Genomic DNA, 72,089 nt, shown 5'->3' on the forward strand with positions numbered 1-72,089 from the left:
CTAATCTGCGTTCATTACATTAAAATGATCATGAGTGAATCATTCCTAGTGGCCCTCTCACTACGTCCTGTCAGGGTGTGTGGGTGGATGACTCTGACTGTGTCAGACAACTGCTGCTGGCTTATGCATTTAGCCGACGCCATCGGACCACAATGAGGGGAAGTACTTTCTAATGCAATAGGGAAATGGTCATTAGTTTGGCAGCTTCATCATCATTATGAGGCTTAAATAGGTCAGCTGCCGACTTCAGGAGGGCGAAGAAGCGCTTGTTTCTGGGAAGAAGTAGGAGATCTCTGCAGTTAATAATGTCTGTGGTTTATGATTTTTCATTTGCAGTCATTTGAACGTGAATTTGTCGATTAAACGTTTCATACCTGGACACATTTTAGATTCACTGTTATTACCTGTTGTATAGCAGCGCTTTTCTCCGTCCCCATTTTGCTGAGATGACAAAGGACCGTGAGAGAACTAAGATATGATAAAAGTCCATTTATATGCAACCGCCATCGCGTACCCATACAAACTATTCCCCTCTGGCAAAACACAGCTCGGGATATGCTATGCTCTCCGAGGCAGTAAAGGTGCTGAGGGAGCAAACATAAATTTCATTTCACACACCAATCATAGCTTTATTTGACTCCACCTGTTTGATAATGCTCACACTGTGGCTTATATTGTGATTTTCTGGGGTGAATAGGATTCTTTATGGCCTAAACAATAATAGAGACAAAATATGGATTAGGTATAAATTCATCATACACTGTGAATCAGTGTACGGAAATGTGCATATAAATATGTATTTTTCTCAGCCATGGGGATAAACAGGTCTGTATATTTAGAAAAATGTGCTTATTATTATTCAAGCATGAGATTCATCTCGGGGTGCTTCGCCCCGATAGAAAGCAGTGTTCTTTGATGTTCAGAGTCAAGATAAAAGAGTCATTGTTTTATGTTTGTGCCCATGAAAGAAAATATATCTGTAATTCACTGTTTGCCAATTATGCATTGTTTTTTCACACTTGAGGTGGATAAGAGCTTTTTCAGCATATGGAGAGAAAATCTGTGGAGCAGAAGAAAGAAGTGTCCAGTTCAATCGTGATTTCCTTTGTGAAGTTCACATATTCATATTCAGGCACCACTTAGCTCCTTACAGGCATATGCTGTAGACTCTTCCAGCATGTCTTTTAAACACGGCACCACTTCCTGATTATTTTTAGTGTTTTTTGTTTTTTGTTTTCATTTTCGTGATCTATATTCTGGGTTTTCTGCTCATGCCTACATGGTAAATCAACATCTGTCACTGTGTCATACTTTATTTATGCTTTCTACAGTCTTGCAGCACTTGCACAAAAAATTCAAGTCAGCATAAAATAACCAGTTCAAATATATGGTAATTGATAATTATGTATAAATGTGTATACAAGTCATGTTTCCTTCCGATGTTCAGCAGCAACATGCAAAAAGGCAAAGCAGAGAACTGCATGTCAGAGTAGGAAAGGTGCAGAGGTTAATTCGCTGTTCATTTATTATTCTATACACACACAGACAAGTGAATGCACCAGGGATGGGCATAAGTACTGGAGTACTTGATGGGACGCATTGATGTAACTGGCAACTGCATTCTATGAACAGTACCGATCCATTTAGAAAAAATTATACAGTCGATCTGTACAGCCGCAGATAACGCTCAGAGTTTTGAGTCAGACATCAGTCGATATAACATTACAAGCAGAATGTTGACCAGAAGGTACAAGAGGGATGTTTGGGAGTGTTTTGATAAAATAAACAAAATGAACTTGCAGAGCGACCGATCATAGAACAGCTAGTTCGATCATTAACCATTTGTGCATTGAAGCCCCACTTCAGCCAGTGTTAGTTCTTGTTTAACGGTTCAAACAGAGACTGTCATTGTCCCATTTTAGCAACAGATGAATCTTTTGAAGTTCGAGGACAGAAATAAGTCAAAATAAAGTCAATGATGTCAAAAATATATGGCAAACAGTGTGGCTCATCAACATTGTCAGAAGATGGAATATCATAAGAAATGCCAAAATACACTGGAGTTGGGCTCCCGAAGAAAAAAACAAGAGAGAAAGATAACAGGCAATCTCATCACATAATCTGCTAGCAGATGGCGTTTGTTGAGATGGAGTACATGCTAACATGATGGCAAACAACAGCTAGGCTAATCTGTAGAGTCGATGCAGCACAGAGAGGTTGGCTAACCCTCACCCCTTCCTGCTTCGTGTCTTGGTTGTTCATTTTGGACCCTCTTCTTACACTGTAAAAGGTATTAATGTAATTTTACAATGAATTACTGAATAATGATCGCAGTGAATTCATGGTAGTAACTGTCATTATTTTACAGTGATATACATGAAAATCACATTGAAATATTGTGTTTCAACAGTAACCAAGACACATTTTTATTGTGAAAATACAGTATTCTGTTGTAAAATGACCAATGTACTGTGCTTTCAAGTTAACCCAATATTTTATCACTAAATTACTGTATGGTGCTGTAGCCTAATCACTGTATTACTACAACTCAGTAGCCAGTAAATTCCTGTAACTGTACAGAATGTGTGAATTGTAACACATTGGCCAATACTTTTGTAGATTTAAAGAATACATACAAGTATTGTATTTCCTAATCATATTTAATGTAAATATACAAAGATTACCTACATTTGAAGTCAATATCTGTAAAATTGTACACAGAAGAAAAACATTAGATTCACGCTCAAGTACTCAAATATGGATATTACAGAAATGCCCATCCCTAGGATCCATACTGTATATATACATGAATGAACAAGCTGCATATAGCGTACATACAGTATACACACATCCCAGAGACAGAAAGAGGAAAAGACAGGGAAAGCTGACCTTGTGGTTTGAGATCCAAGGACACAGCCATCGATCTTCGGCTGGAGGTGGTCAGTCTGCAGGTGGAGACTGGATTAGTCTGAAAGAGATGGGAAGGACAGAGGACTGTGTGTTTGTTTGTGTATGTATGTACAGTAAGTGCTTATTTGTTCCTCCCTGTGTCTTTGCCTGTATTATAGAGGAGACATAACGGCATTGAGAGGTTATTGCAGGGTGTACACTTGTGAAACACAGACCCACTTCAGTACAGATTACCTAATGGACATTAAAATGCAGGAGTCTGATACTGCAGTATGTGCTTTTTGGTATTAGTGTTTCCTTCAGGGTAATGAGAATCCCCCTTTGTTCTAGCAATAGGACATTTCCTCATGTAATATGCAGTAGAGCAGAATATTGAAGAGCAGCATGGCTACTGTCGCAGAATGAACAGTAAACCAGTAAGCATTGATTACACATCATTTCTACCAATGATTTATGATGGCAAACAGCTGCAGTGCAGGGTGTGGCATCCCACCTCAATTTGTCATCTGAAAGAATACAGTGTGGTAGCGAGTGTCATTTCGCCCCTCTGTCTCTGGAGCTGTGAAGTAGTGCCTTGGGGCAAACTCTCTGAAATATCTCTCTGTGACAGTGCAAACCTTCACCTCGGCTCAGATCTGCCTAAATGATTTTAGCTGTAGGTGAGAAATCCCAGGCTTTGATTTAGAAAGGGGCCACGCACAGGTACAGATTTCCCAGAGGAGGGCGAGTTCACAGATATATATCCAGAGAGGTAAATGTCTTGCTCATTTCCAATTATGGTTTAACGAGACGGATTGAGGTCAGAGCCAGAGAGCGGGGCCGCAGAACCCAGCCATCAGACACACTTGTGGGAACGCCAGTGGAGAGATGGGGGCACGAGGGGTGGCAGGAACATTGGAAGTCCTAGCACGCCACCCTGAGTGAGAGGGATGATTTTCCCTCCGCCGCCCACCCTTTCTCTCTTACACACAGTCAGGGAGCAGTCGGAGGCAGGGGGTTGAGGCGGTGCCAGCCGCTCATAAAGGCCCCAGTGATTCTGTGTGGAGAGTTAACCTAGCAACCACAGAGAGAAAGTGAAGCAGCCAGCTCCTTTCTCTCAGGTCCACTTTAAGACTGTGTTTCAGGAGAATATTGTCCTCTAAGATAACTCCTCCAGCACAATGCATCATTTCAGAGGGGCTTGGCAAAAGTGCGTTTAAGTCAGTAGCAAGTCAATGATATGGAGAGGGGGGAGGTGACAGCCTAGTTGGGACCGACAGCTCGGAGACTGGCTGAGAGAGGTGTCAGTGCCACTCCGTCTGAAAGGCTGGCTGTTGTCTCGGCCTGTTTGTTCACTTGGTCTTTTCACTGTGGCTTCCTGAAGACAGGACAGAAAAAAACCCCGGCCTCATTCGCAACACAAATCCCTGTTCAAACATCTTGTATTTGGTAGTTTCTGATTTTACCTGGAAACAAACAATCTATTTTTCTCCTCACAGATGTAATCCCCGAGGTGGAGCTCTAATTGAGAAACACATAAAAGATTAAACACCTACAAGTTGAAAAGGATTTACAAAGTATATGTGAGCGAGCATACGCTCCCACAAAAGCATGGCCATGTTCGCACACACATGCCGTGAACAGTATATAGAATCCAAGTGCGAGCAGATGTAGCTGCAGCTGTATAACCACATTTTAATAATCATAAGTTTAAAACCTGTCAGCTAACACACAGTGATTAGATTTATGTCATGTTATTGTACAGGAACACCTTCAAATGCTCAGAATAATACAAAGGTATTGTTTTCTCTATACAGCAGGTGTTTGCCTGCAAATCTCATTGTCCATATAGCAACTCTCTGATTCAATCTACTAGCCAAATGGAAAGCAACTCCTGGATTTCACCTCCGATTTCCCTTTACTGTATTTTTTCACGCAGCCAGACAGAATGTGAAATGGAGAAGAAACAAAAGAGCTTTGAGGGAAAAGATGAATCTCTGCAAAGGTCAGAGCGTTTGGTCCTCCAGGATACGATTCATGTTTGTGTATGCTGGTTTTTTCCTGTGGAGAAATCATGTGTATGTGTGAGTGTGTAAGCGAGGGAGTATGTGTGTACGTTTAAGAGCCGCTGCTTGTATCAGTTTACGACAGCCCCACAGCTAATGCGATTCAGAGCAGAGAATAAGGCTGTGCATTTTAACAGCTTGGCCAGTGGCACACAGCAGCCAGCGCTGCACGGAGGAGCGACAGTAGCTATATGTCTGTGCCAGATAGTCTACCAGGGCTGCTTAGTGAGGGTGCGCAGTTCCAGCCCGTCTCTCCAAGGACCGGGCCAAGCTGAGAGATGAGGAAACAATCTGAGAGCGAACAGAAAATCATTCACCTGTTTATATCTTAGTAGCTCACAGGTTGCCTTCTCCTCCAATCTCCTTTGCCTTTCGTCCTCCCTCCTTCCATTCCCGGGCTGCCTTTCAAGCTCACTCATCTCTCCAACTGTCAGTGTATGTGTGTGTGTGTGTGTGCGTGTGTCCAAGCGTGCATGCTCATAAATCTCTATGAAAGCTACTATCTGGAGTAAAACCATTTTATCCGTCAGGGAGTAGAAACAATCCTGCTTGATGTGCACCACCATGGAAGTGCACATACACACAACTAGAGAAGCGCTGTGATAGATGCCTCACACACAGCACAGAATCATATGACAGACAGTTGGGGTAATTAATGTAGACAGAAGGACTGATATTTTCAGACCGGACATATCATATCGGAGCAGCAGAGAGTGCAGTCATACATCACGTCTAAACGCTCCACTTACTTTGTCAGACTAATGCTGTATGTTAGGGCATCATAGAAACAAACCCAGTCAGGACATACCATTCTACAGCATAAAACAAGGTTTAGTTTGACTTACTGTGACATAATGTATAATGTAAAGTATAATGGCAAACACTTAAATGTTGCCTCGTAGCAGTGGCAGTGGACATGTTCAGATTCACAGGTGTGAGAGGCAAATGTATTTTGGTATAGAAGAAGAGGAAGAAGTTGTTAAAAGGAAGACTGGGCAAACACAGGGTATAAAACATATTTCATTGTTGCAGATAGCTCAGTTGTTGCGAAATCTGACTAATTTATATACTGTTGGGTAATTTAAACCACATCAACTTGATCACCTTATTGACCTTGCAGACAATAAAAAATAAATAAGGCACCCAGCCTGAGGCGGTTCTTGTATAGCAACACATCTTGGAAGAAAAACACTGTTAGCATACCTTTGAAAAGGACATGTTTGAATACAAATATAAAAAAAAGTAATTTTTATGGTTAGCATTCAGACACCTGAAAGAGTTGCATGTTGCCTTATGACTTCACCTGAAGTTGCACTCAAGGGCTTCAGACTCGCTTACAATAATTATGAATAAATCCAGTGGAGTACAAATGTGTCTCTTACATGTGGGGCAGTAAGTAGAAAGTTCTGCACGATGGAAATGTTCAGTGGAATACTTGTGTAAGCTGCAAGCTGTATGTACAGTGTGTAAACAAACACTAAAAGAGCGCTTTCATGGAATATGCTCATTTCTTTGGTGAACTGAACGTAAATGTCAAACAGTGTGAATGTGAGTGATGTTCACAAGAAATTATTAAAGGGTCCATCAATTTTATACATTACAATGTGTTTACAGGTGTCAGGGGAGTGCTACTGCATACGTGAAAAAAAAGTCGTATAAAGAAAACATTTTGATGGTCCAGAGGAAGCTGCATGTAATCTGAAAATTCAAAAAAAAAAATGTTCTAAAATTGCCAGGAGCCTTGAGCCTGCATTACCCACAATGCAACTTAGCCACTGAGTGACATCACTGGAGGTGTTATGACCCTGGGTCATTATTTTGTGTATATTGGATGCTGATATGTCCCTCCTCCTCCTAGGGTGTGAGCAGTCTTCTCTGAGTGTGTGTGTGATTGATAGCAGGTTGGACCTGCTGATTGGCTCGATCCGTCTGATTGCTGACCCAGGATTGGTCAGAGGCAGGAGAGGAGCCTTTTTTGAAGCACCGACTGACTGCAGTCTTCCTCTCTACCTATTTGCCCACATCCAACTTGGACTAGTGTCTAGCTTGACTAGTATTTTGTGTTTGTGAAATCCAGTGGAATCTACAATCTGATTGTTGGTAACTCTGTAAATAGAAAACTGTGTGTGGTAGCCCAGTAGGAGGGAGAAACCTTTCCTTTAACCCTTTTTCTCCTGTTTTTCCTTATTTAGGAGTTAGGTAAGATTGTGTCTTTTTGTTACTATTTTTGATTTGTGTAAGGAAGGTAGGGAGATAGATTCTTTTGTTTGTTGTGTTGGCTTTGTCTCCCTCTGAAGCAGAATTAAATGCTACCTTAAATATAAATACCCTGTGACACTGGCCTTCTTGGGAGTGGGAAGAATGGGGAGAATGCCTCCCAGAATGCCTCTGGTCGGTTTGTGTTGTTTACGGTTCTCCAAATCTTCATCTTCCATAAGGCGAAACACAGTATGATAATCCTCATTATTGCAGTGACCACTTGTTAACTTTGTAGCTTTGTGGCTACTATATAGCTGTGTCCTGTCTTTGTAATGTTAAAACCATTGTTTTTTTCTTAACTTTGCTGCAGTTTGTACCCCTGTAACTAAAAAACAAACGTGCTACATACATGGCAAGGATAACTAACTAACTATCCTCCGTATCATCCATTCTGCTCTTCTTAATTTCACACGTCATTGAATCATTTCCCATTCTTTTCTGAAGCAGATTAATCTAGATTTACAGAATGTAAACAATATACCAAAGTCCTGATTTTTTTAAAATTACTGTAATAGTTTGCCAGCAGCTGGGAGCTTTTGTATGAAAAGCTCAGAGCAGTTGATTTTAAAAACAAAATGGTAGAAATGAACTGTGAACATCGTCCAAAATTGAAAAATTGTGATTCAAGAATGTGAACCAGCTAAATTTAATCAGAACAAACTGAACTTTGGGCTAGCACTTTCTGCTTTTGTACTTTCCAACTCTCTATCAAAGGTACTGCCAAGCAACTACCAGAGCAGCAGATTTTTTCTGTTAGACAGCAGAACAAACTGTTAGGAAAAGTTAGAAAACAGGTAGAGAAAGCAACTTTAAACGGCTTTATAAGAGATAAATGAAAACTAAAAAAGGGAAAAAAATAAGAAAAGCTTGAAGAAGGAATAGAGAACAGGTTGGGATAGGGAAAGATTGCAATATAAAAGAGCGATTAAGAACCGCAGATCAAGTAAAGAGACGAGACAGTAAAATGCAGCCGTGAAAGAGAGAGCGACCGGAGTACAGCAGAGAAAGCTTAGAGCGAGGTATGGAGAAGGGTGTATTAACGACGCAGATTAGCGCGGCGGCAAAGGGGATTGTTGACAGCGTCTTTCATCACAGGAGAGGGTGGTGGCAGTGTGATGGTTCGCTCCCACTCAGGTCCTGACCCGTGTTATTACAGAGCAGCTCTCAGCAGATCGCTGGGCTAAATGAAGCCATTGTGCTGGATGGTGCACGGCCTGATGTTGTTCTAATGAAGACAAAGCCGTGTGTCACATGCCAACCTGCAACTATTAACTACACGCTCATATGCCCGCACACACTCCGACTCAGGCAAGGTCACAACAGCGTTTCATAAACAGGGTATTTGCCGTGTTTCCAGACACATTCAAGACGTTACTTGTATTAAATTCTGAGGCTGTGCATCTATTTTCATACAATTTGTGGCGTTATCTGTAAATTTAGCCGACAGAGCCTGATATTAGGCTTTAAAACCAGGGATAGGACAGTCATGCAGGGAAGGAGATTGTGCTGCATTTTAATATTCCAAGGTCCTTCTTATTTATACACAGCCCCCACACCCCACTTCCTTCAACACACACACACACACACACACACGAATACACACAGGCCGCTGTTGTTTGACGATGGTCCGGTGGGTTTCTGTGGTCATGTTGACTCATCCTTGTGTGAAACGGAGACCAAACATTTGCTCTTCATGGCTTCAGCTCCTCGGCACACCTGCTGCCTCTGACCCCCGCAGCCGTCAGCACTGCAATAATAATAGTGACGTTCATTAGATTCCTGCTCATCACGCTCTGCATCTGGACTGTGAGAAAGAAACACCTGAGCCTGCGAGGTGCAGATTGGATTCGTTAGTGACAAATTTAAACCTTGGAATGACTGGGGAGTTATTAAAGTTTTTCAACCTCTTTGATAATGATGTATTTCTGTCTTTAAAGGGTAACGTCAACCATTTTACACATTAAAGTGTTTACAGGTCTTTGGGAGTACGACTGCATATGTGAAAAAAGTAGTATAAAGCCTTTTGTGGCTCCAGAGGAAGCTCCATGTAATCTAATCTATCTAAGTTGCATTGTGGGTAATGTAGGCACCAAGTTTTGAAACGCAGTCCACTGGTCTATCATTAAAATCCTTGTTTTCTTTTCACATATTCTTCTTCCGCTTCAAAACCTGGTCCTACATTACCCACAATGCAAATTAGCCACTGAGTGACATCACTGGAGACAATTATCAGATTGCATGCAGCTTCCTCTGGAGCCACAAAAGGCTTTTATACTGCATTGTTTTCACAAACCCAGTAGTATTCCTGTAACCTGATCTGTAAATACACTTTCAGGTGGAAAATTGATAGAGTTTCCCTCTAATCAGCTCTGAGGAAGAAAAAGCTTTCCATTCACCTATTTATTTAGATCATGTTTCAAGTCCATCATATGGTTAAGCTCAAAGGCTCTCTGAAAGAATCCAAACCAATCAAGATTTAGAGTTGACTTAACAACAACAACAATAAGCTATTTTACAGCATCTCTAAATTATACAATGAAAAAGCTTGAGTAGGTCTAAATAACTAATAAATAACAGCGGGATGGAAATCAAGAATGAGAAACATTAAGGAATGGTCTCCTTTCTTGTCAAAATTAACGTAATATATCATATGAAATATGCTGACAAATATCAGATTCAATCAGAAGAAAATTAATAGCCAACTGCTATGATGATCAATTAATTGCTTCAGTCATTATTCAAGCAAAAATGTCAAATATTTGCAAGTTCCAGCTTCTTAAATATGACAATAAATGTATGACATTTATTAGATGAAGAGTCTTTGGGTTTTGGACTGTTAGTTTGACAAAGATAAAACAATTTGTAGATGTCATGTTGAGCTCTGAGACATCATGTTAGAGCAGCGTGCTGATGTTAGCATTTAGCTCAAAACACTGTTCCACATAAGTGTAATCACCACAGAGCCGTTATGACTGTTAGTCTTGTTTGTGTGTGTACTTAAATTGTGCTTGTAGTTGGATGTGTGTTGCTAAGTGATCCAGACGTTATACAAGGGGAGCCCACTGAGGCTGTCAGACACCCTTTGCATGGCAGCTTTGCTCTCAGGTCAAACTGGGGGCATCTTCTCCTGTCACTGCTCCTCTTGAGTCAGTGTGTGTGTGTGTGTGTGTGTGTGTGTGTGTGTGTGTGTGCGTGCGCGCGCGGGCCAACCCGACCCAAGGAAGCTTTACCCCTGAACCAGTGAGACTAACCTGAGGGAAGCCGTATCAGCTGACCTGTTTCCCCTCCAGAAACCTCAGAGCAGAAGCTAAGACAGATGCAGTCAGGAGAGGTGACCTCAGCCAGACCTTATGCCAACAATCCAGATTTATTTTCCTCTGCCACACAAAATGCCAGAAAAATGTGAATTTTTTTACATTACTTTAAGCGCTTTTCTTTTGCCTTTGAGAATACTCTAAACACATCAGTTGTCTTAACTTTTTTGCTTTGATAAAACTGAACTGGAGCTAACATACAGTATGTACATAACATGATGCAGTATTACAGTTCAGACGATTTGTGCGACATGCAGAATTAACAATAACAGCGTTTTTCTCTGCTTGGTGGATATAAATGTTTAATCACACTCTGGCGGGAGTTTCTTAATAATGAATTGGAACTTTTTCGATCATAAAATCTGGAATGCTTGTCTGAAAAATGTTGTTTCAATGCTAATTATTTATGGGAAAATTAAAGCTTTGTCTGAGGTGAAATGAGTAACGCTGTATACGCTCGTGCTGTTAGCTCTGCTCCAAAAACAACCACCTGAAGTCATAACATCAAATTATTCCCATCATACTCACTTGATATTATAAGTGCGTTATATTCAACTAAGAGAGACACAAAACAGCAGAGTGCCACACACATGCACGCACACACACACACACACACACACACACACACACACACACACACACCTAAACACACACACTGACCTTAATGATATTCTTTGATAGCCTCTCTCTCCTCCGCGCTCCATCTTGGCTGTGTTAGATCCTCGAATCCCGGACTTAATGGACGATAACTGAAGCCATGCAGCCTCTCACAGCCGCTATAGAAACACCAGGCAACTTCAAGATTCTCATCTGACCCATTGAGCTGAGACGGCACATTCTTCACGGGTTCAATGTATTTGGATGTGAGATAGTTTCACAACAGCATCGCCGAAGTATACCTGCTCGTAAGGGCTTGTGATGAAAAGGAGCACTGGCTGCACCTGATGTTACGATATTGAAAGAGCAAGACCCAGATTGCTTTTAGAGCAGATGCTACTGGCAATCAAATAACAAATGCTATTTGTTTTATTCAGTCCACAAACTGTGTGTATCATGAAGATAGGATTTTTGTCAGTGGCCGTGTTTGTGTGTTTCTACAGACAAACACTGATCCTTTTATTTCTTCCCTGCAGGATGCAAATTTCTTTGATTTCTATTGTTCAGAATTAGGGACCCCTCTCTCTGAAATGTGTACGTGTTTTGCCATTCCACATGACGTAAGATAACCATGTTTGTAAAAAAAAACATTCACAGTTGACTTTGTTTTCCACAATGGACACAAACAGCGGTCTTTTCCTCCTTTGCAGCCGTGACTACAGCTGCTATAGGTCATCGTCTAAGAATCAACGTAAAAATGGGTCGTAATAAGCTGCTTACATAGTCAACATATATGGTAATTTTTCTGAGAAGGACGGGCTAGTTTTGATGTTAGTAAGAGTGAAACCACTGGATATTTTTATGGAGACCTCAAGACAAATTCGAGCCGTCTTTGTTGTAACAAAACCAGGTGCTTTGGTGAACCATCAGGACATCTCCGGCCTGCTTTGTGGGGAATAAAACAGGTATCTTAAGCCAAGCTAAGATCTTTTTCCTAACCATATAACCAAGTGGTTTTTCGGCCTACATCTAACCAGATAAGCAGAGTGTTATCAAAACATAAAATTGAAAATGAACCCTAAAGGAACATAAAGTTGCAACATATCAGTGGTTTGCAGAAAAAATACGTAACTGGTGACTGGGTCTCTCCCTCTCCTCCTCATTTACCATCAGATGGAAGATCAGGCCCGGTTCTACGAGGGTGCATAAGCATGCATTGCACCCTCAGTTTATGTGTTTGCATGCTCCGTTGAAAAGAGGGGAAAAAAAGTGCGCGCGCGTCAATGCACGTCACTCATCTGCGTCCAGCGCGCAGTTACCTGCACCAGCAAAACGCTGCTCTCTGCAGCACCGTTAACATAACGTAAACAATGGATATTCGGAAGTGGTTCAAGCAGAACCACGCCAGCAGGTCGGACAACGGTGGTCATGATGAGACAGAGACTCGATCTCAACTTGAAATTCATGAAGCTGCTGCTGCAGCTTCGTCGGGCTGCTCACTCCTGCCCGAGCCGCTGCCGCCGCCGTCCCCCCTCCCTTCACCCCATGAGCAGGTGCCCGGCCCACCCGACGACCTAGGTATGGAGGAACCACTTCAAGTGCGTTTACAGAAATATCCGTCATCATTTTTTGGAGGGGTAAAGCGCTCCTTTTGCAGCTCATGGTTTGATAACAGAGAATGGCTAGAATATTCCTGCAAAAATGATGCGTGTAGGAAGTTTGGATTTGGCCATAGTAAATCAGGCTAAGAAATATTGTCTGATGGGCGAGGTAGCCCAGACTAAAGCATTTTCTTTGTTCTGCAGGAATATTGCTGCAAAAATGCACTTTAAATGTTTGACTGGTATCATTCCACTTAAAAAAACTGTTATATTTAGTGGTGGTTTTGAACTGTATGGATAAAATTAGTTAGAATTTCTATGTTTTATTTCCAAGATAAGAAATATCTGTTGCTAGATCATCTGATGGGTGAGGTAGCCAAGACTAAATGTAGCATTTTCGTTGTTCTGCTACAATATTGCTGCAATAAAGCATTTGAAAGACACTTTAAACATCCTTGTTTTGCTAGTATCATTCCGCTTGAAATGATGGGACAATGCATAATTTAGTGTTGTATAACATGCCAGGCATGTGCACCCCCTCTGATCTGAGATGCACCCCTAGTCATCATTTTCTAGAACCGGCCCTGTGGAAGATGTGATGCAAATGTAGCGGACAAGCGCCTGGCTTGGTGACATTTCATGGCTTTTGTACCTGAGGATGTAATCATGCCCTTATCAACTGTTCCTCAGCATCAGTGTGTAGCCTGACTGAGCTGGACTGTGTGTAAATGACTCCCTACTTGTAAATTCAGAGTGTGTCACTCTTCCACTATAAGCACCCTGATCCATGTGCAGCCGCAGCACAGACTTTGAAAGTTTGCAGCAGTGGCTGAAGGGTTTCATACTAAGAATATCAGCTTTCTTGCAACTGGCTTCGGCTCTCGAGGAGACAACAACTTCTTTGCAGTCAACAACTTCTCTCTTCTTTATGGATGAATGACTCAATGGATGGATGGATGTGTAGATGGGGGGATAAACAGGAGAAGCAGGAGGCTGTTTGGCTGCAGCAGATGGAGGAGCAGCAGGTGTCGTGGTGGAGAGGGACTGAGGTTTCCATCGTCAGCGTTCCACTATGATGCTCCTTGACAGCGCGGGGAATGGATGTGTGGGAGAATGTACTCGCTCCCCATTAGCACATCTTCAACCCAAAGCCGCCTCCACTCCAGGCTCTCCATCCTCTCAAGGGAAATTGAAATGGGTGGGGAAAAGGGCTTCTCTCTTGGAGGTGGTGGTAGAGCCATGTCATGGAGGTGATAGATAGATGTGTGGTTGGACTGGCGGTGTGTCACAGGGGTCATGGGCTGTGGCAGCGCTTGTCTTAATGCAACATTTATCATCTGATCACACCACGGTGAGTTCAGTGACAGGTTTGAAAATTGAATTTTGCTCACATTTTTATTAGGTTTTCAAAAAGATAGGTGGTTTGGATTTTTATTTATTTATTTTTATTTTTTTCCAAATTTTGTGACAACCCACTCACCAGAATAAATATTGGCAGTTTTCAATTTTATGATGTGACAACATTGTGCTCTGGTTAACTTTAGGCACAAAAACCACCAACCCAATTTCAGAGAATTAAGAGTAAACGTTGGCAGTGATCATTCCTGCAAACCATGGATATGGTGAAGCTTTACTGTTGTTTATGTTGCATATTGACTTTCCTTAGGTTCAAGTTCTATTTTATATTGTGGCAGTGTTTTGCTTTTGGTTTGGTTAAGTTTGGGCACAAAAAATACTTGGTTAGGGTTAGGAAGAGATCATGTTTTGGCTTAAAATACCTGATCTGGTGACTACAAACATTGCAGGAGATGTGCTGAGGTCTCATCAAAAATATCTGGTTTTGTCACCATAGATATGGCCAGAGATTCAACAGAGTTCTCCTCAGAATATCCAGTGGTGTCTCGCTTACGTTAAAACACCTGTATTGTAGAGTTAAAGATGCACTATGTAGTTATGGGGAAGAAAATTTAATCAGAACAGAAAGATCTTCGTTGACTAATTGGTTTTATGCCTAAACAAAACTAAATAAACAAACTAACCTTAAAGGACAACCCAATTTCATACTGTGTTACTTTCTACTTGTTTATATTTGGCGGACCCTGCTGACTTTCGAGCTTCAAACTGTGTTCTGGAGACCCTCTTTTCCTCAAAGAACAGCTTGTTTGTTCGGCTATGGGAATGATACATATTTCTGAGGTTGTATTATTGCCTCATTCATATTGAAAATATTCAAACTGAATTTCTTCTCCAAATCTAGCTAGTGCTCCTTTAATAATTTGTACTATGACACCTTCAAATGTGACCGGTTCTGTCGACACAAATGCGCCGAAAGTTGTCCTGACATCAAAAATACCAAAACTTTATCTGGTTTTGTGTCCACTAATATATCTGAAAAATGTTTCAACGTCTCGTTAAAAATGTCACGTTAACATCATCCCTTCCTCCTGACATGAACTTCAGCTCAATATACACAGAAATGTCGATAAGTATGTATGAAACGTACAAATGTAACAGATTTGTATGTTTGCAGTAACATACAATGTCCACATTTTATTCAACTGTTTGTTTGTTTTTATCTGGATGCCAATCAAATAGTTTTTAAGAATTGTAAAGAAGAGAACAGTTATCAGGGAAAACTGACGCTAAACTGACACTTCATTAAAAAATAAATCCATCAGGAAAAGAGGCATTGTGTAAAATCAGATATTAAAACCACATCAAAATAACAAACAGAGCAGCCAAGTGAGTCCAAAAATGATAAGGTTGTCATTACCAGCGAGTGGCTTTGTGTGAGGAGAATATCTTTGCTCTGTGGACAGCTTGGGAGTCTTGTTCAGGAAATCACAGGCTGTGGTAAAGACGCTGCAGAAAGCGCAGTGAAACTGCTCCAAATGAGGCTGGGAACCTTTGCTCTGAGGGACCAATAAACACCCAGGCTGGTGGCACAGCAGGACACATATAAACACACACAACTCACACACACACACACACAGACACAAACCCACTTTCCGTGGGGGAAATCAGAGCTGATGAATAGCGTGTTGTGCAGCACATTACTGGAGACAAACAAATAAGCAGCGTGTGCCATGACTGATAACATATCCCTTAGTGTGGCGCATGTGTGTCTGAGGATGTCTTCTGTATATGAGGTAAAATCTGTCTTTCTTTAATCACAAACTATTTCAGCCAAATCTATTGAGCCACTACAAACATGACTCATCCTCCCTCTGTGACATCTTCCCCCTGAAATAGTTCAGCTGATTTCACCGTGACGCGGCAATCTGTATTGACTTACCTCCGACAGACCCGGGAAAATGACTATTCTTAGAAAACTGTGCAGTTCTGGCGTTTCTATTAAAGTCTACCCTCTCAGTTCTTAATCATATGGATTCATATATGCCTCCTCAGGGCCTCAGAACAAATGCTTTATATTCCATTTGATCATTTCTGGAGGGCATTTCCAGAGGCACTTTTTCTTGCTTAACTGCATCACACTGAGGTATTCCAACCAAAAAGAACAGTGAAATATTTCAGATCTTCAGCAGCAAAAACATCACAGACTCAACTCCACTGTATGAAGTGAAGAATACACTCGTGTTCTATTATCTCTCAACACCATTCATAAGCTTTTTACATAGGGCCCTGCACTGATCAGTGAGCGCCCTGAGACAGTAGAATATTATTAAATAATTTCCTTTTTCAAAGTATTCAAAAGCATAAATGCAGGAAAATACTTGAGTAACAGCTGATCTCTTAAAGGAACAGTTCACCCCAAAATGAAAATTCATTCCACTAACCCCCATGTCAATGGAAAGTTGGCTGAAGTTAGCAGTTAACAAACATTTTGATCAAAAAGGACTTTTAATAGAAATGAAACGGGTGAGAGCTATGAAGGAAGATACATTTTGTCACAAACAACAGGGAAAGACTTTGGCGCTTGGACCCTGGCAGGAAGTAGATCACCATGAGAAGCAGTCCGAGTTGACACTGGTGGTGATGGTGAGGAGTGGAGATTGATGTGAGACTACTTAAATGACTTCTGGATGGAGAGTTGACTGGAGATGGAATCCGTAGATGAAGTGATGAAGGGGAGGAGGTGGGTTGCGCTGTCCTTCAATGCTGAATGACAGCTGAATGACAGGAGAGAGAGATAGAGCAATTTTAAATTTGACAGCTTACGAATGATTGGCTTAGAGGGGATACATGACAGGTTATGATTGGATAAAGAGGAGAATGAGCTGGAGAAGATTATGCAAAGTGGGAGACTGTGTTTGTGACTTAGAGGGCATACGTAAAGAGATAGTCTCCCCTGACTGAACTCTTGCTAAGCTTACCTTTCATAAACATAAAATGGCTCCATACAGCTTGTGTGGTGTGATCCAAGTCTCTGGAAGCCCAGAGATCCCAAATTAATTTAAAAAGAAGGTATTTATATCTTTATTTCAGCTGAAATCGAAACTGTTGCTGCTAATTTTGGGATTGCAGGGCTTCCATACACTTGGACATATGCCAAATGAGCTGTTTACAACTTTATGACTTCTTTTGGTATTTTTTTACATTTTAAAGTCCCCATCTACTTCTGTTGTTTAGGAGAACGCTGCAAAGCCGTTTTGCTGTGAAGCTCAAGAAATGTTTTGTGGACTTTTGTGTGAAATTTCCATCAACACAAGGATGAGAAGATAATGATTTATTTTCTTTTGATCAGCTTTAGTAATTGAGAAAATGTATGCAAGAGGTGAGTTTTAATTGATGCAGTAATTGTTGGATTGTAATATACCGACTCAGTTTCAAGAAGCGTATTAGATGAAACTGGGTATAACAGGGATGATTTGTCAGACTGTGACGTATGTGAAAACAGATCGCTAAGCTTATTGTGTTTTGAATATATAAGCTGCAGTATGAAGGATCTGCTCAGTTCAGGTGTGTCACTCTCTCTATTTATCTCTCAATTGCCCTGGCGTCTCCACAGAGATATTCCAGTGTTTGTATTCACATCTCATACTATATTCATGAGATATTACTGAACCAAAGCATGACATCCAAATGAATGGACAATTTATTCAATATTCAGTGAGACCAGGCGCCATTAATGAAAATTACCATTCTAATTGATGAATGACTATCTTCCTGTAATGAAATTATGGGGTGAAAAGCTAAAGAGTTATTTTAGGAGGGGAGGATAAGGTGCTTTTGTGGTAATACCCTTTTTTATCATAAAAGATAATAGGCAAGCTCTAATTGGAGTGTTGATGAGGACACTACAATAGGTCCTCCCTCGAGAAGGGATTTCTGGGGGTCTCTCATTTAAAGATAGGCCCAACATTCTGCACAGCTTTTAATTGAAATCCTGTGGAAAAAAAACAGAAAGAAAAACTTAATAGCTTTCGCCTGAGCACTCAACCAATCACAGAGATAGTGGCACCCATTGACTTGGGTAATTATTTCTGAGTTTAACTCTTGTGTGCATTGAGAGATTCTACTTGTTCTTTATTAAGGAGCTGCTAAATAGTGGAATATGTCATGTTTGGAGGCTCGAGGCAGGAGGCAGTGCAACTTTTTTAGTGAATGCTAATTTGTGTTGATGTTTGAGCAGATTTGATTGGAGGATTTCCACCATGCTGGGACAAGAGAATACCAGAAAATGCACAGTGAGGCCAGCTCTCCTCTGACAGACTTTCACTAAGATGGATGACAGTGATCTATCTCTGGATGTGTAATTTAATCACAGGTCTTCTCTAGCAGGGGGAGTACAGTATCGCCATGATGAGGATATTAATGTATGCAGATTATTGGCTGGATGTCGGCTGCTGGTTGCCTTGACGAAAGTCACCAGGGATTAACAGCTGTGGCTTTGAGAGCCTGCTGAAGCCCACTGTGATCCAGGAGCTCAGAGGGACTATGTCACTGACTGACAGGTGAAGTGGGGGTGCATGGATGCTTTTTGAGTATTCTGACAGTGCCTGACTGTACTGTACACCAGTTACATCAAGCAGGCAGCGAGCTCAACCATCTGCACCGTCTAAATCGGTCTGTGTTATTACTAGTTCCATTTTAGCTGCAATCAGAGCCCTGAAATGGAGTCTATAAAATGTATAATCAGGAAGTGAGGTTATATATTATTGAATAAAGATCGACAGTGTTCACTTGGTGGAAAGGGTTACCTATGGTTTTGAAAATTGCGAGAAAGGCATGAGCACCTCTTTTCACCTCATGTTGATGATTACTTTGTGAATCATGTTCTCTACACTTGACTTATCTTTAGCCACACTTATGGATGGCTGTGTCGGTCTGTTAGTCCATGACTTTGTTCCGGACTGAAACAACACCTAATAATTTGGAAAGATTGCCTTTAGACATTCATGGTCCCCACAGGATGAATCCTAATAACCTTGTGTTCCTCTGACTTATCAAGGACCAGGAACAAGTCAAATTCCACTCCCACCACAAGGTTCTTATGTGGCTTTGAGTAAAATGTATCAACAGATGGATTGTTTTGTAATTGACATTCATTCCCTCCTCAGGATGAAATGTAACAACGTTGTTCCCCTGATTAAAATTTTGACCTGATGACAGCTCAGATGAAAAATGTGAGCCGTCATCAGGTCAAAATTTTAATATGACTAATGACTTTTTGTTTTTATGACAAAATACCTGCAAGACTAGTGACATAACCATCACCATTAACTGAGCTAAACTGGCTCAACTGAGCTAAAATGTTAAATACAGTTAAATATATATATATATCAAGTTAGCCTTGCAGTTGTGAGTATGTTAGCCAGCTGGCATGAAGTACTCAAAATAATTAAAGTCCTAAAGAAACAGCTAATTGAGTGCTATTCGCTTCGGCATAATTATGTGTGTCCTGTAAAAACAGATAGCACAGAATGTACATTATGTTAATGTATTCAGAAACTGTGCCTTTAAATGAGCCATCAGGACTTCCGTAAGTGATGTGATGTCACAACTGTACAGGATACAACTGCACAACTGGGCTTTTCAGGATGGGAGCTTTAAAGAGACAGGGACTAAACCTGATCACTCAGACAGAGGGTGAACAGAGGTGCTGCAGCACTGGAGAGAATGTTTTTTGAAAATTAAAGCATGTAAACATTTTCTAGCCCAAAATAAAAGTATTACCCTAAAAATGAACGTAATATGGGACCTTTAACTGTAACAGTAAGAAAAGCCCCAACGAGCTGCCGTGTGATTGTAGATTTTAGTGTTGCTTCAGTGCAGCTAAAAAGGCATTCGGAGAGGCAATTAGTGTTCAAATCCTGCAGCTATACAACCTGAAAAAGATAACTCTTCAATTTGTTCCCTGTAATGAACCGTTTCACAACAAAGTACCTTAAAAGTGACATAAAAAAACGTAAAAATCACTTCACTTGCTATCCTCCCCCCTCTCCCCCGCCGTCAACAGCCGCTTCACCCACCACCACCATCCCCTCTCCTCAACCTGCTCATTCTTGCTCTCTGAGCACAGTTCTTATTAGAAGAACAATCAGAGTTATATTTAGCCTGCTGATGAGAATATTCTCGGGGAACGTCACTCTCCAGTGGATTTGAGGAGAGCCTTAATATAGGACACGAGGTGAGGGCTGCTCATGTCTAACTCGGCTCCATAGCCTCTGATGGCTAGCAGGCTGTGTGAATGCAGGTATAGGATAAGAGGAACAGGTAGAGGCTGACAGACAATAATTATTCATTTTCAGTTTGGCAACTCCCTGCAGAGGGAAGGTCTAAAGCACAATGCATCAAACAGAAGAGAGAGCAAAGCAGATTTTTTAAATCTCCTGAGGCTGCCAACAACATTACAATTGATCTCGTATGAAAAAAAAATACTGTACGCTCTTTCTGTTTTTAATTTCAATTTGAAAGCATTTTATTATGTTTTTAAAATAGCCATGTGATCAGTGGACATTCAACTAGGAAAAAGGCACAGTGAAATGTCAAATTCCTATTTTAATCTTTTTTCCATTTCACATTGTAACGCAGGTGTCAAGAGCTCACCTCTTCGTCATCTCACCTCTCTGTTCTCTCTCTCCCTCCCTCAACGGTTTCATCCCATATTCAGTTCCCCTTTTTCTCTAATCAGAAAATGTGCGTTGTGTTTGTGTTCCTCCGCTGTCAGAGATTGTGAGGCTGTTGGTTTTTAAAGTGCAGGTGATCCCTCTGGGTAGCTCCCCGTCTCCGAGCGAGGAGACGAGACTGCAGTGGCCTTCCAACTGATACCTCCACAAACACTCGCAAAAACCCTCATTAAAGGGCATCTGCTTCACACAGACAAGTACACAAACGTGCACACATACATTGCAAGATACACACACACACACACACATGCTCAATTTATAGGCATACCCTGATGTTGTATGCTTCATAGCAAAAATATACACTTGTACTGTGCACACTTAGATTCGCATTGGCACTCTTTTAAATGCCTTACAGATAGAGTATATATAACTAGTAATACTCTCTCACACAAACACACACCAACAAAACAAATGCATGACTATAATAGGCAACTAGATACATATGCATGAGAACCTGTGTGCAGGATAAATAAGAGTTGTTCCCATTAAAACCTGCATGTGTGCTGCAAGGGTCTGTAGCAATCAAGGGTGACCAGTTACTTCATTGTAAAAGTTTGTCAATGGAATTATTGTTTTAAATCAAATAAATAGTTTTCATTAATATAAAAAACAGATAACTTGCGTTTCCAGGTGGTATTATTGTTGGCGTTGCTGTCTCATAGGCGACTGGTTTGTGTTCTGTTCTCTACAAAGTTGCAGTTACCAACAACACAGGATAAAATGTGAGTTTATTCACTTATTTACTCTGTAATGGAGACATGAAAGCAGATAGAAATGGTGCAGGCTGCCAGTCTGACTGGATCACGCGAGGTTTGTTGGTGTAACGTTTTGAGTTTTTGCTTTAGTTATTTCCCGTTTTATGTGTCACGTGTTGATTTTCACCTTTTTTCCTGTTCACCTGTGTTTCATTTGTTAATTAGTCCCTGTCTATTTAAGCCTGTGTTTTTTCTATGACTCTTTTTTCAGGTTGTCTGTTTCCACCATGTGTCTCCTGTTTACCTCATGTTCCTGCCTGTATTCCCACTGCATCTTTGGGTTTGTACTTTTAGTTTTTGTGTATTATTGTAGTTCTCTAGCGCTCTAATTTGCCCTTGCCTGAATTTTGCGTTTTTTTTGCCACCTGCCTTTTTGTTTCTTGCATTTTGACTTTTTGACTTTGTGTTGTTTGAGTTCAGGCTTTGTACTTTATGTTCTGTCACCTGCCTGCCTGCGTGTCTTCCGTTTGGGTCCCTTTTTGTTTAAACTTGACAGTAGGTAACCAATCCAAATGTAGATTGTGCCATTATTCATATAGCCATTACGTTATGTTATCAAAATTTATATCATAATGATAAGTTACGAGTACAAATACAGTTGCATTACTGAAATATTACTCAATTACCAGTAAAAACTACTGGTTTTAAAATAATAGTTAAGTAAAACTACAAAGTATTCTTCTCAAACAGTTCTTAGACTATTAATTACTTTGATGTTTAATACATTATCAATAGCAGGCGTTCAATCAAAGGTGTTTCTGTTTCTCCAAACCTTCAGTCTGAATGTCTCGTGCTCTGTTCTGCTCAGTGGTCTTGGTAACCTCTCCACACCTGTTGCAGAGGTTTGTTTTGTTTGTTTTCTTGTGCCTTTTTGTGATCAGATGCAGATTAAGGGTCAGATTAATTCAAATTGTACTCAGTACTCAATTTCAAAAGTAACTGAGTAGATTACATGATGTAATGCATACTTAGGTACAAGTAAAATTACAGACTTGAAAAAATACTTACAAGTACCCCAAAAAAATGATTCAAAGTAATAGTTCAGGTCTTTTGATGTGGGGTTTTATGAGGTTCTTGTCCGTAGTCAGTGTGTTACCTGCAGTAGATGACCGTCAGCTCTCACCCTGTGTGGAGAAGCAGCGCATAGCACCAACAGGGAAGCAGAGCGGTGTACTGCTCAACGGGACTGAGAAGCAAGATGTATTTTAGTCACCTTAAAAGAAGGCCCACCTAAAAAAAAATACACATACTGTATATCTGTTTAAGTGTACACCATATTTTGAACATTTTTGGTGTTTTACATTTACAGAAGTTTACAGAAATCATCTACTGCAGGTCACACAGGGATCAGAACCTCATACAACCCAATTCAAAAGACCTGAACTATCACTTTAATTACAGTAATTTGAGTAGCAGTAATTAATTACTTCCATCCCTGGTTAAAACAAAAAACTTGTTGATTACAACATTAAAAAAAAAAACATATAGAAGAAAGAAAATGTCCTTTATGTTTTTTGTTTATTTTAGATGAACTGACCCGTTCATTCCTCAAGATCAGTGCATGCTCAAAATTAACTCCAGCTGACGTGTTTTTTTTCTTGTGTTGACTGTGAATAGCCTGACAATTCACATATTCTAAATGCCTTCTTTGTGGGTTTCTTTGTGGATATACAGAGTGATGCTTCTATACATCAGTCTTTCTATTGTACACTTCCTGATTGTGTGTCTCTCTGTGCTCCAAAAGGTTAGTGACAGTTCTCCTCTGCGTCTGAAGGGGCTAATTAAGCCTTTATGTGTCTCTGCTCTCCGTCTTCTGCTTAACTCCATGTTTGTATTGAGTGCTTATTCTCCTCTCGTCTCCTTTCCTCTCCTCACCTCTCCTCTTGTCTCCTCTCCTCTCCTCTCCTCTCATCTCCTCACCTTAGTCCTCTCCTCTCCTCTCCTCTCCACACAGAGTTTTTGAATGCAGAGTCCAGTTGTTTATCTTCTTCTGACTGAAGTAAGAATTTGTCTCTCTCCACTACATTCTGCCTGTCAGGGGGTGGTTGTTGTTTCAACTGGGCAGCTCGCCTCAGACAGACAAAACACAATAATTCTCTCAGAAGAAGCAACCCCCCCCCCCCCCCCCCCCCCGGCCAAAGGCATTTGGACAGTCCTGTTGTCCTTCATCCCTCATTGTCAGTAACACTGAAACACTGTGGCTTTGTGGTATTTTAAAGGAATAATCGTACTAATTGTCATGCAAACATGATATGATTATTATTATATTATGATGATGTTATATTATGTTTTGTGTGATGCTGGAAGCATTTTAAAATGTACAGTACTGCACTCTTCTCCTGTTGCTGCTTTGTGTACTCGGACTACACACTCAACTACACACTTTGACTCATCCTCTAATGCAGAAAGCCATTATGAGACTGTATTGATCATGCTAATGAGGCAAAAGAGCAACGTATGCAGGCAGACATGGAGGTCAAGCAATGACACAATTGACAGCTATGTGACAAGGACAGGAGGGTTTGCAAGTGTGTGTGTGTGTGTGTGTGTGTGTGTGTGTGTGTGTGCGCGCGCGCACGTGTGTGCTTATGAGCGAGTGTTGCGCGTATGCTTCCAGAGTGTCTGGGTGATAAAACACACACTGATTGGTGATATGCACACACACACACACACACACACACACACACACACACACACAAAGATTCAAATCCAATTCCTGGAAATGAATGTGACTTTTATTTAAGACTCCTTGTTCTGAGACAGCAGTCAGCAGATGATATGTGATGGTTGATGGGTGATGGATGCTGTCACCTTGTGGTGTCCCTGCTGGGATGGAGGGAAAGAGAGCGAGAATTATCTCCACAGAGTTCAGAAAATGCGAAACAGCGGAAACAAAATGTCAGAGCTGGGAATTGTGAACAGACGGCAGAGCGTGTACGTGGCGCTGTGCATGTTTTGTACGAGTGTGGTGGGTGTGAATGTCAGAGGGGAGAAGTGTTCTTTCCCCCATGCTACAGATAAATCACATCTATCAGGCAGATCGCCGTATAAGACATGAGATACGACAGCAGAAACACCACACATCTGCTGTTGCTTCCCGACGCTAGGGAACATTACCCTCCTGGAGCTACAAGGCTGTAATTAGAATCATAAAACTTACTCCAAGTCCGTTAGCATGACCCCCCTGGTGATACAGATCTGTAATCAGCATTTATATGCCTGACTTTATATGCCTACTGTTGGCAAATAATGAAGTGATAGTTTGTTCTAGATATGGTGCAACTCAAATGCTTGACATGGTTATAAAACAAGCACTGACTTACATGTATTATTAGAGCATGGCACTGATTTGCCAGCTGTGTGCGGTAACATTTTTTCTTTCCAGAGCAACTTTTGTCATCCAATTATACCAGTCATACTAAGTTTTTCAATGTCAAAGTGGATTTCAGGGTGTAGAATTGCATTTTCCTTAAGTAATTTTTCTGTTATATTCTGGAGCATGTCTGGTTTGAAGAGTCAATTTTTTTATTATTCCTTGTGTACTAATTTTTGCAGCCTCTAATGAATCATTTGTATGCACAAATTAGTCAACTGATTAAATAATTCATTTCTAATTACTTCATGTGTTCCCTTGAAATAATAATTGTGCCCTTGAACTAGTCATGGCTAAAAATTAAATAAACATGCAATTACTTTATTTTTTATTGCCACTTGGGGGCAGTGGAAGCATGCTGTAAACACAACAATGACATAAAACTCACCAACACATTCTTGGTTTGTGTTTCCACAGTCACCTCTGGTTTAGTTGAAATAAGTGCTCAATTCACTGTTGTAGTTGTGGTCAGAGCCGCTGTAAATCACCTCTGTACTGTATCCCCTGTCTTATAGCTGACCTCCGTTGGTCTTGGAGTCTGTGTTCAGTCCCAGTCTGGTATGACGCAGTGAATCCCAGTGGTTTCTGAGGTTTTGGTCGACGCAAACCCTACTGCAACTGTCTCTGTGGCTAAATGAGCCATGAGCAAATTAGCTTACTAGCTACGTAGCTACGAGAACAGCTAGCACAGAGCAGCAGTTGTGTTCACTTGAAGATGGTAAGCATGTTTAATGACTTTATATAATTTATCTGCTGGTTCTTGTGAATATCCCTTCAGGGATCAATAATGTTTTATCTTAACCTATAGTATTACATCATAATTATGCTGTGGATTATATTCCATATTATCAAACTAAGTCTACAAAGTAACTAGTAACTAAATTTGTCAAATAAATGTAATGGAGTAAGAAGTACAATGTTTACCTCTGAACTGTAGTGGAGTAGAAGGATGAAGTAGCAGAAGTTACATTCTACCGCTGACTACTAAAACTTGGCAGTTGAAGTTTTGGCTTTGGAAATACCAACCATGTTGTATATTATCTTTTGATTTAAATAACTTCTCCAAGGAAGATTAAATAATACCTTTATCGTTCTCAATGTGCTAAATGACAGTAGTTGAAAGGGGTTCTATATCAACTCCAGAGTAAAATTATGTCTCAGCTGTTACTGCAAAATTTGTTTGTCTCCTCAAATTAAGGCCAAGGATAAAGCTGAATTTTGTTTTTGTTGTTGTTCTTTGTTTGTTTTTGTTTTTCTTGTTTGTTTGTTTTTTACATAATTTGACCTTTTTTGGGTTCAGTGTCTGATAGAGCTGAAGACTCAAACTGGAATAGCCCCCTCATTTGCATAATGACACAAAAATGCATAAAGAAATATAAAAAGAAAATACAGAAATAAATAAGTGTGTGGAAATAAATAGGGGATCATGGATAGAAACAATTATATAGATAGAAGTATGTAAATAATTAAATCCATTTAAAAAATAAATAAATCATAAATTAAATTAAATTAAATGGGAAAGTAAATAAATAGTTGAATTAATACGAAGGTAAATAAATACAGAGGCACATTAAAGCAGAAATATTAATAAATGTTATTTTATAAATCAATTAATGTGTTATTTTTGGTGCATTCAATAACATATTAACTTATTTACTGAGCCACATAGTTTTTTGATTATTTTTTAAATGTATTTATGAATGATTTCAGCAGTTTCAGTCCTCCATAGATGATGGAGCCAGAGCCAAGAGCCTCCTTCCTTTATTTGTTTGTTAATTACTTGGTTAATTGATTGGTCCAACAGTAGACACATTTAATATTAATATTTTCTAGAAAATACTGGAATCAGCCAATAAAACAGGCAAATTGAAAAAATTCAGGAAAAGAAAATGCATTAGCCACGGTCCTGTGTGGGGATGATAATAATGACTATACATATACTGCATTTACAGCAAAAAGTGGCAAATGTTCTACAGTTTTTATTTTGGTTTTAGAACTTTATCTCACTTGCCGGGACAGGTGACCGAAATTTGAAGCAGAATACAGGAGTTGGCATTCTTCTGCTCTCACGCCGAGAGGCATGGACTCCACACGGCTCACACTGCTCCGAGGTTATCTATACAACAAATCCAGAAATACCCGAATGCTGTGTGCACTGTGTTTGTGAGAGTGACCCTCCGAGCCAACATGATAAGTGCTGACTCCAACAAAGGAGGCCTGTTGAGACCTGCAGAAGTTGGTTAAAAGATGGCGAAGTGAGGATGCTAAGAAAAGCATCAGGAGGAGGAGAGAGAGATGAGCTAATATGGTGAACAACTGGAAAATGAGGGAAAGCAGAGGGGAGGCGCTTATGTGTGAACTGTTGTGGAGGGTTTCTCTCCCACAGGGCAGCAGGGGCTGAGTCAGGATGGAGCACAGGTGAGTGCTGGCCCAGGTGAAGCTCTAATTTCCTGTCCGTAGTGTGTGTGGGCTTTGCACCTGCAGAGAGACATCCTGAAACACAGCTGCTCACCCTCAGCGAGGCACAGGCCAGTTAGGTAATAAAGATGCTAACGGTATGACTAACTCACCTACCCACATATCTAGCTTCAGTCTGCGCTTTCCATCTGAAATTCCACTGTGTGCTCGGCTCTACATTATACAGCTCGTGGGCTGTTCGGTTCAGCAGGCTGGGAAGGAGGAAGAGAAAGAGGTGCCAGACCAAATGTTACATTTGTACTAAATAGCACAGACACATTGGCCTTTTGGTGAACATTAAGCAAATGCTTTGAACAGGCGGTGTAAAAGAAACCAATCACAGTGGGTGGTCTGGAGAGAATACTAATGACTGAGCTTGACCATTTGAACGTCAGAAAATGATCTGGCGATGCCTGTAGAAATCAAATAAAAGGATACTTGAGGCTGAATAGCAGGAGAGTGCTCTCAGTGCTTTTGGGCAGTTAGAATGAGCCTGGTAAGTTCCATCATTAAAATGTTTAAGATTTTCTCCCAATCACATTTTTGCATATGTAAATGGGACATATGTTTAGCCAGTAGCCGTATCTTTTAATGTGCTGTAATATGGAAGCGCTGATGTATTAGCTCATAAAATGATTCTTGCGTTTAGTTCCATGCGGAGTATGCTAATCACCCTGCAATGTTTTACAACATCTGGGGGAGAATATCAAATTATATCACTGTACACCCCGCTTTGGTCTGCTCTCACTGGTGTGAATATTAAAACAGACACATCCACACGATAAAATAGTGATGATTGAGGGCCGTTGGATGTGGCGAGTGTCAGGATTGTCAGTTGTGCATTGGGGAAGTCTGTACGAACATCAATAGACAATGGCCTGAGGTGGGACTGAATAATTCACAGAGCAAGGAAGCGACGTGTACTGTTTTCTCTCTCCCATTAGGGAGACACACAATGCGGCGAGAGCTCGGCGGCATCGACTTTGATCGTTTCCTGTTTCTGAGGAGAAAACAATTAAAGCCATTAATTAACACGCAGCCATTCCACTGAAGTGATTCATGCCTTCTGAATGTGACGGGGTTACAACAACATATTGAAACACAACTGACAAGGATGAGCTGAGGGGGGCGAATTGGGCATTTCAAGATTTACAGTAGTGACAGACCTCTGCGCCCTACTTACAACACACAGACACATGAACAGTGAGACACCCTGAGGGGAAAGAAATAAACTTATTTTTGTGTTTAGACAGTTATGGGCTACAACAATACAAGATTTGTTGTAGCCTCTTTGAAAAAATCTTTACAACCCACTCGTCCTACATTTCTTTCGCACCGCTGGAAACAGGCCTCAGAGAAGAACATGACGCTGTTTTCCTCACACTGTGTTCCCAACCAGTCCATCTTCCAGCCTCAAACCGAGCCTTTTTTTTTACAGCACTTGTTCTATTTTTTGATGACAGCAGTTTGTGTTTGCATAGGGTCAGCATTTTGTTCCACTGCTGGCTGTATAAAGCCTACATTTTCTAGTGCTTCAGGCGGAGTACTCCATTGTTTGATCTGCTTTAAAATGACTCAATTTTCCTCAAGCAGAACACTGGAGACGATCCCCAGCCATTGGCTCCCATAAATAGTGGCCTATGAGGGATGGCAGATGCATACACATGAATATTTGAACTTTTAACAGGGTGGAAATGCAAAAAGGGTTCTCCTAGGTGCATTTGAGAACTTTTACATTCAGTTCCTGTTTTATGGGATTTCAAGTGTGTTCATGCCTTCAGTTTGTGATCATTTCTGACCTTTATTTCAACCCAATCACCAGAGTAAATGTTGACAAGGTGTAAATTGAAACTTTATGTTTCAACTGTACTTTCCAATTTTCATGACAATGGCACGTTTAAAGGAGCAATTCATAAGATATTGCCGGAATTTTAGTTTCTAATAAATATATATAATAAAAATTTACTAACATTATCATCAGTGTACTGTACTGTGTTGCAGAGATGTCTACTGAAGTTAGCACGCTAACCCGTTAGCCCTGGCCCGTCCTGTCTGCTAATTCCACTTTGTACTGCAAGAGGCTATTGTCTGAACACCCCTCCTCGTAGTTTCAGCTGGGAGATGTAAAAGCGCTGAGTTCACTACTTTCGTAGTCGTAAGTTATCAAAATAAATAAATAAAAAATAAATAATAAATAAATACATTTCGAGAAAGCTATTTTCTGTACTAAACAAACAGTACACCATCTGAATTCATGTTTCTCTCTTTTACCAAACAAAGACGTGCTTGAATGCCTCGTTAGCTTATCTTAAATCACACTTCATTCACACTTGTCCTTAACCAATTAAAACCAAAACAGTGTTGGTCTGTCTTTCCACAAACACCTCTAGTTTTGACTGAAATAAACCCTCAATTCATAGAATAAGGTGTGAAAATATTTCTTACAAATAACACCTTTGAGGCCTGGTCAAGTTCAGCCACAAAAACCTCTTGTTAAGGGGTGAGGAAAATATCATGTTTTGGCTTAAAATATCCAGTTTTATCACCGCAAACACAGCTGGAAATTGTCCCAACATCTTGCTAAAATCACCTAGTTAGGGCACCACAGTAGCTCAGTTGGTAGAGCATGTGCCCCATGTACAGAGGCCGTGTCCTCACTGCAGCAGCCCAGGGTTCGAGTCTGACCTGTGGCCATTTGCTGCATGTCATCCCATTTCCTTTTAGCTGTCCTATCAAATAAAGCCATGAAAGGCCAACAAAACCACCTGTTTTGTCAGTTTTAACAGGAAGTGAACAGTTCAGTCTTGAAGTGGTTTGTGGCAATGTTGTATATGTTTCTGCAAACCACGGATATGTTAAAACGTATCAATTCTTCATGTTGCAACTTTATGTTTCTTTGGGCTCAATTTTCAATTTAATGGTTTGACAAACACTTAGATGTTATGTTTAGGCACAAAACCACTTGGTGAGGGTTATGAAAAGATCATGTTTTGGCGGCAAGTACCTGCTTTGGTCGCCACAATCATGGCTGGAGATGTCACAAGGTCTCTTTAAATATTTTTACAAATGTTGAAATGCTGTGCTCCCTTGTCAAAATCATCCAGCGTTTTCTCATTTACAAATATTGAGGCGCAGCCCTGAACTGTGGTCACTGGCTTTGCGGTCTTCGCACTTAAGTCCACCACCATTCCCTCCTCCTCCTGATATGAAAGTCTGGTCATAAACGTCATGTGGACATGATATGACACGTATTGTTGGAATGTCAATATTGAACTTAGCCACTGACACGTACGAATGTTAACGTGTCAGTGGCTTGCAGAAACGTCAACAGTTCATTCTGGTGACAGAGCTTGTCTCACTACCTGTCAGGATATCACCATCCCCTCCTCCCCCTGATGGGAATGTCATCATACATGTAATCTGAAGGTAATATGACACATAATGTAGAAGTGTATGTATGATCAACGTAAAAATCAAAAATACTGAAACGGACAATGCCAACATTTTACTCTGGTGACTGGGCTGTTAACTTAAACACAAATATGCCTACACACACTCAAAACCACTCAAACTCACAAGCATTCCTAACACACACACACACACACACACACACACACAAAAACTGCCTGAATGAAGACAGACTGGAGGTGGGGGGTGGGCTACATCTGACACAGGTGACAGACTGAGGATGAAAGAGAAAACGGAGGAGCAGGGGGGCTTCACAGTAAGTGGCGCTCCTGCACAGAGGAGGCGGGGACGGGGTCAGGAGGGGGTTAAGTGAGGTAATTGGCATAGGATGCAGGTGCAGGTGTTTTCTCAGCTCCTCAGCTTGAAAGCCGGCACACACACAAACGCTTGAGTACAGTCTTGTAAAAGCAAAAGCCTGCCTACGCCAATTAGCTGGTGCTGAAGGTCAGTGAAGGTCAGTGTGTGTTTGGGAGAGATAAGTTTCCCATTAATGGCTGAGTACCTGTACTCGACTGTATAGGGTGTGAGTCACATTTAGTCAAACACACATACACACACATGGACACACAGACTTAGCACACTTACCGTCGGTATTCATCCAAAAATAGGCTTTCCAATATTCGGTCAGAGCATTGTGTTTGTTTGCTGTTGTGCCCGTAGCCAGTCCCAGCCAGTCAATACTTTTCAGTTCAAAATATCAAAAAGAAGTGAGCCTCTCCTTTGTCTAATATATCTTTCTTTCGGTCTAAACCATGACGGAAAAGTTTATATGGCTGCACATTTATGTTACATTCACATCCAATTAAAGGAACAACAACTTCATCACAGTTTAGTGAATGGAGAGAGAAGAAACAAGCAGAAAATCTCTTTAAATCCACTTGAGCCTGATGGATTTGTATGTGCTCTTTGTAATGTTGAAACAAAAGATTGACCTTGACCATATCCATGTATTAGATCATGGACACTTGACCCGAACCCATCTGAGTGCACCAGGACCCGACGGGACAGGCTGGGTTCAGACAAAACATTTTGAAATTATGGGTCAGATTAGGTGACAACAATTGACATGGTGCTTTCATGTTCCTTTTATGAAAATATAGCATAAAATAGGCTAAACTGACAATGTGTTTTCAAGTTCCTTTAGTGAAAATATAATGTAAAGATAAAAAAAAAAATGTAGTGTGAAAATAACTGATATTAACTGATGTAAAATATAGAATGCCTGTCTAGTTTGGGCTGGGCTCGGTTACTACTCCAGCGAGTAAAACTCTAGTCTGTATTTGTCTTAATTTTCTGACTCTTTTCAGTGACTTATGCACATTTTGTATCTGCCTTTAATAATGATGTATAAACTGTATTAGGCCTTTGACTATGAAATGTGCACATCCTGTATGAATACGTTCAAATCTCTTATATTTCATGTTCTTGGCACTCCCCCAGGTAAGCCCACCATGACATCACCCATTGGTTTTTTGAACAACCATTGTGGAGCCTCGAGCTTGGATAATGGCTGTCACCATCTTGTTTTTTTGGAGCCAGAACTGACCATATTTGGATGAGAGGATGGTACCAGGGAGGATATCCTGATTGGAGAACCTGAGGATGCGTCATGGTCCCTGCTTGTCAATCACAAGGTAGCCTGACCCCAAAGCATATCCAGCTTTATCGTTTTTTTTATTCTAAATGGGACCATAATTTACTAAACGAACATCATACTGTATTGAAGAAGACTTGAAATTAGCGATTGAGACCATAAACTCATTCGGAAGCTGTTTACCGAGGTAATAAATTAAGGGAGAAGAAGGGTAATTTTCTCATAAGCTTGCATATTATCACACTTATATTTGCAACCAGTGGGGTTGCCCCCTGCTGGACATTAGAAAGAATGCAGGTTTCAAGCACTTCTGCGTTGGCTTCACTTTTCAGACCCACAAGCTCCATCAATACTTTGTACAGTCGATGTTCTGCTCCATATGAAGTAGGAAAATAACACAAAATGTTGTTAAATTAAGCCACAAGCTCAGCAAAAAAAGATCTGCATCAACTGCTCCACAGTAGCTGTAAGCTTGACAGACAATTTAATGAAGATCTGTCACAGAAGCAGCATTGTGACTATTCTTTCCATCAAATACAGACCTGCACAGATATAACGGGCCACACAAACATACGCAATCACATCTTCACATCTCTCGCTGCTCACAGCCCTCCTGTTTTCCCACGCCTTCACAAACTTCCTCTCTCTTCCACAACCATATTTCCCACCTAATCATACTCATTTCCCACCATTCCCGCTGCTCCCCCTCCTCTTTACATCCTGTCATATCTCCCTTCATCTCTTTCTCCCACCCTCTAAAACGCCGCGAGTTTGCATCAGCTGGTCAGAGAGGAGGATGAAGAAAGGAAGAGGGAGCGTGAATCGATAGGCTCTTTACCCTGACTTGTGGCAGGGCTAGAAATCAATGGCAATGGGAAATTAAGCTGTAGTGTTTGAATAAATTGAACACACTGGAGCAAAGCAACAAAACCGCCCGGTGCAAAATGAGTAAACCTGGTCAGATTAAAATGTAAAGGATGTTTGTTAGGCTGTGCTCTGGAATGACTTTGAGTCCCAACAACTCTATTTTCTCCTGCATACTGTCTGAGGAGAGATACTCAGGCCTTTGTAATGCTGGTGTCCTGGAATAAAATGATAACCAGCGTGTTCAGTCTCTGAAGAGAGAAGAGCTGAAAGAATCTAATGTACTTTACAGGAACATGAGGCCATATTTGACAATACAGGTAATATATGCCAGCCCAGGGAGGGATTTTTGCAGAGACGAGGCTTAATAAAGACGACAGCATTGTGTCGGGACTTGGCTGTTCCTCACCTGATTCACCGGCAATTCAAACTCCCTTTATGTGAAAGAAAAGCTGTGTTTATAAAAGACAAATAAGTTCCTCTGGGGTCAACATTAGTATGACGGAGGTGTGATTGGCTTGACATCTCTTCAAGAGCAGAACATGAAAATGAAAATAAAAGACAAACTCGTATTCCATAAATATTGACGTGTTATGTGTGAAGAACAAAGATACGGGTCAAAGATCTTTTCAAACAAGCAAGGAAGCATGGATGAGATTTAGGTGTGAGGAGTTAATTGAATTTAGTATTTTGCTGAAGCAGTCATGACAGGAAACGGAGGATTAATGATTTGGTGCGGTTTCCTTTGCTAATTAAAAGATAACTGTAACCTACTGCAAGGAGTGATTAACAGGACTTTTCCCATAATCTAAAAGTCTGCACCATAATCAATAATTCATTTCAACCCTGGCAGTTTATTCAAATCAGTTAGCTCGGAAAACAGCATAAACAAAAAGGAGGGAACCAGAGAGAGAGACAGAGGGAGAACAGAAGAGAAAAGAGAGGGATAGAGAGACCAGAGTAATAAACGGAGAGAGAGAGAACGAGATGAAAATGACAGAAAAAGAGGGAAAGAAAGTGAAAGTCAAAGAGAGCGGCTGACAGCGTGTTGAGTGAGACAGAAAGAGTTAGAGAGAGGTAAGCTCTGTTATTTCTCTGAGGACCTGAGTGAAGTAGCTCATACTAAGGCCTCTGGCACCACATCACTCCAACCAGCCTAATTGCAGTCCGACGGGAGTGGAAAAGCCTTGTACAGACCCAAAGGATTTCTGCATAAAAACAGCACCAGAAACCAGCAACCTTGTGTTGCGTAACCAAGTCAAACTTCTGTAGCTTCCAGGATTTTAATCATTCTTTCTGCCCTGTATTTTTCAAAGTGATATTGGCATTATTTAAAGCAGATGACTGAGGTTATTACAGAACATAATCATCAAAGTTGAAACAGTTGCGATCAGTGACTGCAGATGTTTGGATGGAGGTTTGGGCTGATTGAGGACAATGTTGGTGGACCAGTGAAAAGGTTCGTGGACTGAAATAGCCTCAGTAGAGTTTATTTATTGAGTGGTTTGGTCCAGTATACCAACCTGCAGCTCTACACACTTTAGCTCTCAGTAAGAGTGTCTGACAGTGGAGCTGTCTCTGGGAGTGTGTTGGTGGCAAGCCCCCAGGAAGAGTGCCAGGCTTTGAAGCCAAGTTTCGTAGTGGCCAAACCGTTTAATTACAACATCACCTGATGCACTGGGGCCCAAAAATACATTTTCTCATAAGCTTACATTTTGATAGAAGCGGCTGTACAATTTTGCAAAACAAAACCCATGGGAAATGACTTGTTTCACCATCAGAATTTGAGCCATTCAGTCCAACATTTGGAAAGTGTAGAAGAGGATTTAATCATTTTATTGTCATTCAAGTTAGCCGGGCGCTAAAACAGATGTTAGCCGGCAAAGTCAGTGGAAGTCTCTAGTGCGCACGCTCTATGGGCCACACAACGTGGAAGATTTGGTTAGTTTCATACCCAGGAAGATGATCTCTTTTGGCTTTATGCGCCACTTCGCACAATCTAGATCCCATGGTTGGTGGTGGTGGATGATCCAGGGGAGTCGCAACTATGAAAAAGTTTACTTAAAAGAAAAGATTCATCTGACATTTTATTAACATGTAAAACTCGGCACAACAAAACACATTTACAGTTTAAAGACTACATTTGTTTGGTCCATTACCTCATGGTTGAATCGTGTGCATCAACACGGCAACAATATTCCAACCCTTTCAACTATCCAGTATAGTTTAATGTGGTCATCAGCAATTCTTCTGTATACATTAAATACAACAGTTACTTTTGGCTGCACCTTTGGTGGCCCTGACAAGAATTGCTCTTGAGAAATTTTTCATTTTATCCCTCCACCCAACAGTGAAATGAAATATCCGCCCTCGAGCCAGACCAGATCACCACAGCGCTGCTCCATCACTGCAGAGAGGTGTGGCTGCACCCATTATTATTCTTCTCTAGAGGGAAAAACCATCTGGCTTCCTTGTTTTTCTTTACACCAGAGGTCACCAACACGGTGCCCGTGGGCGTCTGGTCACCCGCAGTGAGCATATGAGTTGCCCACAGGGCATCCTAAACCTCCTAGGCTGTCTCTTCATACATGTATTTATTAAATGTATAACAGTGTTTCCCACACATATACTATACACACATATACTATACATATACTATAATAAGTATGTCTGGCGACCCATTTTTGTGTTTTTAATATTTTTGTTTTTTTTAACCGCCTGACGCAGTAAATAAACTAGTGGACAATCCGCCCTCGCTCTCCCTTGCATGTGGGGAGGCCGAGCCTGCCATTAAAATGGCTAAAAGAAGAGGTGCTAGCTCGCGTAGGTTCATATGTTAGCAACCAGGTTTTTGTTAGAGTAACCTGCCATTTTGCCTGAAATAGGCGGCCTATGGCAGACGTTTATCAAAAGTCTACATCCAGTGAGTCGGATGAGCTTCGAATAATTCAAGACCTCATGAATATGCCACCACATATACGCACATGTAAGATCGTAACAGATGACAAAATTCACACATCATCACAGATTATCATAATTACCAGTCAAATGGATGTAATTTCAGACAGTAGATCAATGTGACATTGATTTCAGTTTTATCAGTCTTTATATTTCATGGCAACAGGAACCACAACTTCTGCCAAAGTGACAGAAAAATCTGATGTTTTCAGTCCAACAGCAAAAGCTATTTTCTCAATAGTAAGAAGCTCATAATTGGGAGATCCTTCCTGCTTGATGACACTGGTGTGCCAGAGGGACCAAAGGTTGCCATCTGGAGGAAAAAGGATGGGGTTGGCTTTGAGACCCCGGTGGCTGGAGGGTAAGAGTGGGTGGCAATATGAGGCAGAACTGCAAAGATATCACTTCAGTTACTCAATATTCATTACAGTCATCCCCCCACATACAGACATCTGTGACCTGTGGGCTACTGGTACCCGGCCAAGGGGTGTGTGTGGGTGTATGTGCGCATGTGTGGTGGGACTCATGGGGTGTGATGGATAGCCGGGGTCGGGGATGTGCGTCTGGATCAGTGAGGGTGTCTGAGGTGGGATGTGGAGGCATGACACATGTGGATGGATGTAATCATGTGTGCACTATAAGCTCATTTGCAGAATGATGAGCCAATACAGCTTCATCACAACAGTGCTGCTCGTGTCATCAGCCAACATCTGTAATACAGAGGTCAGTGTGTTTCCCAGCTGGAGGTGTTACATTTTAGACCATCACATTCTAACTGTAAAAAAAATCCTGCAGCAGATGCCTGCTAAGCAGTTATCTAACATCCATTTTGAGCATCTCTCCACCCACAGTATGATACGATTTTGAAAAATGTGAGGCGGTGGGTGTGAAGAGCGGAAGAGAGGAGAGAAGAAACCGTTTAGGACCACATTTTTCTTCCTCAATGACGGATCTGAAGGCTTGAACGTGGATGCTCTTTTTTTGTCTTTGTTTTATTTGGGGGTTTTTTTTTTATGCGAATTTTGAATAAATAATTTTGCGAAATAAATGACATCTGACATCAGTTTTCATTTTGTTTGATTACCTTGCAAAGTACCTCACGGCTCAGAAAGTAACCCACTTATATGCAGTACTCTGGATTCAAATCGACACCAAAACTTGAAGTTAGTTTCTGCACTTTTAACACTTTCCAGGCTAATTTATAAACTGCGCTATGACACGTAGAAGTCTGGCATCGTGATAACTGATAGTGATAGATGATATCTGCTGAAATTAAACTTGAGGAGGAAGTGGAGGGGAGCTGGTGAAGCATATGTCATGAGGTTGTTTGGATACAGTATAAAGACATTTGTTGTATTTCAGGCTTAAGAGGAACGTGTGGGTCCATGTGTTTTCCTGCTGATGTTAAATTTAACTGTTACTAAGGAGTAGAAGGCCAATCAGGTATTTTTCTGCTTGATTATAAATGGTGAGTTCTTATTCCATCTCCTTTTGACTTCTCATGAGAAGGTTTGTTTGTCTATTATACTATAATTACAATATTATCTACTTGTACTTCAGCCCTTTCCGTGTCTTTGTTATTTAACCGTGTTCAGAAGGCTTTTCAATTACACAACAAGGAGAGAGCACAAGTTTATCTGATTGCTGTTGCTTTCTTTTTTTTTACCCTTTCATGACCAAAAGGATTGCTCCATTTCACTCTCTCTTCAAAGCTGTAAACATTGATACCCGACTTGCATAGTGAGCGTACAGGGCCACCCTCAGAGCTGGCCCGAGGCATAAGTGAACTAATCGGCTGCTTAGAATCGAGGAAAAAAAAGCGATTTATTTTTTTAATTTTTTTTTATTTTTTACTTGTGTAGCCAGGTGAACAAGAGACCAAGACTGTTTTCAGACTGTTAAGACCGTGTTTTATTATTCTGTAGGGAATTATTACTGTGTTAGCAGTTTCTCTTTGTTTAGGTGACACTGTCACTTTAAGAGCGGCACAGCGGTAGGTTGCGCGAGATCGTGGGAGATCATGGGAAATCACGGCGTTCCCGTGCAGAGTTAGTTACACGGAAGTAGCAGTAGTGGGAGTGAAAGACGGACTGCTGAGGTGTGTAATTTGATGTCGCGTGTGAAAAATATCCCTATTAACATCGATAAAGCACAGGAATGGTTACGAGTATGAGCAAATAAGATGATGATTAGTTTGATGATTTGTTTTTCTGTTTTTTATTTTATTTATTCAGAAAGAGCCACTGTTGCCTAGTCAAGTCTAGAGTCACTTTTAACTAGAGCAAATGTCCAGGACACAGAGATAAGTGTTTGAAGTTCATAAGCTAACTGAGGTTTTCCGTCAATGTGACGTACAGTGAGGAAAAATATTTTGTTTGTTTAATACTGATTACCTCAAATCCTCAAAATTGCAGTGTTAATGCTGTTTCTTTTATAAATTGCAGTCGGGGAATAAAAGACCCACAATAATTATTCTACTGTGTCCGGTCTCCTCATTTATGACCTGGCCACACTTGTTTACAACAAATGCAAATGTCTGCTGTTGTATTTTGTTATTTTTCAATTCAAGTTCAGTAAACCACACTTAGTGCTTCACTTTGAATATGAAAGTTTAAAATAAATTTGTGATTTTAGTACCCTCTAAGGTTAAAAGGTGACTGATTTGGTGTAAATAACAACTATATTAATACTGGGGTCTAATAAGCCCAGGGGGCGAGAGGTTTAGAGGGGCCAGGAGCCCCAAAACATTTGTGGCATGTGAGCAAGGATGGATTACTGAATGAGCCTACCGGGCCCAAGAGGTCAAGGTGCCCTGAAGCCCAAGTTGTTGCGTGAAGTAACTACCTCAATAAGTCAAAAAGCAAAAGGCTATGAATCTGAATGAATTTAGGTATTGCCCTTCTCCAGCTGGCCATCCCAAAAATGCACCAGAATACAGGAAATCACATCTACCAAAGTCAGAATTTTCTGGGGGAGGACCCCCAGACCCCCCTTCCCCCATTTGCACCCACGTTCATACAAATAAGGTAGGGGCGGTCCTTATGCATGTGTGCCCAGGAGGACAGTAGTTCATAATCCATCACTGTATTAATACAATTTATAATGTAACATTATAGTGTGACATTTGTGTCAATAATTGTCAAGCACAGGTGACTTCGCGGTGGTGGGAGGGGGGCCCCAAATCAAATTCTGCTTAGGGCCCCCAAAAGGCTTGGGCCGGCACTGGTGGAGGGGATGGTGGTGGAAATACAGGTGAGAAGGCTGCCGAGCCAGTGACCACAGTTCGAGACAGCGTTTTTAACATTTGTAAGCATGACACCACTGGATATTTTTATGGAGACCTCAGCCATGTTTGCAGCGACAAAAAAAACTGCATTTTAAGCTAAAACATGATCTTTTTCGAACACTAACCATTTGGTTTTTGTGCCTAAACCTAGCCAGAGCATTGCACAGTGTTGTCATAAGATTAAATAAAAAACTGGACCTAAAGCAATGTAAAGGTGCAACATAAAGAAAAGTCTCAACATATCCGTGGTTTGCAGAAACTTACATTGTCAACATTTATTCTGGCGATGGGTATAAACTGTCTGACCTGATGGCCTCTCAGAAGTTTTACTATACACTATGGTCTGTTTCTACCATCAAGACGAGAAATACAAATACTGCAGCCATGTCTGCAGTATCATTTTACACAGCCATATTTATACAATTCAATTTATTTGTCCAGTATCCACAGTAATATGTCAAGACAGTTCTTTATTTAAAATTCAGTGAACTATTTTCCAAGCTGAAAAACTGGGGGCAAGTTAGAATTTGCAGCTTGACCTTCATGTTGTTGGACGGTAGGAGGAATCCCATCGGGAACGCTGGGAGAACATGTGAACTCTACACAGAAAGAACCCAACTGGCTGTGAGGCTGTGAACCTTCGTCCTGTGGTGATCAATGAGCACTAAAGCAGTGTGCTTGAAGTTGGATGGGTTAAATAAACACTAGTTTGTGATTCTCCTCTGCTGTGCTGGGCTTCTTCATCCACTCTAATATTTTATTCGAACTCAAATACTCTCCCAGCTCAAACTCTTTGTAATTTAGCTCATTCTTCGTCTCACACCTCGGGGTCCAAGTTTTCTTACTGTATGTTAATATGTCTCGCCTTATTTCATGCCTGAAGCTGCAGATCGCGTTGGCCTTTTCCATGAGCTGCTCCTCCAACTGGTTCTCTTTCTGTCCCACAGTCTCGAGCTAATTCTCGAGGGCAGCTCAGATCCTGCTTTTGTCCTGCAGACAGGTGTGACCCTGACCGTGTCTTCCTTCCAGAAAGCTCCTCACCGAAGGGATTGAATTTCCTTTTTATCCTCTCTGATCTAACCTGCCTGGCATCCTGTTTAGAAACATTTTAGTGAATAGATCTTAGTTTAATTTCCCGGTTTCTTATTTGTTTATTTCTTACGGAAAATAAAGCTCCCTCATGGCTCAGTTTTCCATGGCCAGATTCAGAATCTGACATCTTTATTCAACCTGTTTCTCTGACAAACAAGTTTGTAGTTTGTAGTTTAAAGATCCTTTTTCTAAGAAAGGTTTTTTTTTCTTGTCTTATTCCAGACACAAAAAAACTTTTCTCACAAACACTACCTTTAAGTAACCACACATGACATGAGATGAAGGCTGTTTTCAGACCATCAGCAACAGAAAATTGACCATCAGGTCGACTGTGAAAGCAGCTTATTGCAACCCTTATTTACATTTCTTGCTAGGCGGTGACCTCCACATCATGTAGTCTTACAAATTTAATAACAATATTACTGAAAATGGACACTTAACACTACATTTGCTGAAGAAATATTCAGGCACTTGGCAAAAAAATATCATTTTGTAAACTCAAAAATCCCCCTGCCTGAGGGTAACAGGATCATTACACTCATTATAGTTCTTTATTTCCTTATTTACAATAACCTTGTGCATATATAATAGTCAAAAACAAGTGCTTAGGTGGAAAAACACCCTATTCAAGGAGAAAACATACACTTGCATAATTTCCAATCCTAAAGCTTAAAAACATAATAAAAATATAAAGCATAAAAGAAACGTAGTTATTAAAAATCATCCTAACTAAGTGGTTTTAGTGCCTAAACACAACCAAACTGCATGCGTAGGACAGAGGTACAGTACCCTGTAATGCTCATGTTGTTTGGTAATCAACCTATTCAATGGTCGAGGTATAAGGTTGTCTCTAAATTCAACATTAAAAATAAAACAGTGCAATTATGTGCATGCATTTAATTATGTCTCATTATGGTCCTTTCATACAGAGGTACTGGACATCTCAGCCACAGTACAGACGGAACTTAACAAAACAATCAGGAAGCGTTACTTTAAGATGCTAATTTATTTGTGTAAATATTGGTCATCTACAAGATTGTGTTAATGAATCAGAGCAAACTGGGAGTGGCAGAACAATAATGGACTGCTGTTGTACATAATCAGTGTTTTTGTCCCATATGCACACAAACACTATACACATGAATTAGATTTTTTCTTCAAGTCAGTGTGTGTGTGTGTGTGTGTGTGTGTCGGAGGGGGGTCTCTTAGGCTGTGTGCACAGCCAGGGAGGGTGCACATTCAAAATGTCTTTCTCTGCAAATTATGGAGGAGGAAGTTAATTTGGTTAGAAGCTAATTAGTATGAATAAAAGATAGCTGGGAGTCCCTCAGGCTACCACACACTGTCAGGTTTTCCTTCAGACTCTCTGCATCCCCACAGCCTCCCGCCCCACGTTTTCCATCAATTAAAATTCAGTGTTGACTGCTCGGAGTTGTTATTGTCATATTATTATTATTTTTATTATTATTATTATTATCTAAGTGAAACCTTCTACAGTAGTGTTATGGTACTGCTAATGTTATTGATTGTCATTGGCTGTGGCTACGTGCACAATTTTTCTTCAGTCTGATTGAAATCACTCTCATCAGAGATATAGATGTGTGTTTACATGCCCCAATGCATTAAATTTAATTTTAATTTAATTTTTTAAATTTATTATACTGTTTTAATCCCACAAGGGGAAATTCTTTTTATCACTCACGTTATACATGCATGCACACCCACACACATACACAGTGTATAGAGGAGAACGAGTGAATGGGCAGCCATCTGCAACGGCGCCCAACGAGCAGTGTTAGGGGTCGGTGCCTTGCTCAAGGGCACCTCGGCAAGGCCCAGGATGTGAACTACCACCTTTGAGTCCCCAAGCCAAGTCCCTACGGACTGAGCTATTGCCGCCCAAATGAGAATAAACTTTTTTTCTGAGTTGGTTCAGCCCCCTGTGAAGCATCTAATCTAACAGAGAAAATTCAATCTGTCCATTCATTCATTCATTCGCTCCGCCTGTTAATACAATTTTCTAGATCGACCCGCATCGTGTCCTCGTAACAATATTTGCATTTCTGGTCCGGTGGATTCAGGCTTCATTCATCTTTTCAAATACATGTTTGAACAACTCGTTGTTTCGAGCCTTTCAGCCATGGAGGCGCTCAACAATCCTTAAATCTTTTAAGATGTCCAAGTTGTATCGGTCGCAGACAATGCTTTGGTTTGCTACCGCCATGTGTCTGTCCCTCCTGGAAGCGTTGAGGCCAACATGTGCAGAAAGAAGAAACTCATTCCAACCAGAGAGACAGTAGCGGACCCAGGAGGTTTGAGGGGCATGGGCGAAAAAAATAAAAAGGGCCAGCAGCTGTATGTGGTGGGGCACCAATGTACAGAAGGGGTACTGGAAGGGCACCCTACAGAGCACTTTATCATGTTTTATCTACCACAGGGGCATCCATCCCCCCTGAGTCCACCAGTGCAGAGAGAAATGATCAGATTAAGCATTTACATGGTTATAAGGCGCTAATATTTTCTCTTTCAGTCTCTCCCCGTTTCTTGAGGCATTTTTTATTCTGGTTGGGCTATTATTCTCATTATTGGTGGAATATTAGGGTCGATGTAAACGCAGCTAACAAGTCAGTTACATCAATTAAATGAACAAACATCACATAACGATATAAACCTACATTAATAATCATTTTTATAGAAAAATATTGTACATTTTCCCCTCTTAGAGCAGTGTTTCTGTGTAAGAGATCAAGATCTGTGGCAAAAGATACATTAATTGCTTATTCACAGAGCTAATCGGCTGATATGACATGTGAGTAAATATCAGCAAACCCGAGTGAACTCCATTTAGAGAAGAGCTGTAATTCATAGTAATTGCACTTAAAGAGATGCCATCCTCTCTTCTTCAGTCTGCTTTGCCACAAAACGACGCAGGCTGAGATTTAACTGGAGAGCCAAAATACGCTGTGGGGAGGGATTTTACTGTCACACTAATCGATAGCTTTGTTTACTTACAAGATAAGTCACAGTGCACTTAGGGTTTTGTTTTGTTGTAAATATTAAGTGTTGACATTGAAAACAGTTCCCATAAATCACCGAGCTGAAAAGTTAATCTAATAAAACATTTAATCCTTTGAATACTAAACTATCATGCTCCAATCCGGGGCAGCACTGGTTTTATGGGAATGTTATGACTAAACAGAATAGATAAACAGCTATCAAGTTTCACTTTAGTTTAGCAGGTTGTGTTGAATTACAGAGGCCTCTTCAAATCTCTCTGTCACATGGGCTCTTTCATCCGAACGATCTGATGAAATCTCACAGAGCCTCCCGTCTCTGCCTTCACACAGAGCGGGCCTCACAGTTCATCCTCCCAAACTCCACCAGTGCCAATCATCCTCACATAAAAGAGGGCAGGAGTCACTCTAGGATTGCCTGTCTGAATTATGTGATCACAGTAATAATATTTTAACTTTTTATGGTGTCTTTTTTCTTTGTCAATGTCAGTAAACATTGCTCAGTTGTGGAATGAAGTTGTACCAGTTTATTAAGCCTTTAATGAAGACTATTCGCCTGATATGATAAATCTAACCAGCAGCTCTATCTGCTCTCTAATATCTGGATCTACCCCAAAAACTGTCCCCTGTCAGTCCATGGGACTTCATATTTACACCATTTGGTTCATTTGTCATTAGTGAGTGTCAGACTACATTAACTAAAATTGAAAGGCAACAATGAGTCTTTGTTTTCCCATTTGGACCGACGCAAAGGAACCAGACTACAGGTGTCAGCACATCCCAGTGTGTGTGTGTGTGTGTGTGTGTGTGTGCGTGTGTTCTGAGGAGCAATGAGCCCTTTATTGTTCATGTTGTTTGTCAGCAGGAATCCACCACCCTCCACCAGCTCTCTCCTCTCTCACTGAGTTTCTTATCCCCTTGTTCATATACTATGGGTATGAAACCCAATCAACAGAATACATTTTGGCAATGTACATCTCCGCAACCCACAGATATGTTGAAGCTTTACATTTCTCCATGTTGCAACAATTTAATGTTGTGATATGCTGTGCAAATGGTCTGGTTAGGTTTAGGCACAATAACCATTTGCTTTGCGTTATAAAAAGATCATGTTTTGGCTTAAAATACAGACAAGGCTGGAAATCGTCCTGAGGTCTCCTAAAAATATCCCTCTACCTCCCAATGTGACGGTCAGGTCATAAATATACAATGTGAACGTGATATGACACATACTGTAGAAATCTCAAGATGGTGCATGGACACGTAGAAATACGTGATATATATGATGAATGTTGATTTATTTTTAAACACAAATGAACAGAATACAGTTTGTCATTTTGTGAAATAGAGCGTTACAGAGTATTTTGTATCTCAGTCAGACAAATATAGCTGTATAAAACCCAAACAGGTCCACTCAGATGGTCCCAGATATGATAAGTGTTTCTGCTTTTAGCAAAATACACAATGTAAGAAAATAGTGATGGAGATACTGACTCTGTAACACTTACTGAACATAAATCAGAAATCACAACTTTTCAACTTCCCCCCCCTCTATAGGGTTTCTCTGTGGTATTACTGTTGGTGCCGCTGTTGCAAAGACAGCGTTACCAACGTGGCTAGAATCCTGGATTCTGTCAAAAGCACAAAACACCCGAAAGAATCCCAGTTTGACCTAGAAACGCTGATCTCAGTGCTTTGAAATTGCAGAGTTAAAAACTTGGTTGTATTGATAAGTAGGCAGGTTTTGTTACAACTGATCTCCTAGAAAGAATGTCGGTTTTGAACCATCAGGTCGTGGTGGAATAGGGGAACAGACTTTGAGACAACACCGGAGCGCTCTCAATCAAGTGAGTGGCCGTCTGTTCACTCCTGTTTTCCCTCAGTTTCTATCACTCTCCCTCTTCACCTTCTCTGCCTCCTCTCATCAGCAGGGTTCTTTTTCCACAGTTCTTCCAGTTGTGCCACCATTACCTGGGGATTGTGACCAGAAAACCAATGTCTCTTCCTGTTTTGGTAGCACAATGGCAGACACTCTTCCTATGTGCCATAATTCAACCTTTATTTTTCCAGAAAGAATCCAGCCCAATGGCAGACTGAATAGATTAGTGAAAGTGAGGCTTAGAGGCAGTCCTGATGTGGATGGTGTTATTTTTCTACAGCCATCTTACTCTATTACATTTATTTGACAAGTTGAGAAAGGAGGCGTCTTCCAAAAACAAAAACTGCTCGATTCTGTAAAGATTCTTGAGGCTGAACATCGTCTCCTCCTGAAAGCTTAAGTAAGCATTAAAAATGACACTTGTTACTTCTGCAGCTTCATGTTGGGAGGCAATGATCCCAGTTCATGGCCACTCATCTTAATGAGGTTACTAATTAACTTGGGTGGGCTGTAACCGCATGTTTAAGGATTCCTCCCGTGTTAATGAAAGTTTGCCTCTCTTTGAAGACTGGCCTTTCTCACTCAGACTGTGCGAACAGTCACATGGCATCATCAAACACTTAGCCAAAATAACAATGGGGCTGTACGTGCCATTGTGTTCCATTTATTCCCAATATCAAATCCAAAGTTAAATAATCCGCGGGGAAGATTTATGGATTGAAGATGAAAGCACATAGGTGAGGTATTAAGTCAAACAGCATGTGATATGCGAATGAAAAGGGCTGCTTTTCTTTACTTTAAATCAGTGAGAGGATGTATTTCAAAGAAGTTAAGTTATTTTTCTTAAAACCCTCACCTGAGAGGTTAGGTTTGTTTAGATATGAGCTTTATGTGGCTCTCAGCATATTGTTCAACTGAAGTTTCTCAGTTTGTAAAAGTGTATGTATCTGCTTGGAAATGGTCTCTGTGGAATGAGCCAACCTTATTATTTCTACAAATTATCCTAGAAATTATTTGGAGCTACTGTGTAACAGGAATCTAGTTTTTTGTGATGCTGTTTTCAAAAGGTTAGGGCAATTACATTCATACATTCTGTCTGTGGCAAAACATGAAAACAGCAATTTGAATGCCTGAATGTGAAAAATGAGACTAATTTTAAGCAGAAAGGGAGTAAATGGGAAGAGAGGTTATGCATAATCAAAGAAAACAAATCTTCTGTGGATGTCATTATCAAAGCTATGTATGAATACCGCGGCTAACAGCACAATCACCTTGTTTTCGTGACAATGTACACTCACCGCTGTGTGTTTAATGGATTGAGCTACAGTTCACGTCTTAAGGCTGCCGAGAATGAGCTCTAACAGTCTGTCAGCGACCTTTCTTGGCTTTCCGTCTGATCAAAGCCTCCACTCAGCACCGCTCGCTGCTGCAGGTCCCAACCCTCTGTCCCTCTCACTTGATGTGGAGGAGAACAAAGGCGAGCAGGAGAAGGACAGACAGAGGGGAGCAGGAGGGAGAAGAAAGTGAGACTAGAGAGGGAGAGAACAGGGAGAGGCCACGCTGAGAGGTCATGTTTGATGAGAACTCTGGGTCTCCTACAGATAGACAAAGAGAGAAAGGTCGGCCCGACTCAACCAAAATAGAAACACGGAGGAGGTCAGTGGAGGACAAAAGACAAGGGAGAAGTGTTTGGAAGATGGAGGAGGAGGAGGAAGAAGAAGAGGGGAGAGATGAGACAGGAGGAGGACCCATCGGACTGGAATAGCAGCTCCAATTAAGATTGGTCAGCAGATAAACAGATGCCCTGTGTGTGCGTGTGTGTGTGTGTGTGTGTGTGTGTGTGTGTGTGTGTGTGTGTGTGTGTGCGTGCATGTCTCTGATTGTGAGTGTGTGAGATGAGTCAGTGAAAGTTTGAGCATGTGTGCTAATAGATGAATATATATTAGTGTAAGTGTGTACCAGTGTTGGGCAAGTTCTGTCCAAAATGTAATGCATTACTCTACATATTACTTCATTTGGAAGTAATAAGTTACTTTACAACATTACTGTCTTTGTAGAGTAATGCATTACTGATTATACTACTTTATTGTTACTTTCACCAAAATAACTGCAGAAGTATGACAGGCATTATAAAATGGAAGAGGGTATCGGTTCATAGCAGGTAATCAAAACACAGAAGTGTATTGCAGTTCATTACAGATCCAGTTGGGGGTGATATTCCATAGCCTAATTTATTTTGCGCATTTGCTCGAATAGGCGAGTCATTCGCTAAAAGAGTCCATGTTAAAGGCCTAACTTTACAGCAGAGGTAAAATTGTTTACAGCCTGGTACAAAAACACCTTTTTGGTTTTCATAGCTAATTTTCCGGTGTACTGTACAAGGGGTGATTTTTTTCTTTTCTACAACTATCTCACTAACTATTAATCATATAATTATATCACCTCAGTTAATTCGAAAAACTCTGATCTTAACATCTCAGCCGTATTTGTTGTGTTTGTGCCTTTTGGAGAACTTTTTAAACAAATATCAGAGAAAATGATATGCATCACTGTGTGTTTAATTGCACCAACTAACCTGACTGGGGTGGAAGGACAGACGCTGGTGTTTCGGATTAGCAAGCAACCCTGTTGGCATTAACCAACAGACAGCTGCTGGAGCTGGCGATCTCTGGAGGAGACAGTTGTGGGCAGAGCCTGGAGCCTGTGGAGGAATAAACACCCAGGTTGAGAGCACAGAGTTTAGTTTTTTAAACTTTTGGTAATAAAAAGTGGATTTAACTTCATTTGCCAGCTCAAGCAGAGAGCTGCCCAAATCTACTCTAACGTACGGTAACATTAATTAATGACTGCTGAATGGAGGGGAAATACTTCATGAATGTACAGAGAAGGAAAAAGAATGATGTATACTAGAGTCTGTGGTGAATGCTGAGTTCAGTGAGAGGCAAAACTTAACACAAACACACAGACACAAACACCCTTGGTGCTTTCTGTTGCTCGCTATGGGAGAATACTCATTTAGAAAACGTAGATTAAGAGCCAATTCAGCATTTTGCCAACATGATTCTTCTTCGAGGGACATTTTTCTGGTGATACACTGGTAGGAGTGGCAAGCTGTGGATAGAATCTTTAAAAAACACATCAGTAAAATCTTCATTTCGAGTGGTAACACATAGCTGGACGTAGTGGCAATAATAATATTACTGAAATTTAATTAGAAACGCATTATTTAACTCTATTACTGCTTAAAGTAATATGTTGCTGTAATACTATTACACTATCACTATTTTGTAGCGTGTTACCCCCAGTACTGGTGTGTATTCATGCAACAGTTTCTGCTTTCATGCAAATATGTGCATGAATGCAACCATGATTCTGTGTATAACTTTTGTTGTATACCTGTAATTTTACAATATATGCAAACACTGTGTGTGTGTGTGTGTGTGTGTGTGTGTGTGTGTGTGTGTGTGTGTGTGTGTGTGTGTGTGTGTGGATTAGCCTTGCAGTAATTAAATCCACTGCCATCCAGCATGTCTGCATCAACCTTGGTTGCCATGGCGGTCACCGTGGGGATGGTGTCAGACAGATCCCACTAGCATGCCGGGTGTCGGTGTACTGTACATCAGCAGAACACGAGAATATCAAGCTGCTCAACTGTGCATTTTATGTCTGTGGGATGATGATGAAGTGCGATGCCTGTATGTGAGTGCAGATGATAGAATGGGTACAAAGGATGAAGAATTTCAGTGCTTCTCCTCATCTGTTGCTACTGGATACAGATGATCTTATAGTCTCATGCAAGGACGGCGGGGCAGAGTGACAACTCCCCCACTGTGGCTCCATCTTTCCTTCTCCAGTGTCTCCATCTATTGTTGTCGCTGTCCTTGTCTGTCTTTGTATGTCTTTCTTTCCCCTTTCATGTCACTAAGTATAACCAGTAAACCACAGACGACTTGCCAAATTATCCAGCTAGTCATTATTTCTATCAACTGATCAATGTAAGATGAACAAAATGAATAATTTAGGCTTTCTTATCAGCCACCTGGAAAATTAAACACAACTTAAATTATTTATTATGATTAATTGATTGGTTGTTGAATTAAAAAAATATTTACAAAGTGAACAGTTACATTTCAAAAAAGATGGAAAAATGCACACAGCACGTGTTCAGAACTGTGCCTTTAAAACGAGCCGTCAGGACTTCTGTAAGGTTGTGATGTCACAACTATACAGTCATTATCCTCAGCACAACCGTGGTTGCAAAAACACCAGCAGAGCTGATGTGGAAACACGGTGGGAGGTGCTTCCTCATTACTGTTGGAGCTGACCAATCAGACCAGACTGGGCCAACGGTCAATGTTCTTCCTCAAACAGAGAATGGAGGCGTGGTTAATAGTCATAGGTAGTTATTACCATCAAAACCAGACTGCCGTTCTAGCAAGATCAACATCACTAGCATTGATTAGCGATAGCATCAATATTAGCATGGACAAGCAAAAGCATGAATATTGACAGGGATAGTGACAGCTGTCATTCAAACAGAAGGTCTTCTTGTATATTGAGGAGCTGCAGAGTTTATTCATGGTCAGACTGTAACCTCCTCTGTACATTTACTGCTTCTAAACAACTTCTCCGCCAAACTTTCCTCTCTGCTCCGGTCGCTAACACCGGTCTGCTCTGATCACAGTCACCATATCTCTCCTTCTCTGGCTTGACCGCTCACACAATACGCGCTGCCGTGTTTCTCAAAGGAGCTGCGCTGCTTTTATAACCTGTATTGGAGGATGACGTGTGACTCCCAGATTCTGCTATAGTCATACGTCATTGTCCCCAGTTAGCAACAGCCTAAATTTTTCAACTTTTGAACACAAAATTAAATTACTTGTCAAACAATATTTGGCAGCGTGGCTCATCAACATTGTCAGGAAAATATGAAATATCATAAAAATATCAAACTACACTGGAGGGGGCCTTTAAAGCAACAGGCACCAAAGCAGTGTTCACACAGAGGGTGAATAGAGGTGCTGCAACAATTGACAGTATGAAGAAAACTCTCACACTAAAGTGTGTAAGTTATTTTCTAGTAGACACCCAAAATAAAGATATTTACATGAATATGAGCTTTTGTCCGTCTAGAGACAAAAAAGTGTCTCCTGAGATGAAACTGTATCCATTACAACTTTATCTGTAGTGCCTTGCTACGGAGGAGAAAACACATTTGTCACCATGTTTTTTGGGTCCCAGGTGAACGGTTGTCAAGTGTAACAGTTCTGTAATGTTAGCCAACAAGCCAAACAGAAGTAGCAGTGGTCCACAGGGATTGTTCAACCATGGGGGTACATCCACCTCACAGTCAGTGCATCTGATTTGGCTACAAAATGAAAGTTAGTCACTGTTTATAGAGAAAAAGAAAAAGTGATTTACAGTAATCACAGTTAAATCTACCTCTGTATCTGACCACCATGTACCATCACAATAATGGAGCCCAAATATCCGCAAGACAGGGAACATCAAAGGAAAGAATATATTCTTCCAGGGGAAACATTAGTTTGCATACGACAAGATTAAAGGAAAGCATCGCCACAATTATGAAGATGTCCATCTGTGCTTATGGTCTGCAGTATGCTGTTCATTAAAACTTCTTGTCCCACAGTGCCTAGAGAGCCCACAATTCATTGTGCGTGTCATTCTCAGCGGCAAATTCTCAAGACCAGCCCGGCTTGGGGAAGTTGGCGTCATAATCAAGCTGTTAGCGCAAACACCCCCGTCACATGCACCTGCTGAATGAAAGCTCTTCTTCGGTTTTGTGAACTTTTTAGACACACTTGTTTGCCTCGACAGATTCAGCTGTTGCTTAAACAGTCGATGCAAAGAAGAAAACAGGTTGGAGGTTTGATATGCGTCGCCAGGTGGTGGCACATCAAACCACCACTACTGAAGGAGGGGGCTACAGCTAAAACTACAGCTTAAACTGCTGTACAGTGCATCTCAAGTCAATGTTATCCATATAGATTGCATGAAACTTTTTGTGCAGAGCAGGTCGAGATCATACTCTTTCATTTACAAAGGCACGACTATTCCCCCATGAGCAAGCACTTGGCAACAGCGGGGACGAAAAACTGCCTTCATAAACATGACACCCTTGTGACAAATTAATGGAAAAAGGTTGAAAACATGCAAAGCATTTGCTTAAGCAGATGCATCTCAGCTATTTCAAACATTTGAGGACGTATTGAAGTATCTTTTTTTCCCCATCCTCTTCAGCCATCATCAGCATGAGAAGTCTCATTAGTGACTCAGTGTGTGTCATGTCTCCTCCCCTCGGTGCTGGCTTTCACACAGTCCAAATCATTTTAAGTTTCTTCCTCTGCAACTTTAATTTCCCCTCTCTCCCACTTCTTTCCCCTCGCCGTCCTCCATCTATGTCTCAGCAGCTCTCAGAGGTCATTTTCTCTATTCTTCAAGGCTCATTGGCCTCAGAAACGGATCTGTTCTTGCTGCCCACCAGTCTGGGACCTTGAGACCTGTGAGGACTAAGTTCTAGTGTAACTTTCTTCCTTGTTTGACTGGAGGGTAGGAGGCATGGATCTGTCTCAATCACCTGTTGTGCCCCACAAATTAATGCATGATTTGTTTACTGTAAATATTTTTAAAACTGGGTTTCCTTTCCGCTGTGTGCAATGAAAAATTGATGAGCATTAAATATACACGCCACAACCAGATTACGTTTATAAAAGGGAGACCCATCTGCGGTGCAACAGCATGCAAAAGTAATCATGTAGAAATCCTAAGTTATGCGAGCGAGTCAATTTGCATACAGATGTGTAATGCAGAGCCCCAACAAAGTGCCTAGTTAATTAAATTAGCACTGATGGTCTCCACGGGAAAGTGCTGTGCCAGCAATAAGGCGCCACTGTTGCGGAGCAGGACAGCAGTAAGAGTAAACAGTTGCCCCGCAGGGAGGCGTATATCGTTATGTTCCTCCGTGGTCGTTTGGGAGGGCAGAGCTGTCAGGAAAAGGGCTGGGCTGTTATTTCTCCTTGTTTCAGCGTCCCTTTGCCATTCTCACTCTTTACAAGTACCTTTCCTGCAGAAACACTCATCGTCTTCTAACACCCTTTAGCTCACCCTATGTCCCTGTTCCTCTGGGTCTTAACACTTAAGTTATGTTTCTACCAACACTTTGGTAAAGTATAGCTTGAGTCCTGTATCCACATGTACCTACATGTCTCTAAACCTGAGAGCTGTTCTGCATTTCAACCCCAGACTGTACTCTTCTCTACGCGGAGTTGAAAGCAGGTGTTTGCGTGATAACCCTTTTCACTGTCCCGGCAGTTTAGGATTTTCTTGGTCTTGAGAAGCATTTACAGACACACTGTAACCTCTACTGTACATGTATTGCCAGAAAGATAACTTGCTGCCAACCTTTTCTACTCCGCTTGCCGTCACCGTCACTTTTCTCTCTCACTCACTCAACCACACACTCGTCATGCACAAACAACGGAGGACACTGAATGTTTCATGTTCTTATTTCTCCGTATGTGGCAGCTGACAAGCTTTGTTTGAGAAAAGGCTGCAGGCAGCGAGACAAAACACTGCTGAGATAAATCCGACACCAGAGCGCAGATGACAGAGATTCTTTCCGACCAGTCAGTGATCTGCAGTGTTTCTAACTACACCTTTCAGTTTCGGCTCAGCTCATTGGGAACCTCAACAGAGAGGTGAATAGAGTGCTTCTGTTGGCACCATCCACAACTTTTTCCAAGTGGTGGTTCTAACTTGGTAGAAAAAATGCATTGGTGGAGTAACATTAAACCTTTTTAACCAAATACTTTTTGGTACAAAGAACCAGAACCAAAGGTCTTAAAGTTAATAAAAGATCGGAAGCTAAAAGTCACTTTAGTTTGTGCTTGGTATAAGACTGCACCGAATTTAAAGCAGAGGTGAGAATTAAGTACGAATACCTCATTACTTTACTCAAAGGTCCTATTTGTAAAAAAAAGTTGATCTTTTTAGTCTCATTCCAAACTCTACTGACACGGGGGACGCATTGGGATGTGGGCTGGCCCAACCTACAACCCCAATGCTTCAGTATTTGATGAGGTGGGAATGAGACTCAAAAATCAACTTTTCTTACAAAAAGGACCTTCGAGTAGATTTTTCAGGTATCTGTACTTTACTTGAGTATTTATTTTTCTGACAACTTTTGACTGTTCCTCCCTACATTCGAACACAAATACATGTACTTTCTACCCTTTACATGTTCAACACAGGCAAAATGTCAACAATCAACTATCTTTGTGGTGCGTTTAGGAACAGCTGGGACAAATCCTACTGATTCTACCTTTAAGTTTAATAGTCATTAAATTATATTAATGTGACGTGAGCTTCAGTTAGCTTTGCACAGAAACGGTCGGTGTTTTGTCTTCAGAGGGAAACTTTTTACCTTGAGTACATTTCAGAGCCTGTATTTTATTAGTTTTACTTAAGTAAAGAAGTTGACTCTGTACTTCTACTTGAGTAAAGAATGTGTGGACTTTTTCTTTCCTCCAACAGACCACCCCTCCATCACCTCAGGGTCTGCTCTCACCTCCCTCACTCATCCGTGTTAGCCATTCACACTTGGCCTGTGAAATCACACTCTCTTCACAGGGGCTCCTCAACACGCCACGCTCTCGCCCTCCCTCCCTCTGTCTCTTTGAATTCTAATTGACTGAACGATGAATCCATCATTATTCCTCTCGCCTGTAGCAAACAGATGGGCCTCTGCCACTCTCTCTCCATTTTCATTGTCCCTATATGTCTAACCCTGTCACAACCGCTGAATCATCAATCTATCTACCTGTGAGGCTCACCCTGTCACCCTCTCACCTGTTCCAACAACTCAAATATCAAGATGACTTTACTGGGTCTATGCCATCCTCCTAAATTTAACATTTTAACAATCTAAATCGTATCTTGTGATGGCACCTACCTCCAGTTCAGAACCAGCTCTTCAGATGTTATGGATAAAGCATAGTGTGGGTTGCATATTTAGCATTTTTATATCCACCAAAAGAAACTATTACCGGCTGCTTTGGCAGCTATAAAGCGAGTTTTAATCACCTTTACTCTCGTTTCTTATGAAAAGCAGGGTTTTCTCCTGTCAGAATGTATTAAGTGTTCTGCTGTTATCACTGAGTGCTTCAGCTCTGCTCACAGGCCACCACATAAACACGAACAAGGAGGAATTCAACAAAAACACATGACAATTATTACAGTAAAGGCGATATTTTGACTTGGAACCATGACTAAATGCCTGCTTTGATATCTGTGTGTGGAGTATATGAGTGTCTGTGGCCGGTATTGTCAAGTGTGAGCTGTTTGTGTAAGACGGAGAGACAGCCTGGAGTTGTTCATTGTTAAATCTCAGACAGCAGAAGAAAGAAACTGCTTGGTAAACGATTTTGATATGAAAGGTTTGCATCTGTTCACTTCGATGTAACGACATGATAAAACAGCTGCTTCGACACAGTTTCAGATCAGGAGCTGGAGAATCTTGTTAGTGATGAAGTCAACGTGTGCAAAGATTGGCCACCTGTCGAAGGTCACTCCGAATAATTAGGGCGCAGCGTATCACCAGAGTAACCACCAACTGCTGCTGACTATACTCTTTACTGTAGCTTTCTTTAGGTGTAGCTACTAGCTACAGTTAGCTAGTAAGCTCAATTAGCCGTGCAGCTAGTGGCACTATTAGCCGACTGACTCTAAGCAACGGGGGAGAGAGAGCGTCGGGCATCAGTTGTAATATTTTCAAATCTGACTCGGTGAATTGAGGATTCATTTCAACCAAACCAGAGTTCAACCAAGACAGTTTTGGTGAGTTTTATTTTGTTTTGGTCGAGTTTGAATGAAGTGTGTTTTACAACGAGTTAACAAGGCAATTAAGCACATCTTAGTTCAGTAAAAGATAGAAACTTGAATTCAGAGGGTGTGCGGATGTTTTTTTCGGTTTCATAAGGAAAATAGATGTAAGAATACTTACTCTCTTGACATTTTGTGAGTTTATTTTCTTTACTTATAAGACTGGACAAGTTAAGAACGCTTGTGAAACTATCTCCTCTTGCAGTACAAAGTAGTATTACAGGGCAGGACAGGCGGGGGGTTGGTTGGTTAGCATGCTGACAATTCAAAGACAGCTTTGACATGGCATCAACACTGTTCTGTTCATAATGTTCATTTTTTAAATGTTTTCAATAAAAATTCTGGTCCATTACATTTCTCACACATTGTGCCTTTAAAGTCGGAGTATGCAGCTCTACATAGTGGCTGTAGAAACTTCCCTCTTCAGTGATAGAATTTTGATGAAAGGTGCAGCTACAGGTGAGCCACTGCAGGATGTCTCCACGGACACAGAATTTGAAAACTCTGCTATACTGCAAAATACAGAGATTTATCTGGTGGGTAGAAGCTTGATCAGCTATGTGTGAACTTGTTTGGCAATGGCTTGACCTCTGAAAGACTTTCATCGGTACGTAAAAGTTCCATACACCAGCTTTAAAGATTAATTCCTGTTTATGTTTGTTGTTGTTGTTTTGGCCTTTATAGACCCGTTTCATGGCAGACATTTTGATTTGTCAAAGCAGGAAATAATAACACTAACAACAGCTCCGTCCCATCATGTTTCCCAGTACACCATGTTGTGAGTGAGCATGCACATACCAGAGCCCCAGAACAGGCTCACCTAAATGGAAAAGCAGCCGTCATTAATGTGAATTCCACCCGTGCTTTCCCTGACAGGACAAAATATCTGCCACGAGTGTTCTAGTCCTGTCAGTAATAATGACTTTGTACTCACGGTGGTAGTTGCCGAGATCGGGAAATGTGGCAAAGAAAAATGTGACAGGGCTCACAAGTTGTTATGTGATCAGACATGTTGCAAACAAACCCTCCAACTGGCCACACAAACACAAAGCCATATGGTAAAATCATTACCCAGACTGTGTTGTAAACATTGAATGGACTTCCTGGTTCAACTTTGACTTTGTGTGCTTGCCATAGTTGTGTGTGCATATAATTTCAATGTACAGTGTCTAGCTAACCAGGTGGAAACCATCTGACGTCCCTTGACCTGTTTGATTCGGTCATCACTTCGATAAGTGGAATGTCACGATGATAATAGACAAAACTATGAAGTTGTTAAAGAAAAGAACGTACCAAAAAATGTTTAATTATGGCATTTCAGAATTGAACAAAATCTCAAAATCTAAAGCAGGACAAGTAACTTCAAACGATCAAACTAACCCATGTGATCGTTCTGATGCTGAAGCTGAGGAGGAATTCTGCCGAAATATCTAATCAACCTCCTACACATTTCATACTGCAGTCAAGCCAATGTAACGCTGGGACTGAGGGGGATGCTGTGCAGCATGGTGCTGTGCCGCGCAGCGCAGTGTTGTGTTGCGTTGTGCTGTGCTATGCTGTGAGGGATAATGATCCGTGGCTGTGTAAGCCATTAGTGAGTAAGTGGTTATGTTGGAGCCCCTGTATCCCTGACGCCTGCTGTCACTTTGATAAATATGCAGTGCACAGATGCCCTGCGTGTAACAGCTCTGTGCTGCAGATAGAGGTGCCATTTGGTTTATTATGTTCTTCAGAATTCATTAATTGTCGTGGATATTGAGTTTAGAATGAAGCTGAAAAGTGCAACAGTGTTTGTTCCTTGTTTGTGTGCATAGTCTGACAGGCTGTAGTATGTCGTGGTTGCAGTTGGCGGTCCGGAGACTAGTCCTGCATGCTCAGGGCCCAGAAGGTGGTGAATCACGTGATAAAAAGCCTCGCAATAAGGAAATGACAGCCCCTAGCTCTGACATGCATATCTGCTGACAGCAAAGGAAGCCTGCGCGTGTGTTTGTTTCCCAGTGCGCTGCACTCACCCTTGACTCCCTTCAAAAGCTGATTTGTTTGGGTCACCTCAGCAAACCCCCACAGACGTTCGGGGAAGACTTCCTGCAAAGCTGTCTCTTTTAAGTCTGCTTATTTTCACCTCATTTCACACCAGTATGAGATGGGCTCCTATGAAAGGGCTCAATTCATGGTCCACTGAGTAGCAGTTTTTAAAAAGAATACATTAATAAATGCACTCCCCTGATCTCCCACTAATGTTGGATGAGTAGCCGACCCTCACAACCGTATGCTGGCCCGTCCTCTTTCACGCTGTCTGCATGAGAGGACAATCAGTATAAAGCAAACGTATATATTCATTCATGGTGAGTGTTTGTTTTAACCAGGGCGCCTCCGTCCCACATACAGATTCAAAGCTGCGGCTCTCACATTGAGTGGAGATGCGGCGGCTCTTTGTCTGTGTGAAAGGTTGGAGGAAAAGAGGCTTTTTCATGGTCTGAGTCCACCGTGAATCGAGCTTTACATCCTGCTCAACTCTTTTGCAAGTGAATTAGATCCAGTGGCATTATACTGTGAACTCCCCGGGGTCAAACAGACACGGATAATTGTATTTTCTATTTTCTCTGCTTTGCTTCTCCCTTTGCTTATGCACGTTGGTTTGATATTTGTGTTGATCATCTAAATCTTTTTTGTCCCATTTTTCTTTAAATGACAGAAATGTCTCATAAATCATTTATCTTATTTCTCACAGTAAAATATGTTGTAGGAGCTGTTGTTTCTCATCCAAGTGAATTATTTTTAGACCTCTTCGGAGGAAAAAGTAGTTCACCCACTAACATGTAACCTTTGTAAATTGGTGTAGCTTTTGTTTTCATGCCATAACTAAATAGTGCCCCTCGAGGTTAGCAATTAGGTCTTGAAATGTGTGCAAATTTAGATGTGTGCATGTTTGTGTGCAGGTTTCCAGGCATATTTGAACAAGTGAACCACAGTAGACAAAGAAAAGAGTGCAGCACAATCAATTCAGCAGTCTCAGAAAGAAAAGGCCTGGAACTTTTACAATTGTGCTAGTAGGTTAATCTTCACCCCAGCACTGGTCTACACTCCCCAACACGCTAGCAGGCTCCTAGGCGATGCTCGCACTGGGAACTCTGGTCTGGCGGTAAGCCTTACTGGCGTGCTGTGGCTCTCCCAGTTAGGACCGTCACTGCTGTGGCCAAGGGACTGTTCTGAGAGAGAAGAGATACCAGCTCTGTTTTCAGGACTGAGCCAAAACCACCGTTTTGTCTCTGTGTGAGTGTGAGCAGGAAGACAGGCCTCTTATTATTTTACTAATCTTTGGATTAGGGAAAGCAGCTTTAGGCCTTCAACTCGTCCTCACTAATCAGCTTCAGTGTATTTCAACAAATATGATCTATAACTTGCTTTTTCACATTGCATCAAACAAACAGACACACTTGCAAACCAAGAGTGGAGACGGGGCAGGAGTGCTGGATTTATTATGTCCTGATCCCAAGTATCTTTGACAGCAGTGCACCAGTAGATTAATATAAAGAAGCTGCATGGACGCGGCTTTGATTGGCATTGTCTTCTTCACCTAAATGTGTATGATCACCAATCTCTTTGTTCAGTTAAGCTCATAATCACTATCATAGACCCCCAGTATTAAGGAGCTAATCTGGACCTTCAAACAACAGCATTGGCAATGAAGTATCCGCGCATTGATCTGTGCCAAATCACTAAAATGTTCGTAATGAACTTTTACGTCCCCTTGGCAGCGCTGACTGTTCGCATTTACATCTCAGAAGTTTATATTTCATGTTTTATATATCTCCTCCAGCTGATCACAGGAGTCATAGAAGATGTGAATAATACAGCATCTTAGATCTGTGCTGGCCAATATAACTCATTTGCCCACAGTGATATTACTCACATTCCTTAATATTGCAGGACATATTCCTGTTTATGTGTGTGTGTGAGAGAGAGAGAGAGAGAGAGAGAGAGAGAGAGAGAGAGCTCTTGCTGGGGGCTTTGTTCAGCTCAGCGCTGCCTACTTTCCTGGAAATAGGATTTTGATCTTTTGCATTGAGAGTGATTATAGTTCACTTCGTTCACACACACTGGCACCCAAACTTTGACAAGCCACAGCGGCGAGGGCGCTGGGTGTGTAGGAGAATGTGCACATATGCTTACATGTGTGTGTATCTGTGTGCCTACCTTAGCCAGAATCCCTGGGGCTTGCAGATGGCAACCAAACATGCCAGCTATACACGCACACACACTTGCGCACGCATACACCTCCGGAGCCAACCTGGAGTCAGGGCCTTGTATCCTGGAGGTGCTTGCTGCCAGGTTACAGCTCTCTTGGACAGGGTGGTATTCCAAGAAGCCCCGCATCCTCCCTGAGCTCCACATAACCTTATCAGAGCAGTCCAATAAGACGCAGATTGAGTAAATAATGAGTCTACAAAAAGGTGTAATGAAAGAGAGATAAAATGTTCGCCTGAGAAAACAAGAGAATCAGTCTTTTTAGAAAATGGCTGAAAACATTTTGCATTAAAGTGACAGAGCCCTCTAGTGGTCGTGGTAGCTGTCACTCATGTCGGTCTGGAGCAAAGGAGTATGTTAAACCCAACCAAACCTTAAAAATAGTGATTTTGAAAGGGCAAGTTCCTCCTGTCGATAGTGGCATCAGATTAGAAAACAGTTATTTGTGTTGCTCGGGAGGGCATGGATGAGAGACATATTTTATCATTTAATATGGAGGACTTAATGGTAAAATGGCTCACCAGAAGAGGATGATTAGGTTTTGAGACTATTTTTAAAGGAGAGCTATTACGCTTTGTCATTTTTTTCCTTTCCTTCTGTGTTTTATTTGTGTTTTGTGTGTGTGAAAGATCTTGAAAGTTAAAAAGGCCAAACTCTGCACCGACAGAAGCTCCTCTCTCCCACAGAAAACACTAGTCCTGAAACGCCTCGTCAGTAGTCCCGCCTTTAATTCTGTGACTTCATGACATCGCACTACATCACCATGTCACACATTTGCATGATTTATGCTTAGCTGCTAGTTTGGCACATAAGAATTGATTTAGCACAGCTGCTGTTACTAGTGGTGCTGGCTCAGGTGTGTGTGAGCTGACCAATCAGAGCAGACTGGGTATTCAGGAAGGGGCCTTAAAGAGACAGGAGCTAAAACAAAGCGTTTCAGACAGGGGGGGAGTACAGTGCTGCAGTACTGGACAGTATGAGAAAGCTGATGTAAATCAATTCTAGTAGTTAAATAAAATACAATTTTGAACACAAGACTGTGCATAATATGTCTCTTTTTATACAGCATGTTTGCAGCTTTGATAAAGTCAGAAACATTGTTGATAGGAAACAACAAAAATGTTCATGATCATGATCTCACAGTACAGAAAGATATGGAGAGGAGCAGTGGTAATTTACTATCATAGTCAATAGCAAGGATGGCTACATCTGGCACATCAACAGCAATGTTATTAATGTGCAATGTCCCTGTAACTTTAAACTATATAAACTATATAAATAAAAAAATATAAATGGCTCTTGCAACTTTATGATTGTTTTTTGATCTACCTTCAGCCTTTCTACATTCTCATCACACATGCATGTAATCATTGGAGAATGATGACTGAAACAACCCAGTTTTTAGTGAAATGTTAACCTTTAGTGCTTATTAATCTATTTGTCAGGTCGCTGAGATGTACAGATGTTGTTTTTGGCCAAATCAATACTTTTTGCTGAAAATTATTTATCAGCTGATTCATATTGCCAGGGGGAAACCATGGGAAAACTCTCAAGTGTAATTTAATGTTTTTGATGCCTTAATATTTCAAGTTAACTCTCTACTCTTCCAAGAATACCTCAGCTAACTGCAAACACACCCATCATCACACACAACACAGACACATGGACACGTGCATGTACATATCCAAACCCATTTACACGTGTTAAATACAAATGGACAATCTTACAGTTCATGAGCCTGTGCATACAAACACACATGCTGTTAATATTAGTTTGTAAGTACTTGGTAAGATGAAGTGAGGGTCAAAATCAAATATTTATTCTCAGTGGTGAGGTCGAGGGGGAACAGAGAGAGAGAGAGAGAGAGTGTGAGTTCTGAGTTTTTAATAGTGTGTGTGTGACAGAAGCGACTCTTTCCTGACCTCACAATCCTCCGCTTAGTGTTGTCAGGAGTAAGAGAGGCGGGACATAAACAGGATAACTGCATGCTGCACTCCAAAGTGTGACACTGACAGAACAACCCGCCTGCGTCTCAGTGTGTGTGTGTGTGTGTGTGTGTGTGTGTGTGTGTGTGTGTGTGTGTGTGTGTGTGTGTGTGTGGCAGAATGCATCAAACCGCCAGCGATGACAGACCGGGATGTTGACTTACCAGGGTGTTACACCATCCCTGATGTGCACATGCAAACAAGTAAACACAGGTAAATATACAGTAGAGTGAGCTGTAATCACCCAATCAAACGCTGACGCACACAAATAAATGCACACTCAAACAAAAACCAGCCAACCTCGAAAGATGCCATCCAGCTGCTATTATCGGCCACATACAGTGATGGATGTGTGTTTCTGGTTTCAGTCCATTGGGTTTCCGCTAAAGGACAGTCTCAGTGTTGTCCTGGTTCTCAGGCCCAGCAGAAAGCAGTCTCTCAGCTGGAGGGCTGATCAGCCTCCAGTGTTGACATATCAAAATTTGACCTTCACTTACTCGGTGTGACAACTCACATACACGTGATAGAGGAAGTATTCAATCCTTTACCCAAGCAAAAGCACTAGTTCCACACTGTAAATTTACAGTTAGAAGTTACAGGTAAAAGTCCAGCATCAACAATTACTTAAGTAAAAGTATAATCAGGAAAACTTACCATAATGCTATATATACTGAATATCTAATGAATTAATTTAAAAACAGGATTTGTTGGGGTGGAGCTCATTTTGAACTATTTTGTATAACTGCAACTAACGATTATTTTCATTATGGGACAATAGGGAGAAATGTCATCACAATTACATAGAGGCCAAAGTGACACCTTCACAATGTTTGTTTTGTTTCAACCAACAGTCCGTGTTTCAAAATGATTTATAATACATTTAAAGCTCCTGCTGGTAAGACTAATAATGACGCTTTGGGTTTTCCCAACTTACTGATATTCAAATACTGACGATTTGGGATTGCAGGTCGGGTCTGCCGCCATCCATAAGCATCAGTTTTTAACAAGTTGGGAATGAGGCTCATATCATGAGAGTGCATACTGTATGTTCTTGTTAGGTTTAGGCACAAAAACAACTTGGTCACGACTTCTTGTCAAAAATGTGTTTTTTGTCACCACAGACACAGCTGGAATTTGTCAAAAGGTCTCCTTAAAAATACCCAATGATGACCCACTTACAAAGATTTAAAAGTCAGGTCATAAACACGTAATGTGAATGTGATATGACATGTTTTGTGCAAATGACATGTACAAATGTGAACGTAGCACTTGCCTGTAGAAACGTAACTGTCAACCTTTTACTCTGCAGACTGAGCAGATTTTTTTTTTTCCGGTCGACAAATTGATCAATCGAGAAATCATTTCAGCTGGACTTCTATGAAATTTTTGGTTTATTAATAACAAAAGATCACATTTTACAGGCTTTTTGTATGTGAAAATCTTAATTTGTAAAGTAAGCTGTCGAATTACTTTAAGTCAAATCAGTGAGGTAGATGTAAAAAGTAGGATGAACAGAAAAGATTCAAGTACATGTACCTCAAAAGTGTACTTAAGTACAGTATTTGACTAAATGTATTTAGTTACGTCACACCACTGCATCTCACAGAAGCAGGCAGATGGAGGAAAAAAGTGGAAATGAGCTAAAATGAAGAGAAAAGAGATCATGTAACAGCATCACTTGTCAAAAAAATGCAATCTTGTCCCAGTGAGAAACACCATCTTTGATCCTCCAGTCCCACATTTTACAGTCTGTCTTCCGCTCTCACGACAATTCCTCTGTCCAGTCCTCTGCGTATTTGCTACAAAAACAAAAGCGGCTGAACTAGAAAAGAAGTAGGGCGTCGAGCTAACCCAGCTGCCTAGCCAGGCATTCCTTATTCCTTTGGCTTTTAATGCGGGCTCTTATAAAATATGCATGGGGTGGCGTGGAGGGGAGCTACTTAAGGTGGACTACTTTATGTGCCTATGCATCGCTGTCGTTGTATGTGTGTGTGTGTGTGTGGTACAGAGTGCACATAATGGAGTCCTTTTTAATGGGCTGGAGAGCAGGACAATCTCCCTCATGTCCTAATGGGCAGTGTTTGGCTTTGTCTCCATTTACAAACACTGAAGTCGTATAGCAGACGAGAATGAGAAGTGTGGCTCCCATAGGAAGAAGACCTGTAGTAATATGAGGTCAGCCACGATGTATATATAATACATGTAGGAGTATCCTGTGTATCCTCATTGTCCATTTGTTTGTGGTGAGAAGACGTAACCTCACACATTAGCTGATGCGTTCATGAGATCCAGTTGCAACTTAAATGACCACAGTGCAGTCAGGCAACATGCTTATTTTGACCGATGGTTAAAGAAAATGAGGCTATAAAGCAGTTACAAATAAGTTAACACACTTTCTCATGCGTTAAGTGTGACCTATAAAGCTGAGCTCTCGGATCTCATTATAAGAAACATTTTCTTCCGTAGTTATTTTTGAGTCACTACGATAAACCTCTGACTTACATCAATCCCTGCTGAAGCTGACAGACTTATGATGCTCCGCCGCCGAGCTATGACAAACCAATACTTTTAAATCCAGCCTAAGTCTACTTCATGCTTATAGTTATTCATTTCGTCCCTGTTTTTCTTCTTCTTTTTTTTTTTTTAGAACATAGTGTATGACTCATCTCTGTAAAATTAATCTCCACCGCACGCAAATCCTCCCACAAAGGTCGCAGTGTTTGCAATTAAAAGAGTGGTTATTTTCACGTTCGAGGAGGTGACTGACATTAACTTAACAAAGGAAGTGAATTATACATAGGTGATGGTAATTACCTTGCAACTGTCATAACAGCTGAGCACATGCACTTAAAAAGTGCTCCACTACAGGTACCAAACCAAAATCATTGTAAATGCAACAAAAAACTGGATAACATAAAGATAACATTTCTGCATTAAAATGTCTTAAAATGATTAAATCTTTGTCATATATTTTATTAAGCTGTGTACTTACATGATTCCAAATGTTTTCAAGAATGTTCAAACCCAGAGAAACATGTCATTTTATTAAAGGTTTCATTTGGTCACAAGTCGCTGTAACTGAAACATGACAGAAAACTTTACCTCGTCCGTGAACACTTCTGCCTGAGTCACGTCAGATAGACTTTGGGTGTTTTAACAATGAAGAAAACAACTTCCATTAGCCCAAGCTACTTCCATCTTTTGCTTTGCTTTGATTGAGAGACCCCTAGTGGCAGAAATGACATACTGTGTGTTTAAGATTCCACTTTTTTTTTTCATGGAGCGAGTTTGACGACAAGATTGATACCAGTCTCATGTCTGAATACTAAGTATAAAGGATTATGTATTGGACTAATTCTTGGCCAGAACCTGTAACTTCCTGTTACTTCCTGGCCAGGAAATCATGCAAATGAGCTAATTATCATTTCTGCAGTTTGTATTTTCTATACAATACATTAATTTGTGAGCTTCACAGTCGCTGATAGTTGGATATTATTACTTTTGGACAAAGCCAAGCTAGCAGTTTACCCATTTTCAGTCTTACTACTATACTAAGTTATGCTAACCAACTGCTGCTGGTAGCTTCATATTTACCGTACAGACACAGTCATCTAACTTTCATCTAATGCAGATAAGCACATTTCCCCAAATGACAAGCTTTTTCTTTGTAGCTATCAAATTTTGTAAATGTATGCAATATACATTTTACAAACATGAATGAAAAATGCACTATGTAAAAAAAACAGAATTAAATGAAAGTTTTCATGTTTGTATCATGTTTTCCAGACTTTTTATTCAAAATGTTTAAAGGTCCAGTATGTAGGATTTAGTGGCATCTAGTGGTGAGGTTAAGGATTGCAACAAACTGAATACCCCTCCCCTCGCCCTCCCCTACGGTGGTCACTAAAACCGTAACAAGGTTCTCTCTAAGACCCCTTCTGGGCTACTGTAGAAACATGGTGGTGCAACATGGCGGACCCTGTGGGAGAGGACCAGCTCCCTCTGTACTGTAGATATTAAAGTCTATTTCTAAGGTAACAGAAACACAACAATTCCTAGTTTTAGCTGATTATTCACTTGCGAAAACATAATTTGAATAGTACATCCCATTTCTGCCGATAGATCTTACACACTGGACCTTTTAGCATTACTGTTCCACTTTGAACCAAATAAAGTCTAAACCACACAAAGTAAGTTTTCCTCATTAATGCATGTATGACTCTTAATTGCTAACTGCAGTTTTGTATTGACCACAGTAGTAATTATTGTGATAATTATATGTGGTGTGAGCATTCTCTACATTTCACTGATTGTCATTATTGTTCAGTGCACTTACCTAATGTTTAAAATTATGCAATCACTTCTTTGTTAAAGAGAACCACTGCAGGAGCAAGAATACAGGAGGAATGTTCTCTGTCTCCTCTCTCTCTTTGCTATGGTCAGTCGTCACGTCTAAACCACAGCCGTAGCTGCTGCTGCAGTTCCTCATAGGACGCTAACTGATTCAACTTATGCATGTTCAGCCACAAGCGCATAGGGAATTGCTAGATGACATGATCATGTGATGTTGCAATTCCAGCTGCCTCACAAGGTAAAAAACAAGCAAAGCAGAGGACATCATTGGCACATACATATAACATACAATAAATAGCCATATTATTGGTCGATTGCTGGTCACAGGAGTACAAAGGTTCAATGAGTGAGGAGTCTGTTTGTGCCGGATTAGTCCAGACTAAACACCACACTTTGCGAACACACCTAATCTTATTTTGTAGTCCTACACTACCAGCCTTGTTATTTCACAACTCACTAACTGGACTAACCTCTGTAGCTGATTTAATAGGGAAAAGTGTAAAACAAAGTAAGAGCTGAGCTGAACCCTCCCGCCTTGAGCCAACTGGCTGCTTCACCACTTCTGTAAAATTATCGCCTTATATCTAAAGAAGCTAATCAAAATGAGCTTCCTCATGTGTTTTGGAAACTGCCCGAAACTGTGTTTCTTCTCTCATCTTGAACTCATTGCTGTTAACTTACACACACACACACACACACACACACATCCCATCCAGTCATCTTACTGACTGTCACTCGCTGGTTGCTTTGTTATGCTATGTCATGTAATGTGTTCAGACATACTAACAGAGGTAAGGTAGGCTGCACTACAACATCACCCGTGAGGTACTGCCGAAATATTGTGTGTGTTTGCATGTGTGTGTGTGCATGTGTGTGTGTGTGAATGTGTGTCCTCTGCAGTTTTGTGCTTATTTCTGCATATTTTCTCTCGATGACGTATAATAGATGATGTGAAGATCAGGGTAGACAGTCTAATAGAGAGTTGCCGTCTGCAGGTTTGAAAATGGTTTGAAAAGATGTCAAACATGCAAAGTCAAAGAATTCTTTTCAGTCACGTATTATCAGCTTGCAGCGTTGGGGAAAGCTGTTATCATTACGACCACATTTGCCATTTTATTTTCCCTTCAAATAAAAACAATTATCTACGCTTTTGTTTGTCAATAAGAGCTAAATGGATAAATTGTCCTTTCCTGATTTAACAGTCAGTTGGAGATGCCTCCAGCTGTGACCAGCTCCAATTTCTTCTGGCATTTTGTAAATGACACATCTGCTTTCATTTGAGTCCTTAAATCTACCGACGCAGCTAATAATGCCATGGCTATCTTATGGCAATCGTGAGCGACTTTCATTGAATCCTGACCTTTAAATCATATAATAAACTAACATAAAAAGAAAGCCAGAAAAAGGAGCGAGTTGAGTTTAAGAGTCTGGGACTCGCTGTTCCGCGCCTACAGCTCGGTGAAACATGTCTGACGGGCTTCCTGGCAGCTGGCTAATGGCGTCATCAGTGTCAATGTAAATGATCAGGCCATCTCAGGCAAACCCAGCTCTTTCTGCTCTGCACAGAACGACAGCATCCCTCACTGAGGGCCCCAGAGGACACGCATAACCCTGATTACCTTTCTGCTACAGATACTGTATAACCACGGTGCTGCAGGAAACAAACAGAATCAGTCTCTTAGCGCTGCCCTCGGACTACCAGCTTTGTTTTCATGACCCTGCTCAAGAGACTGTACAGTTAGCCACATGTTTCTGCCAGACCCGTGCATACATACTGCCAGAAATAGAGACAGTCACGCTTGCACAAAAACACATGTGCACAAACACATGCAGTGTACACACACACCATCTCCCACTCACCTACATGCCAACAGCTGCGCATTCTGGCAGGGTGATGGAGCCGGTGGCAATGATTGAAACATGCCTCTTTAAGCTGGAGCCCTGCGATATGGCTCTATCTGCTGGTCTGCACAGTGAGCTCACAACCCCCATTTTAATAAACCATACACCCCCACAAACACAGCCTCATATCACCACAACCACCACCACCACCACCACCACCTCACCCCATCCCCACACTAGTCAGCCAGAAAGATTTTTCGCTCTCTTTACCTCATCCAAACCTCTGTTGTCTTACTCTCTCCCCCAAACTCTCCAATCCCACTCACCCCACACTCCATTTTCACCCCTGGGAGCTTACCGGGGCTCTCCATGCAGTAGAAATAGCCCCTGGCCTGGAATCCTCGGGGATGGTTATCCTAAAAAAGAACAGCAGCCCCTCTCTGATCAAGCCCCCGGTATCAGCTCCTCAGCCAGTCCACTCCCCTATCCATCTCAGAGTAAACAAACAGATGCAGCCAGCCCCCCAGGAAAGAGCCATGCAGTCACATTTGTAAGCCCAGCAGAGGGAGTAGAAGAGCCCTGTAGGTACACAGAGATGTTCTGAAGCCGTCAAATCTTAAAAAAACAAAACAGCCACACACGCGCGCGCTTTTATTTGCCGATGACATTCCTCTATTCCTGTGTTTTCCTGCTTTGTGGATCAGTGGACAATGTTGCTCTCTTTGCTCTCAGAACTGTCTTTTCACTCACTGCTGCACCTCCTCTCTTCTTTACCTGCTCTGTACTCCCTTCACCTCACTTCTTTGCCTGTATAATAAAGCAGAGACGTCGAGGGCATGTGTGAGAGAGATAAAGAACAAGCAGGAGTGTGTGACTGTCAGTCATGCTTCCAGGATCCAAGGGCAAGTTGAAAATGTTACAGCCCGCTCCTTTGGAAATAAAGAAAGGGCCCGATGATGTATCCATCTGCAGGGATAGAAACAGCTCTGACACAGAAGGTCTTGTGGGGCTGTCACCGGTGTCACTATGCTGAAAAGAAAAAGTACAGAGAGGTGCAATGTGATGACAGTGTGACTTGGGAGAAAAGACACTTGGGGCACAGTGGAATTCATAAATGTACATGAGCCAGACACACTGGGCAGACAGGTAAACTAGTCATAGTCACTGCCTGCAGGGTTACAGGCTGAGGAAGAAGCTTAGACGTATAGAGGAAGCGCATAAGAAGACATATGGAGAGGGAGTGAGGAGGTTACGCTAAATCCGGAACACAAACAAAAAAGAAAGAGAAGAAATTGCAACATTATTGCCTCGTCCGCCCACACAAAACCAATCCTCTCGTGACAAGATGCAAAACTCACAAGAATAATAGGCAATTTGATTGGCAGATGCAATAATTCAACCAGGGGAATTCATCAGTGTACTCTGACGGTTGTGTGTGTGTCCCTGCGTGTGTGTGTGTGTGTGTGACAGGCAGCTGTTTGTCTGCGAGAATGAAAAATATGTTAGAAAAACTGTTGTCGTCTTGGCAGCATAAAACTGGAATAAAAATCACGACTGAGAGACTGACAGAACAGCTCAAATGAAGGCCGTGTGTGTGTGTGTGTGTGTGTGTGTGTGTGTGTGTGTGTGTGTGTGTGTGTGTGTGTAGGTATGACAAGCTGTCAGTGTGCATGTGTGTGATTGAAAAGAACAGCAAGACTTGCAACGAGGCATGCTGAGACTGTGGTCTGAGAGAATGACTCAGTGTGTGTGTGTGTGTGTGTGTGTGCGTCTCGTACGCGTCTTACCATTATCGCTTTCATTCCCCACTCCTTCTCCTCGACAGCACATTGATCCACCAGCGTTCCTCTCTCCCCGATCCATTTAGTTGTAAAGCAGACAATTGGGCACGAGGACAAAGGCCAAGCTGCTTGTTGTCTCAGGCTTCAGGACAGCCGACACCCCGGCTGCACCCGCGCCTGTTACCTCGATTTTGAAGCAGTCCAACTGTTCTTTTCTCAGCATCTTTAACATCTGAGCAGGCCTTACAACTCGCTACAGAAAGTAAAGCTGAACTATAACTTTGCCCATGCTGATGGAGCGGAAAGTTCACGCAGAGCTGTGTAATTTGTGTTCGCAATTAAAGCAGGAAGCGAAAGAAGGGAGGATACGTGATGGGAGAAAATGATGGATGGAGGACTGCAGAGAGGCTTCCTAACATTCATATAGATTTTATGCTTTTGATATGAGAAATGTATCATAACACAGCATACTTGCAATGTATTTTTTCATAGTTCTTACTATGTCCAAGTACAAGTCAATGATGACCATGTCTAACCACTCTGCAGCCCTCTCTGCAACACCCCCGGGCAGTTATTTTGTCTTGCACGTGACATCACTTATGTCATTTACGTACGCTCACTTATTTATGTTAGATACATTTACAACCATTCAGTCTTGACTCTTAATCCTAGAGGGGATGCTTGCTCCAGTTTCCAGAGGGAAAGTCTTACCAACTTCCCCAACTGCCTCCTCACAATGACGTTCTCGCTCTTTATACTCAGCTACTGCACTGGCACTTTAAGAAGTGACACTAGAGAGGGAACTACAGCGTCAAACTTTGAAGCCAAGGGCTATTGACCCAGCAGCTGTATTTTACACGTTGGGCTGCCTGTTACCATGTGATTGGATGCACCGCAAGTCGTGCCCATAATTCAGGGCTAGGACTGAGGTGGATCATTTGAAAGGGGCTGCTCGTAGTAATAAACCCCCATCACTGACGCCAGGGACACAGGAGGCATAATCTCTCTATATTTATCAGAGATAGTCTCACTGCTGTTTTTGATTGTGTTGTTTTTAAATTGCGTACTTGTTCCAATTATTTGTCAGTTGTGTCAAAACAGACAGCGAGAGAGACGAGCAGACAAACACACAAACACCCCTCACCAAATTATCACACGAGGCGATGGTCCTTGTAAGTGCAATTAAACAGAAGATCAGGAATGTAACATACGTCTGCACATTTTATTTGACAAAGGGTCAAAAAAGAACAAGACAAATGTTTCCTTTCTGTAAACGAAGCCAGAAATGATCTATAAAAAAAGCCTGTCTAGTCAACTGTACAGTATGCACTGACAGCGATGTGTTAATGATTATAGTCGGGCAGTTTGGCACCCCGACATTAGCCTCAAAATGTTTGTTGAAATCATTACTGCTTATTATTTGTTCCATAATTAACATATGATGAATGGTTTGCTCTGTAATGATAATTCAGTCAGCTGTCTGCAAGCCATTTTGAGAGAGGGGGACAAATACATGCTAATTGGGTTTGTGTGGCTGTGTGTGTGTGTATGTGTGTGTGGCCTTGTATTACTGGTGTTGTGGGGACATAAATCTGTTAGCATAGTGCCATTGTACGGACTCGTAATACTTTTTGGCACAAAACACAAATCCACGTACGTAAATCAGTAAATTAGGGTTGACTTGGTTTAAGGTCAGGGTTAAGTAAGGTTTAGACAGTGTTGGGCAAGTTTCTTCAAAAATCTAATGTATAACATATTACTTTTTACGATCAATGGAAAGTAATACATTTCTTTACTTTATTACTGTAGTGTGAGTCAATGATTAGTCCTTTTAGGCAATGCATTACATTGCGTTACTTTCCATGAAGTCACTGCTGAAGGACGACTAGGTATTCATGGAAGAGAGAGTAATATTGTTTGGATAAAAAAAACATAGAGAATTAAACTGATCTATTGACCACAAAACCTATAACTATCATTTAAAACATATTATTATCATTTGTCTTCTGTTCTGCATTCAACTGCAGTTAGAAAACAGCCTAAAAAGTTGCCTCTCACTGCAAAAACTGAGCTCAGTCTGACCAGAGCCGGTTGGCCTTCCAAACTTTTTTTGATCACTGTCCCTTACGGACTAAAGGAATATAAATTATGGAAGAATGGACACAAATTAGGACTTTATGACCACTCCAAGGGCAGTGAGTCTCCACTTTGTTCCATCTCTTTTGCTTAACATGCTGGCAAATCTGAATGAGTTATTCATATGTTGTCACAGTTTCTGTTAAATTAGCTGAGTGACTGAATTGTGGATATTCTAACAGATCAAACCATGTATAGCATGTCCAAACTGACAAAAGTTAAAACATTTATATCGTTATGAGCTGCCTCAGGTTAAATGGGCTGCCATCGACCCGGTTGTTCTTAATT

This window comes from Pagrus major, chromosome 4 (genome assembly GCF_040436345.1).
Source record: "Pagrus major chromosome 4, Pma_NU_1.0".
Lineage (NCBI taxonomy): Eukaryota > Metazoa > Chordata > Actinopteri > Spariformes > Sparidae > Pagrus > Pagrus major.